The sequence below is a fragment of the Urocampus carinirostris genome, chromosome 8 (assembly GCF_059441175.1).
Source record: "Urocampus carinirostris isolate Australia breed hairy pipefish chromosome 8, RoL_Ucar_1.0, whole genome shotgun sequence".
Classification (NCBI taxonomy): domain Eukaryota; kingdom Metazoa; phylum Chordata; class Actinopteri; order Syngnathiformes; family Syngnathidae; genus Urocampus; species Urocampus carinirostris.
This window is the reverse complement of record NC_142356.1, coordinates 13,532,868-13,604,956: the sequence shown is the minus strand read 5'-3', so window position 1 is coordinate 13,604,956 and position 72,089 is coordinate 13,532,868. Positions and strand designations below refer to the sequence as shown.

Below are 72,089 nucleotides of genomic sequence, written 5' to 3'. Positions count from 1 at the left end.
AGGACAAAAATAGACGGGAACAAAACTGGAAACCGATATTAAACAGGACAAACCGGACAGGAAATACCAACAGGAAACAGGATCGAGTCAGAACCCACGTCTTGCGGGGCAGAGGTTCGTTGACGGACTGGCAAACGGAGAGTGAGAACATTAACCTTAAATAGAATGAAATCTAATCTCTCAACGAACCGCAGCTGGCGCCACATAAGCGGGGCCAATTGGGCGCCACGGCAACCGTGACAGCAATAACTTGCATAGACAATCAAAATGGGAATCCATCCAATCCCATTTAGTAACTTAAACGAGACTACAGGAGTAATTACAAAAATTAACCTTACTTACGTTACATAAAACGGTGGTCTCACCGAACAGCCTTTCAGATAACATCGGGTCTTCAGGGACCGTTTTTTAACATGTATTTTCACTGTTTTTTTTTTCTTTTTCATAATTAATTAGACTTGTTTTTACTTTGCACCTTTCCCTCTCTATTTTATGTCTCTCTCATTGCTTTGTTTAATAAATCTTTCACACTTTCATAATTCCAGTGTTTCCCTTTGTGGAGAGCCTCCACATTTGGAGGGGACGTTGGCTGGCTGATCGGTGCAGGGTGTCTACTTTAAGTCGCTTTCTATGTTTTCTTTACAATTTTAGCGTGTTTGTTCACATCAGGGGTGGGAGAGCTTTTTTTGTCGCAGGCCACATTGGGTTATAAGAATAGGTAATTTTTTTTGTCTGCCGATCCAGTCCCAAATCTGATACTTGGGCGGTGCACGATGAAAAAAGGTGACGTAGATCTTCTCATTATGAATAAATATATAGGCAGACATTTACATGAACATGTTATATTTCATTTTAGATTTTTTCATGAATAGGTTCACATCAAATCCCTCTATTTAGGTGCAAAATTTTATATCTGAATCAAAAGGTGACACTGGGGGACATATATATTATTATTGAATGAATGAATGAATGAAAACTTTATTTTGAACATTATAAAATAAAAACAGGATAAAAACAATGACTCAATAACAAAAATAATGTTAACATCAAATGTTCGAAAAGGGGTAAGAAGAAGCTTATTTTCCCTACCCCTTCATCTTCCTTATTAATTACATTTTATAGATCTTTATAGATCTAGCCATCTCCTCTTTTGTGTCTAAATATAACACAATCTCACGAATATTACATAGGTCAGAAATCAATAATTATAATAATAATAGTCACATATTTTATACACTAATCATCGTAGTACCCATCTATTAACGTTACAATGCTACTTGTCACTAAATATCATCGTGACACCAATGATAACAACAACAATAGCAATAATAACAGTTATAATATAATAATAGTTACAATAACATGGTTAACTATAGTTGTAAACGCAGTATTTCCAATTTACAGTATCACTCATACCCCATTTTCTTCATCTCTGTATTCTGCCAGTAATGTTTTTTTTTGTATTTAAATTTGAACACGTATAGTTGGACATTGTTTGATCTCGTCGTTTAAATTGTTCCAAAGTTTGACTCCACACACAGACACACACATACTTTTCCTGGTGGTTCTCACCTTTGGGATTTAGAATTTACCACAGCCCCTTAAGTTGTAATTTCCCTCTTTCCGAGTGAATAATTTTTGGATCTTTCCTGGCACTATGTTTTTCTTGACCTTGAATAGCAGTTGTGAAGTGAAAGATTTTACTCAATCATCCAATTTTAATCATTTGGACTGCATGAAAAAAATATGAGTATGATCCTGATATCCTACCCTGTGTATGGTTCTAATTGCATGTTTTTTGGTGGATAGAAAGGGGCTGGAGTGAACTTTTGTAATTATTGCCCCAGACTTCTGCACAATATGTATAAGTATGGCAGAACTAGAGAACAATATAATAAATACAATGCATTATAATTTAAAAGGAATTTGGCTTTTATTAATTATTCAAATGTTTTTAGATACCTCAGTTTGTATGTGTCTGATGTGTGTTTTCCAGCTTAATTTATTGTCTATTATGAACCCTAAAAACTTGATTTCTGATACAATGTCTATAGCAGCACCATCCATTTTTACTTCTAAATCTTGATTTGCCTTGCCATCACCAAAGAATATTACTTTGGTTTTTATTTAAATTTAAAGATAATTTATTGATATCCATTCATACTTTTAGGTTAATTAATTCCCGATTAATAGAGGTTACCAAATCAATATAGTTATCATTGGAATAGAAAATGTTAGTGTCGTCTGCAGATATTACTACTTTAATGGTATTGAAACATGATTATTATTGTTACTATTATTATTGTTTTTGCCATTTTTCATTTGGCATACGAAACCTTACTGGCCATAGTTTGCCCACCACAGGTCTAGATTAATTATTGTTTAGTTTTTGTTACTACATTCAATGTTTTCATAGGGATTTTTTTTTTGTATAAACATTTCTATACTTATAGAATAGAATAGAATTGAATTGAATCGGATCGAATCGAATCGAATAGAATAGAATAGAATAGAATTGCATTAACTTTATTGTCATTGATATTAACGTTGTATGCAATGAGATTAGACATGGCACTCCAGGGTGAAACACTTAATAAAGACTTTGAGGAGAAAAAGGATAAAAGACGAAAGACTATCAGGATAAATAGGCAAAAAAATAAATAAATACAACAGAGTGCTTGGAAAAACTGGCCTATGTTATAATAACAATGCATGAAGAACAACAGTGCGCTGTAAACAATAGTGCAATGAAAATAAATGCGATACCATTTAGCTGCAGCGATTTTAATAAAAAAAACATTATTATTCACAAGGTTTCGTGCAATAGTTTGTATTTTTTCACTGTTTTATTTAGCAACGACAAAAAGAAAGAAAAATATAAACACTAAGTCCAGAAGATGTGTTTTCCCAGTTTTGTGCCTTTGTTTAGGGCGGTGATTTAATTATTCGATTTGAACGCACACAAATCCCATACGAACAATTAGACACTTCTACCAACGGGCTTTTGAATATGAAACAAAAAAACTGAATACATAGGACTGGATTAAAAACAGATTCAAATTAAATGCTTTAATTTAGCAGGGACATTGTGAGAATGAGAGGTTTGGGGTGTGTAGCTCCAGGTCAGGCTGAACCTAATATATTGCAAAAAAACAACATCAAAAACAATGAAAGATTGAAATTAAATGGCAAAACGGCAATCTCTCTTTTTTAAAGGGGCAGTGTGTAATATTTAGTGCATCTAGAGCAGTGTTTTTCAACCTTTTTTTTGAGCCAGGGTACGTTTTTTTTTTACAATGGAAAAAATTTGCAGCACACCACTAACCAAAAATGTAAAATGACACTGAACAGTATGTTTAATTACAAAATAATTTATAATACCCGCAGTTTTTACAGCACAGAGACTTGAAAATTGCATAATATTTGCAGAAAATGATTCAACAATATTTCATAAAATTTCAAAAAGTGACATTGGATAATTTATCACGTCACACCTGACGATCTCTCACAGCGTGTGTTGCGGCACAGTGGTTGAAAATCACTGATCTGTCATGAACCAGAACAGGATCAGGACCCAAACGCGTGACGTTTCTCACACAAGCCTTTTATTTTACGGGAAATGGGGAGTCATGCATGTTAGGCAGCAGTCTGGAGAGAAATGATGGGAAGCCAGAGGCTAACGAGATCGATACCAATTGCCCGAGCAGATATCGGACAGATGGGGTCGATACCAGACAAGACGGGACAGACAGGATTGATAATGAAACAGGATATTGAAATAAATCAGGACAAACTAGACGGGAATGAAAACTGGAGAGAATAATAAACAGGACAAAAATAGACATGAACAAAACTACAAACCGATTATTAAACAGGACAAAATAAACGGGAACAATACCGGACAGAGATGCCAACAGGACCGAGTCAAAACTCACGTCTTGCGGGGCAGAGGTTTGTTGACGGACTGACAAATGAAGAGTGAAAGCACTGAGCTTAAACAGACGGAAAGCTAATCTGTAAACGAGCCGCAGCTGGCGGCCCACAGGCGGGGGCCAATTGGTTGCCATGGCAACATGATCCAGGGGTACAGAAAACATTCATCCAGTAAAAAGAATAAACATTGATCTGTATTCTAGGCAAAAATACATGAACTATCATACCAATGTTCATTTTAAAAAAAAATCATAGATTGAGAAATTTGTATTTCTTTTCACCGGGGAATTCCTTCTTAGGTCGGCGTCATGTTTTTCAGGCATCATGCCGCCACGATCTGCTGTTTATCACTGGCCAGTACTAGACAACACGGTGCCATCTTGTGGTCAAATATTATACATTGGGGCTTTAAAGTCAGTTTTTTTTCGATCTTTACAAATGTCTCAGAAGGTGCAAAAACATTGTTAACAGGGAAAAGATGCATAGCTGCATTTAATTTAGTTTGTTTTTTGTTCATGTTTTGGAAGTGAATACCATTTTTTTTACACATATGCATTTTTACATATGTTGTCTTGCTACCCGATTGGCTTGAAACCAGTTGTTCAATAAGTGTGGGGAGATCGATCCAAATATCGATATTATTGAAAAGCAGAACAGTGTTGCTGGTGGTGGTTGGTTGAAAAAGTGTGCATCGATCAAGGCGTTGGTTCCGATAGAAAATTGGATTTGGCTGCTTGGAGTGGTTGGTGGTCAGAAGCTGCTGTGTCTAATTTGGCCACTAGAGCGTGTCAAAGACCCCGCGAAAGCAGACCACATGGAAACAGGTGTTCATCGATTTTTTTGTTTGTTTGTATTTATTTAGGGTGCCTTGGCTCAAAACCTAGCTAAAAACATTTGCAAAGGCCTAAAGTACAACTGTGTACATTTACATGAAAATTTGTTTAGCTATTTTGGAGCCTATGAAATAAAATGAAATGATCTGCATTTATATAGCGCTTTTCAAGTCAAGACTTCCCAAAGCGCTTTACAGTGTGCTTCACATTTCCCAATAGCGGCCGTGCAGCCATGTAAGGCGCAAACCTGCTTATTGGGGGTATTAGGGGTTCAGTGTCTTACCCAAGGACACTTCGACGTGTAACACGGAGGAGCCGAGATTCGAACTGCGATCTCTTGATCCCAAGACGAGCGCTCACATCAACACACACACAAATCGGGATTTATAAAGTAGTTCAGATTTAGATACGGAGCAAGTACTTGGATCGGGTCGATACTATTCTGCTGGTATCGATGCTGTTTTTGCAATTTAATCATAACACTCAAATTGGATCAAATTGTGTTTACACTTTTTCATTGTTGACTAAAGATTCAAATTATTAACGGAAGGTACTTGAGTTGTTTTGGCTGTGGATGTTGAGGCTAGTGCTGATTCTTTTGACGTTTGTTGTGAAACAGTTGTTGTGGTAGAAGTATTTTTTTAGTATCTATATTTTTTATATCTTTAAAGGTTTTATATTTATATGTATATATTTATATTTTTTTTTTTTGTCAGGACCAGAACTTGCATTGCGTTTCTCTCAGTTTTATTGGGAAGAAGGGAAGGATTGCACCCACGATCCGGGGATCGCTGGTCGCGGGAAGCAAGTCGCTCTGAACGCGGAAGTAAATCTTCCGTGGCGAGGGATGGCGGTATCGGGAACAGAAAAAAACGGGTCAGTAGCCGGGAACGGAAAGAAAAAACGTGGTCGGGGTCGGAAGCGAGTCGTGAGCCAGGGAAGGAGAGTAGACGTGGTCGAGGACAAAAGACGTTGAAAGCTGGGACGGGAGAGTAGACGTGGTCAGGATCGAAAACGGGTTGAAGCCGGGGGACAGACAGGAACAAAAAACAGGTCAAAAAAGGCTTGCCTGGTGTTAACTGAGGTTTGCAGACGAACTGACAACAGGGGACAGAAAGGAGGGGATTTGAATAGGGATAGAGAGCCAATCAGAGTCAGTAGCCGGGACAGGAGGGCAAAACGGGTCGAAAGCCAGGATAGGAGTGTAGACGTGGTCAGGATAAAAAAACAGGTCGAAGCCAGGAGAACAGACGGGAGCAAAAACAGGTGGGAGTCACGGTAAAAAAGCTTTCCTAGAGTACACTGAGGTTCGCAGACGGACTGACCACTGGTGACAGATAGACGTGCGTTTGAATGGTGACAGGAAGCCAATCAGAGTCCAAAAAAGCGGGCACAGGCGCATCACATCGGTAATCATGACATTTTTATACTATTAAAGTTTGCATCGTAAATATAAGGTCAATTATTCAATGAAATAAGCATCGGTTTCGGATCCGTATCAGTTAATACTATCATTTATTTCCTTGAAGCCAATCGATACCAAAAGGCCCAATATCGCCCAATCCTATTGTTCAACAAACTTCAAATGCATTCAGACCATAGATAAATCTTTCAGATCTTATAGAACTAAATCAACAATACGCTACGGTTATGACAATCCCCTCGGCACCTTCTGCCGCTTGTGCTTCGCATTGGGCGGAAAATGGCTGCCTGGTGAGTGAAGGGATCCCATGGAACAAGTTCGGACAGTAAGACGTTTAAAGGCCATAGGCGGCCGATGCCTCAAACTTCATTCACTGATGGGGGCACAATGCACCCCCCGCAATGTGAGCACAGCCCGTGAAATAATACAAGACCAGAAAAGCGCTGAAGAGCCGACTCGTTGACACAAAATGGCTGACTGCAAAGAGGCTCTGGAATGAAACAGAAAGCTGCAATCTGTATGCCAGGTTGGTACTCATTTTTCATAGCCAGAATTTTCAAAATTTTCCAATACGTTTAAAAGAAAGAAATCCAGTTTGAATCGTGTATTTTGCAGAAACACAAATATATCTGCGGTTTTCATTTTCAGTTGCAGGAAGCTCTTCCGTTACAATTTCCCACTTCACCATACTAATGTCTATAATTTATCCCTATTACAAATTCCGTCGTGCCCTGTTTCCATACCTGTCGCGCTCCGGGGCTCCTTGCCCTTACAAACTGTCGTATTTTCCCTTACAAAATACAAAATAATCTTACACCATATTTTTTTTCCAAACGTGTTTATTGATGTAGTTTAACGTGTTATATTGTACATGTGTTTTGTTATATCATGTATATTGTTGATTAACATTTTGTTGTGAGATACTGAGTTGCTCGACATGAATGAGGTTTATTATAAAAAAAAGTACAAAAATGAAGTCGCTCGGACGTTCACTGTAGAAGGAAAAAATACATGCAAATATAATTAATTAGAATAATACATTTTCTTATTCAAATCATGAATTCATTTTCTGCATTAAATTCTTGTTGGTAATATACTGATTAAAGGGCTAACCACAAACCTGTATTTTTTTCCATTTTCTCCTTTTATACTTCTTTTTTTTACTTAACTTCTTTATACGACATAATAATTCGTAATATAATGCGTCAAAGCAAGTGAGCCGTTTGAGAGCCGGCTCTCTTTAATGAGTTGAGCCGAAAAAGCCGGTTCTCTAAAAAGAGACGGACTTCCTTTCACTACACATCTACCACATGAAATCCGATGTTTTTAAGACCACATGTATTTCAAATTTACTCAATCAACCCCGCCTGTTGTTTTCAGATCGGAATGACTTACGGCGTTTTAATTCAGGTTCGGCCATTGCGACTTGATGATTGTATCCAAAGAAAATTCAAAACTATGCTGTCATGTAGGCCTACTGTTATGCTTTTGTTTTGTTCACGTGTGATCAGAATGATGCATAGTGGGAAATCCCCAGGCGGCAGACGCATGCGCACAGTAGCATCAAACGCTCGCTTCGTTTGCAACGGAAAAAAACGATACCGAGATAGAGGCTACCGCGGCGAACTCGTTCGACTTGATTGATTTGCCGTATCGTCATAGTCGGTGTATACCGGATGGTACCCATAAATGACAAATTTGCGTTTTTCCGTACAGATTTTCTCGTACGTCGTACGCGTCTTAAAATGCATAATAGCGTACTTTGTACGGCAAAAACGTACAGTTTGACAGGTATGTGTTTAGGTGTAGCATGCAACTTTCCTCGTGGGTGCCGTTCGTAAGGAAACAAAGACAATTCATAGGATAATGCCATACAAACTAATGCCAGTTACCCCGTCAATCACGAGGGGAAAAATGGAATGATAGAGCGAAGCCACCAGAAAGCAGTAGCGGCATCATTTTTAAGCAGGATCGTTATGAAACATGGCAAGAATTTCAAGCATTTACAAACATTTCACACAAAAGTCAAACACATTATTAGCATTTATGTATTTCCAAGGATTTCAAGCCTCAGATTACACATATTTTCATCTTTAAAGCCAAAAGCTGCAAAACACATTTTTAATCGAACCTAGTTAAAATGGTAAATAAAAATAAATCTTATTTTGAGAAGACAAGGATGTTATTATTTCTGATGTGATAGGCTTGGGAAGTAATGGAATACATGTTACAGTCAAGACCAGAACGGACACAGGACCCACTTGCGCACGTTTCTCTTAGTTTTATTGGGAACGAGGGGAAGGATGGTACACACGGTCCGGGGATCGCTGGTCGCGGGGAGCAGGTTGCTCTGGCGAGCGATGGCAGTGTCGGGAGGGGAAAAATAATGTCAGTAACCGGGACAGGGGAGCAAAAAACGTGGTCAATTTCAGAAAATGGGTCAAAGCCGGGAAACAGACGGGAGCCGGAGCAGGAGAGAGTCAGGGTCGAAAAGCTTGCCCAGCGTAAACTGAGGTTCGCAGACAGACTGACAAAAGGAGACAGAAAGACGGGGTTTGCCTAGTGACAGGGAGCCAATCAGCGTCCGAGGCATATAGTGCCAAAGGAGCGGGCACAGGTGCCTCGCATCAGTAATCAAGACACTTTCATCATTAGGATACATAAAAATGTAATAGTATTCCATTACAATAAAATGAAATAGAATAAAATTTCAAAAAACAGGTATATTTGGTGCCCTGCGATTGGCTGGCAACCAGTTCAGGGTGTCCCCTGCCCACTGCCCGTTGATTGCTGGGATGGGCTCCAGCACCCCCGCGACCCTACTGAGGATAAGCGGTGTAGCTAATGAGATGAGATGAGAGGTATATTTAGTTAAAATAAGGATTACTTTGCAGGATTACAATTTTATTTCAAAGTATACTAACATATAGATAATGCGCCGATAGAAGATTTGTGTCAATCAATATTTCAACAGACACTAAAGAGACAAAGAGAGCTAACACCTGAAATATGCACATATCGTGGTAACGTCTGTGTCTGTTGCGCGGATTGTACAGATTGGATTTGTCGCACTGTGTTGCAGGTACTTTTCTTACTTTTTCGTCTGTATTTTATTTCTGATTTAATTCACCACACATTTTGTTGAATTGGGGCGCGCCTGTAGTTTCGTGAGCCTGCTTAAGTGTGTGCGCTTCGGGGCAGCACCCTAACATTTGGTCAATTTGGTTGACTGTCTTCCTTTTGTATTTTGCAGTAATTCGTTGTTCAAAATCCACTGTACGATCACTCTGTTGATGTGCTCTTAATGCAGGGGTGTCAAACTCATTTTAACTCGGGGGCCACACGATAGAACAAACATTCTGTCGGGGCCGGACTAGTAGATTAAAGAGAAAGAAAAAGAGATAAAGAAATAAGAGAAAGAGGGAGGGAAAGGAAGACAGGAATAAGTAAAGCGTGAGAAACAAGAGATAAAAACGTAAGAGAGGGGGAAAAGAAAGGGAGAGGAAGAAAGAAATCCAAAGAGAAATAGAAAGACAGAAGGAGAAAAAAGAGAAAGAAAAGCACGAAGGGTAGGAAGAGAGAAAGAGAAAAGGAAAAAAGGAAGTTAGAGCAAAAGAAGTTAAAAAGACACAGAGAGAGGAAGAGACAGAGACAGAGAGTTGGAGAAAAGGGGTGGAAAAGAGAGAGAGAGAAATACAAGTACAGTGTCTTTGCTCGAGGCACCTGGCTTTGGCAACATCAAGTTGACATATTTCAACCTGCAGCTTGTTTTTCTCTTGTACTTCTCTGAGTGTTGTCTTGCGGGCCGGATTCAATCCCTTAGCGGGCCTGATGTGGCCCGCGGGACGCCTGGTTGACACCTGTGTCTTAATGTGAACTAAAACAAAATATATCTATAAAGATAAATAAAGAGAATGTTTACTTTTTGCCTAAAAACGTATACTACGTGGTTAAAATTTGAGCACTTTTTTGTAGGACTACAAGCAACTACCTTACCTTGGTTTTCCCCACTTTTTTTCGGAGGTTACATTGTTCATTCATCTTAAAGGGACAGTGTGTATTATTTAGTGTCACAACCAGCACACAGGGTAGACCCAATAACGTAACGTTTTCTCACAATTTTATTGAAAGAAAAGGAAGGCCAACACCCGCCATCCGATGTTCGCTGGAGGCGGGAAACAGGTCGCTCTCGTACTCGGATTGTGGATCTTCCGTAGCGAGCGATGGCGGTGTCAGGGACGGAAAAAATAGTTGGTAGACTAGGACTGGGAGAGCAAAAACGTGGTCGGGGTCAGAAACGGGTCGTAAGCCAGGACGGGAGAATAGACGTAGTCGGGATCAAAAATGGGTCGTAAGCCGTGACGGGACAGCAGGCGTGGTCGCGATCAAAACAGGTCGTAGCCGGAGACAAACGGGAGCAAAAAACGGGACAGGTAGGAGTCAGGGTCGAAAAAGGCTTGCCTAGTATACACTGAGGTTCGCAGACGGACTGACAAAAGGGGACAGGCAGGACTGGGTTTGAATAGGGACAGGGAGCCAATCAGAGTCCGAGGCAGCCAAAGGAGCGGGCACGGGTGAATCACATCAGTAATCATGACAATTTAGTGCGTCTACGTAGTACAAAAAGCTTGTATTCACGTAAACAAAACAAAACATTGATTTGAATACTAGGCAAAAATACATTAAATATCATAGCAATGTTAATTTTTTTATATAAAAACATATAGTATGAGTAATTTGTATTTCTTTAACATGTGGAAGCCCTACTTAAGTCGCCGCAATGTTTTTCCGCCGTGTTGTTGCTGTGTCACTGGTTTTCATCCGCATTAGACAACAGTGCCATGTAGTCGTCAAATATTACACACTGGGTCTTCAACAAAAAAGTAGTATTTAAGTATTTTATAGGACATTTGGTATTGGAGTAATCCAAATGTAATTAAAAGTAATCAAGTGATATCGCTACAATAGTGTGGTATTTGGATAAAATTACTGATTACATTTTTTAATAGGTAACACATGACTATATTGAATTACATCTTAGGGTCTGGTGCGCCTTTGTCTACCAGAGGATACAAAATCGGTTTGTTATTGGGTCATGTGTGTCCAATCACCCCATAGCCTGATCATCACAGGGACATTTGGACAGCACTCGTTGTCGGGTCATTTTCATTTTCCAACTTAATTTCCTACCGTCAAGATTACGATCATCTTTTTCCAGTCTCGCCCTATAGTAAGTCTACACTGCTGCTAATCTGTACATCTGTTTGTCTGTTTTTTTTTTTTTTTGCACTACTAGGAGTTCTTTATACCTAGCCACTCCTTTGCACATCCTCTGCACTATCGTACTACAGTGTTATTGTTACTGTACAGTGACTTGTTTACCTGACTGCCCATTTCGCACATCTGGTTAGCTGCTCCTCTTGCACTCTTTGCACTACTGTATAATACTATACATAGCCATAATTATTTAGTATATTATTAGTACTTCAATACTCCAACTCAATACAACATTTTATTTATATCAGTACATTCAAGGAAACTGCGGGTCAGATGTATCGACATTTCGTTCTGTATACACGTGTACTAGAATGACAATAAAGTATATCTGAATCTGAATCTGATCTGAATTTATGAGGTTTGGTTTTTGTTTCTGGTTCTGACAGTTTTTTTGTTGTTGTTTTTGACCGTTTGTTATTTTGTCGGAGCTTTTTTTAATAAATGCTATCTGATTTTGAGCACCTCGCCTCTTCCTGCTTTCCGTGTTTGGGTCCACCACTAACTACAAAATTACATTTAAAAGCAACCCTGCCAAACTCTGAAAACTGCTCAATATAAGATAAAATTATAGCGCTACATTGTGCACACAAAGCAGTGTGTAGTCACAAAGTCTACCCTCTTATTATTTTTAGTGACGCTTGGACGACATACATGCATGTAACAGAACCAGACAGTGGGACACTGGTCATCCAAGTAGGGGGCGTCATGGGGTCCAGCAGAAATGGGATTCCCTGTAGATTCTTGTGCACTGCCTACTGTGTTTCCCATGGCCATTCATGTAGTAAAAGGTCAGAAGAGGTTTTGAATGCCAGGACATAATACTCCTAAAAAAAGTACACAGCGATGGTACAGTGAAGCTAAGTTTAGACGAGGGGTCTGAAACTCATGGGCTGAGGGCCATTTACTGCCCGCAGGTTGATATTATCTTGATCCAAATATTAATATTATCGATCAAGAACTTGGATCGGAACCAATACTATTGTCCTTGGACTAATACTGTCTTCCTATTTTATCCATCACTATTACAATGTTGATAGTCTGTCGTAAGATTATACATACATACATACATACATACATACATACATACATACATACATACATACATACATACATACATACATACATACATACATACATACATACATACATACATACATACATACATACATACATACATACATGCATACATACAGTCAAGAAAATAAGTATTTGAACACCCTGCTATTTTGATATTCCTCCCACTCAGAAATCATGGAGGGTCTGAAATTTTCATTGTAGGTGCATGTCCACTGTGAGAGAGATAAACTAAAAAGAAAAATCCAGAAATCACAATGCATGTTTTTTAACAATTTTGTGTGATACAGCTGCAAAGAAGGATTTGAACACCTGTGTATCATCTAGAATTTTGACCCTGAAAGACCTAAATAATACATACATACATACATACATACATACATACATACATACATACATACATACATACATACATACATACATACATACATACATACATACATACATACATACATACATACATACATACATACATAAAATATATATACATTTTTTGACTCAAAAATATTTAAAAAAAATCATTTATATATCTTATTGAACAATTCAATACTTGTTTTTTTTTTGAAAGAATGAAGTTTTTCCTTACCAGGAAGCAAAAATAATACACAACTAAATTGAGTTAATGCCAAAATAATACTGTTTTCTTACTTGACCACTACATTGTAATTTATAATGGTGCATATATACGTACATACATTCTAACTGAATTCAATCCGATTGTTGTTTTACTATATTTGTGCTATCGATTACATTTTCAAAATATTGTACAATGAAAAGTACCATATTTTTGGGAGTGATAGAGTATAATAGGCAACTTTAAAAAAAATACATTGTAAAAATATTTTTTATGTATAAAGTGCATCGGACGACAAGGCACATGAGATCAAAAGATATATGTGTGTGTATGTATATATATATATATATATATATATATATATATATATATATATATACATATATATATATATATATATATATATATATATATATATATATATATATATATATATATATATATATATATATATATATATATACGGTAGCTAAGAAGTTTTTCTTTTTAAATTTTCATTAATTTTCATACATATCATACATGATAAAAATAGAAAAAAAAGAAATATGTACCTACCCGCTTTTAAAACATGGCTACACGATATGCTCTTTTTGCTTAAGTTATGAAAAAAAAATCAAATTTCATCTCAGAGGATGTGACGGTAAATTCTATTCTCATTGTTCCACTATTTTGGAATGCTCCCACTTGACAACATGGTATAATAGACCTGGATGTCATGGTCTGGTGACTCCTAACTGTAAATTTTGTCGGTAATGGTTTAATGTTTAGTAGCAATTTAAGATTTTATATACATATATATGTGTGTGTGGTGTGTGTGTGTGTGTGGTGTGTGTGTGTATGAACATGTATGTATGTATATATGTATATGTATATTTTTTTCATTATATTCACTAATTTATTTACTTATTTACTTATTTATTCATTTATTTTTTGTGTGTGTGTGTTTTGGTATTTCAGAGGCTTGTATTATATTTAGTTTTTGTTGAATTCCTGTAGAAATATCTTTGAAATATTTCCATATTAGTATTTCTGTAGTATTTTTGTAGTATTTCCATAGTAGTGTTTTTGTCGTATTTCTGTCGTCATATTTCTTTAGTAGTATGTTTGTAATATAGTGTTACTGTCGTAGTATTTTTGTATTATTTCTATAGTCATTTTTATTTTATTTGTGTGTGTGTTTTGGTATTTCAGAGGCTTGTATTATTTTTGTATCATAGTATGACTGTAGTGATATTTTTGTTGAATTTCAGTATTTTTGAAATATTTTCATGTTAGTATTTTTGTAGTATTTCTGTGGTATTTTTGTCGTATTTCCATCGTAGTGTTTTTGTTGTATTTCTGTCATAATATTTCTGTTGTAGTATTTTCGTATTATAGTATTAGTGTAGTAGTATTTTTGTCGTATATCCGTCATCATATTTTTGTATTAATATTTTTGTACTATAGTATTACTGTCGTGGTATTTTTGTAGATTTCTGTAGTATTTTCTTTTTTAGTATTTTTATTTTTTAAGTATTAATTTAGTAGTTTTGTAATGTTTCTATCGTAGTATGTTTGTATTGTAGTATTAGTGTAGTAGTTTTTTTGTACTGTTTTTATCGTATTTTCATTCTTTTTTGGTGTGAAAAATATTATTGATGGTGTGTCTATGGTCTATGGAGCCCTTTGATTTGGGGTTTTCAAATAAACATGACTTGACTTATGTTTGGGGGGGTGTTTCTTTGAATATTGAGTAAATTGTGTTGTATAATTGAGAATATTGAAGTTTTTAAGTTTTTTATCATCTCTCTTTTCTTTGAAAAGGGGAGAAGAACCAAACCAGGTACGATTGCTTGTTATGTTGAACGATTTTGTCAATCAATTCACAAAATAAGGGGAAAAAAAATAATATCTAGCCAGGTATTTGAATATTTGGGGGTAAGAGTAGCAACCAAATGAACACATTTAAATAAGTAATATTTTACACATGTTATCATTTTTTTGGGGGATCCGAATAAAAAAGTCTGTTTTTTTGCCCACCCCTTTCAATAAATCATTGGTCATTGACCAAAACCTGATGTGAGTGCCAACTGATCATGAAATCTTTGGGACGTTCAGTATCTCGAAATTAGTTTTAGTGTTTTTTGGGAGCCGGGAGGTTGTTGCCGTGGCAACAGCCTTTCACAAAAACACTGCCGGTCGCTACAAAGAGCAGAGACGGTCCGGTAAAGTGTTTATATTTCGGCGTGCCTACGGAAAGCTGGTTGCTGTCAACGATTGCTTCAGTGGTACAGGACATGGAGGCAAAAACAAAACCCCCCAAAAAAGCTTGAGATTTTTGACGCTGTCAAAGACTTAAGCTCTTTTTAACAAGGCCGATGTACAGTCCATTGATCTGTAGATACTTGTCAAAGATGACTCCTTCCATTGACACGGGATCCTATTTAGCTTTGCATGCCTTGCACCCAGAGACCAAAAGCACAAAAAAACATGGATCCATCTATGAACTAATATATAAACAGTGGCAAGTGAAAGTACATAGTAAATATTTAACTATTACCCCAAGAAACCTAGGATTTTGCTATAAACATGACTTAATTCGCATGGGGGAGTGCATGCAAATGTTGAAAGGGACACTGGGTATTATTTAGCAGTTAAAAGAACTAGCAGTTAAAAATGAATAAATGAAATATTACATCAATATTTTATACAGTTTCTTGAGTTAATGTTGTTTTTTTATCTTTTTAACATTCGTAGTATTCTTTTGTGCATACATGGAAATAGGTTCTTAGTTTCTATTTTTACGCTGGCAACTGTGTGGACAGCAAAGTGCGGAAACCTGGTTCTTTACTGTGCATATGACAATAAACACTTTGAATTTGAATTGAATTGAATGTGCTCTTTTTAAAATACAGAAGCATCCCTTCTTACAAATATTTGAATTACGAAAAAAAGTAGATATGGAAAAAAGAATTTGGGATGGCAAAAATATCCAGGTATTGCTTTAAGTTGGATTTTGTATTGTGTGCACCTTTTTCCGAGTACAGGATCGTACTGTAGTTATTCTTTCTGCCTCTACCGGCGTGTGGCGCTGTGAGAGCTCACCCAGTATCTATGTGTAAACATTCAACATTCTATACTGTATCTCTAGCGCGCTAAGAACTTCGACATTTTTATTGTTTAATATCAATATGGTTGGTGTGAAGTGTAAAGAAAAGGTGAGCCGTTTCATTTGAAACTAAAGTGGAATAAGAAAGCTTGATGCGGTTGAGAAAATGGTTGGATCGCCACTTTTTAACACAGAGAAGGAAGTCGCCAAACTCTTGAAGCCCATCTTCCAAAAGTAAGTTAAACTTAACTTTATTTATCTTTATAGAGGGTATTATTTTATGAAATGTTACTTATACAAGCCTTAAAACATACTTATATAAACATACAAAATATAGCACTGAAGCTACGAACAAATTCAACTAACGAATTATCTCTTTCGTAAGTGGGGCAGCGTCTGCACCAAAAAAGGTATTAAAGTATTAACTCAAAGTGGGCAAATATCTCCGTAAGCACAATCTAAAATGTTTGACATTTTTATATCGTTTAATATCCTGTGCATCCATTCAATATGGTTGGTGTGAAGTGTAAAAAAGAGGTCAGCCGATTCTTTTGAAATGAAAGTGGAATAAGAAAGCTTGATGCGGTTGAGAAAATAGTTGGATCGCTTTTTTTTCATCCACTCTCATCCACGGAGGATGTCGCCTAACTGTTGAAGCTCATCTTCCAGAAGTAAGTTAAACTTCACTCTTATGTATCTCATTCGTAAGTAGGGCAATGTCTGGAAAGGAAAGTATTAACTCAAAGTAGGCCAATATTTTCGTAAGTACATTCTAAAATGTTGAATACATTTGGTTTTTCTTCACGATTAATAATTGAATAATGCATTTCGTTTTTATATATAAGTTTGGAGCCTAAAATATGGAAAAATATCAAAAAGCTTTTTGCAAGGCACTGTCTTGAAATACAACCTTGGACTGAAGATTGAAATCAAAATGCTTTAAGTGGAGCATTTTAAACAGTTGATCCGATTTTAGTGTGTTTTGACCCAAAGTTTAAAGCCAATGGCAGCAAGAACAGTGAAAAATGGCAGTTCCTAATTTTAGATATTCTCCATTTGATAGTTAGAACCCCAAGCCAAGCCTTTTGACAGATGCAGCATTTGAAGAATCACTAGGAGGGGGCTGCTTGAAAATCCCCTACTGAGACATCTCTTTAAACTTTCGCAGCCTGGGACCAAAACCGAATAAATTTTGTTTCTCCCATGGACTAAAACTCATTAGGATACTCTTTTATAAAAAAAGGTGGTTAGGGGGGTGGGGACTTAGAAAACAAGACCTAGGTTTGTGCTCTTACTCATGTATGATGCATGCTAGTTGTCCAATCGGACATTTTGGCTGTATATCAGGTGTTGGGAACGTATGGCTGGCGAGCCTGTTGTGGTTCCTTTCATGAGTACATCTGGCTCGGAGCTAAAATTCACTATTTTACAGCATTTAAGTCGCGTTGTGCAATGCTGTGTTTTTACCACTAGAGGCAATAGCGCTGTAGTGCTTTTCTACCTTTAAGGATTGAAATAAGAAATGTCTTCCGTGTCTCCAAGCCAATGAGATGCATCAAAATACACATGTTTAGGTTTGGAGCCTTTGCTCTGAAAATGCTGGTCTACTAGTGATCCCAAGAGCCAAGAAGAAATCCGTAGGTTCGAGAGCGGTACTGTGGAATGCTCTGCCCTCTGATATTATATATGACCTAAATTTCATGTTGAAAATATTTATGTATTGTTTGTTAATGCGACATTCATTTCAACCTGGTCATCATTTTTATGGTTTCTTCATCTTCCGCATGCTGAGGTTTTTGAGTTTTTCCTTGCCCTCATGTAGGTTTCAGATCAGATGGTGTCAGAATAGTCCGTAGTTGTCAATAGTCTGTGGTCTGTGCAGCCGTTTGAGACTCGTTGTGATTAAGAGTGTCCAGGGTTGGGTAGGGTTACTTTAACTTGATTACTTTTAATTACTTTTGGATTACTCCAATACCAAATATGCTAATAAAAGACAAAAGAAACTAAATATGAATACGATTACTAAATTTTGTGCAGGCTTGGGGAGTAACGGAACACATTGAACGGCAAAAATGATGTCGGCAAGCTGTTTGGATTTATTTTCATTTTGTTTCTGTCGCATTTTATGTTAGTTTTGCCGGAGATCAAAGAGATCAAAGCCAGGAGAGAAAGCTTACCACGTGTTGTGAGTCATCATTTTATTCATATTTAGTTTATTTTGTCTTTTATTAGCATATTTGTTATTGGAGTAATCCAAAAGTAATTAAAAGTAATCCAGTTAAAGTAACCCTACCCAACCCTGAGGCTGTCACAAATAAACATGACTTAACTGAGGTTTTGAGTTTTTCCTTACCCTCATGTTGGTTTTAGATCAGGGGATGGTGTCATAATAGTCTGTAGTTTGCAATAATCTGTGGTCTGTGCAGCCCTTTGAGACTCTTTGTGATTAAAAGCGTCACAAACATGAATTGGCATGCGAGTGTGATGTTCAGCTTTCTACCATTTCCACCTGCTCGCTGGTCTTATTGTTTGGCGCTCTTAGATTAATTGAAACGGGTCACTGAGTATGTTGTCACCAGCTAGAGTAATTTCTTTGTTTGATCATCACATAATTGCTTTGATGATCGCATAGTTCATTTGATTGTTATGAATGCACTTATGTTTGTCCACATATTTTAGTGAAGTATTTACTCGCTGTATCCTTTCTTATCAGTATATTCCCAGCAATGGTCTTCCGCCCATATCTCATCATACGACCTTTGCAATGGGCAGTACTAAATCTTGTAGAGGGTGTAATTCTGTCTTTTCCCTTGTAATGCGAGATCCCAGAGTTACCTTCAAGAACTTTTCAGCGCCCAATATTTTCGGTAACGCGATCAAACAATTTCAGTCTCCATGGCGATCGCGTTCCTCCAGATTTGCATGAAATATCATCCCCTCTGCCCCGATGATGACAAAGGGAATTCCTCATTGTCAAAGCCACTCCTCCCATCTTTCATACTGAAACATTCCCAGAGGCTTGATATTTACTGATGAGCTGTGCCAAACCCCTCATAATATATATATGTATATATATATATATATATATATATATATATATATATATATATATATATATATATATATATATATATATAGTAAGGACAATGCTTCTGAAAACGTATTGATACATTAAGGCATTGAATGAGTTTAAAATGAATGAGTAGATTTTAAGGACATAAAAGATTCGCATTTATAAAACAGGATGGAGGACAAATAATGACCAAGTAAGATTTGTGATGAAGGTCAATACTTCTGTGCCCTTCGCGTTTGCAGTATTTGGTGACATTTTTACAAGATACCTCTGCTTGCACCTTGTTTTGAAACCCTTATTCTCTTAAATTGATGTAACTGCGGGTGGGAGTCAAATGTAAAGTGGGATATTTGTTTATATGGAAAACAGGGTCCGGTATTATTATTATTATTATCATTATTATTATTATTATTATTATTATTTCATATATTTTATGAAAACATGCATTAAAATGCAGTAAATAGTGAGCTTTTGTCTGGGATCAGGTTTGGTGGCTTTGTTGAATTTTGTTTTTACATATATATTTGTAGCTCACTGAAAACAAATATAGATATTCGGTTTCACGGCTCTCTGAGTCAAAAAGGTTCCCGACAAACACCATCTATGAATGGTCACCTTACAAATGGAGCTGGAGTGCCACTGCCACACCTCCCCCCAACTCAAGGATCTCAAGACTCTTCACTGCAGGAGGCCTGGGGGTCTGTCTCACCCCGATTTAAGACATATGCCCCCCAAAATGACCCTCCTTTTTTCAACCACCAAACAATGAACTGGAACGTTATTTCTCGTCTGTTTGACGTGCCGAAAGAGTAAAATTTGTCAATGTGTTTATTTCTTTGCGTGATGCCGAAGTTTGTTTTGAAGAATGTAGCTGAGTAACTGAAAGTGTCATCTTTCCTAATGTTAATCTTCTATTAAGACACCGAATCCTGTGACACGGCAAAGCGGAGGACATCAGGATTTCAAGCAGCAATTCATGGGCCATCAAGGGTTGTCTGAAGTAAGATCTTAAGGCTGAAACTGACCCTGGCCCAAAATGTCAATCATTACATTCGGGTTCGGCTTCTCTTGCTTTTTAAAATAATATACCCTTCTTTGCTCTTTGTTTCTTTTTCTTTGTTTTAATGACGTACTGCTGTTTTGGTTTAAGGTCCGTTTTTTAAACCATCAAAGTGACGGACTGCCTTAAATGTTCCCGTCAACTTTATAAAAAAATCACTGAATGATGGAAAATTTTCAGTTACGTAACTTCAACAGAGGGGCAGCACGGCGGCGCAGTGGTTAGCACGTGTGCGGCACAGTTCTAAGGTCTTGGGAACCTCCTGTTTGGGTTCAAATCCAGCCACCGGACTTCCTGTGTGGAGTTTGTATGTTCTCCCCGTGCTTGCGTGGGTTTCCTCCCACATTCTAAAGACATGCATTGCAGGTGGATTAGCCGGTCCAAATTGTCCCTAGGTGTGAATGAGCAAGCGAGTTGTCTGTCCCTGTGTGCCCTGCGATTGGCTGGCAAGCAGTTCAGGGTGTCCCCAGCCCACTGCCCGATGATTGCTGGGATGGGCTCCGGCACCCCCGCGACCCTACTGAGGATAAGCGGTGTAGCTAATGCGATAAGAAGAGATGAACTTCAACAGACACGGAAATATGATTTGACTTATTTATTTATATTTTTATGTATGAAGTCCCCTTAGGAAAATTCATTTCTACCCACTGTACCATGGGGTGCAGTCTGTGCTGTCGCAGCAGAGCGCGCACCAAATGACTGATTTACAGCAAATGGAATTCCAAGGCGGTCTCCCATCCAAACGCCAACCAGGTCCAAACCTTTTTAGCTTCCCAAAATCCTCTGACATGGTTGTAAAGACGTCAAAAAGATGTAAATGTTTATAAAGTATTGGCTGGGTGCGTTTTGCGGTGGAGGATTCACGCCATGGATTCCGTCCCCCCTCTCACACAACAAAGCCCCCGTCAAAGGCGGGTTCCAAAGCACACATCGGACCCAGAGAAGGGGACGACCAAGGGGGAGAGGGGGTCAGTCGGCCATTATCCCCCCACCTCTTCCTGTGTGTAAAAATAAAATATATGAAATTCCGAAACTGCCTCGGGCTCTGTAAATTCAGGTTATTGGTTGGGCTCGGGTTAGTTCGGGCTTTAATACTAAACTGGCCCAGCTTTAATACTGTGCTGGGCCGGTTTGGGTCAGGCTGTATTGTTATAGGCCTTATCTCTCAGGGTTGTTCATCTTCGAGAACTATTACCTCTGCTGAACTCTGCTCGGTAAATCCAGGTTATTAGTTGGGCTCAGGTTAGTTTGGGCTTTAATACCTGCTGGCCCGGTTTAGGTCAGGCTGGATTGTTATAGGCCTGATCTTATCTCTCAGGGTTGTTCATTTTCGAGAACTAATACCTCTGCTGAACTCTGCTCGGTAAATCCAGGTTATTGGTTGGGCTCGGGTTAGTTCGGGCTTTAATACCTGCTGGCCCCGTTCAGGGCAGGCTGGATTGTTCTAGGCCCGATCTTATCTCTAAGGGTTGTTCATCTTCGAGAACTATTACCTCTGCTGAACTGTGCTGTTCCAAGCAGCCTTCTCATGGATAAAAACCAAAGCAAGTCTTCCATGCTTCAAGCCAAGCCATAGCAGACCAGATGGTGTAAATTGGTGCAAATTGGGCGTTTAAGCGGTCTGGTTAAACATATATTGTGATTGTATTTTCCCTACAAATCTTTCATTTTCATTTGCAGGGTTGGGTAGGGTTACTTTAACTGGATTACTTTCAATTACTTTTGGATTACTCCAATACCAAATATGCTAATAAAAGACCAAAGAAACTAAATATGAATACAATTATGACTCACAACACGAGGTAAGCTTTCTCTCCTGGCTTTGATCTCTTTGATCTCCGGCAAAACTAACATCAAATGCGACAGAAAGAAAATGAAAATAAATCCAAACAGCTTGCCAACATCATTTTCGCCGTTCCATGTATTCCGTTACTGCCCAAACCTGCACAAAATTTAGTAATTTTACTCATATTTAGTTTCTTTTGTCTTTTATTAGCATATTTGGTATTGGAGTAGTCCACAAGTAATTGAAAGTAATCCAGTTAAAGTAACCCTACCCAACCCTGATCATTTGGTTGATTGAAAATACTTAGGAAAACATTGGTTTTACATTAATGTTGGATTGAGACCACGGGAATTATATTTTAGGGATTGTAATGTTTTCACTTGTATTTTTTATTGTTTCTGATTGACGTCTTAACCGTCCTCCTTTTCCACCCAATTAGACTCACGGGGCCAAATTGGTTAATTAAACTAGTTTTATTAGCAAAACAACTTAGATGTACTGCACCCCTGATACTTGAACAGTCTAGATAGACGTATAAACATTTTTCACTTTCACTTTTATGGACTTGTGTGTCTATGTTACCAGGTAGTAGACTGTTACATGCTTCTTAACACCAGACTTTAGCAAGTATTAATGAACTTTTTAAAAACGGCTAAAATTGGTTGCTAAATGGCCGTTTTTGGAAATTTCTTTGTGTTTGTCTTAAAATTGATGTCAGTTGTAAAAACCATTTAGTATCCATCACAGTGGTTCTTAACCTTGTTGGAGCTACCGAACCCTGTAGTATTGTGGTGGTTGTATTTTAGTAGTAGTTTTTGTAAAATTTTTGCATTTGTGTTACTGTAGTATTTCCTCTGTTAGCTCTTTGTATATCTGTTGTATTTTTGTAGTATTACTTTTTTGGGCCCAATGTGGCTTTTTCAACATTTTGGGTTGCCGTCCCGTAGGTTAGCTTGTTTTTCTGCCTGGAGAAGGATGGGTGCCACCTGCCTGTACTTGCCCAAGACGCACCACAGGAAATGATGCCCCTACAACACCAGTGGTCAAGGGATCCAACAAACCAACCAACCAACCAACCACCCAACCACCCAACTAACCAACCCACTAACCAACCAATCAACCAACTAACCACCCAGCCAACCAACCAACCAACCGACCGACCGACCAACCGACCAACCGACCAACCGACCAACCGACCAACCGACCAACCAACCGACCTACCAACCAACCAACCGACCGACCAACCGACCAACCGACCAACCGACCAACCGACCAACCAACCAACCAACCAACCAACCAGTCAGCCAGCCAGCCAGCCAGCCAGCCAGCCAGCCAGCCAGCCAGCCAACCAGCCAGCCAGCCAGCCAGCCAGCCAGCCAGCCAGCCAACCAGCCAACCAACCAACCAACCAACCAACCAACCAACCAACCAACCAACCAACCAACCAACCAACCAACCAACCAACCAGCCAGCCAGCCAGCCAGCCAGCCAGCCAGCCAGCCAACCAACCAACCAACCAACCAACCAACCAACCAACCAACCAACCAACCAGCCAGCCAGCCAACCAACCAACCAGACCAACCAACCGACAGACCAACCAACCAACCAACCAACCAACCAACCAGCCAACCAACCAACCAACCAACCAACCAACCAACCAACCAACCAACCAACCAACCAACCAACCAACCAACCAACCAACCAACCAGCCAGCCAGCCAGCCAACCAACCAACCAACCAACCAACCAACCAACCAACCAACCAACCAGTCCAGCTTGCCTACAGAGCCTGTTAAAAAAGTACTTGGCCCTTACAAAGTGCTACTTGTTCTTAATTTCTTTCTTTGATTGATTGTACTTCTTATTAAAGTACTTGAATTTAACTTTATTGTTTTAATCTATTTCTATCTATAATTCAATTTATTGTTGATTGGATGGATTTAGATGATTTAATGATCTGATTGAGTCGTTTAAAATTAAATCAATCAATAAGACACTACTCAGCAATCTTTTATTCAAGTAGCTGTTTGGATGACTACTTTTAAGTCATAATTCTGAAGTAAAAGTACTTTAACTTGAGTACAATTTTTGGCTACTCTGCCCACCTCTGCTCACACATGTAGTGACAGTGAAACCGAGAAGGGTTTTGCTTGAATACACACCTGTTTTTACGCTCTATGGAACACAACACACCACAGGCCACGTCTCTGCGGACATACTGTAATTTTCAGAGGACTCCATTTTTTTCATATGAACAATTTTTATTTGTTAAATGCCACCCATTCTCATATTCTGTATGTCAACTAACTTTTTTTTAATGAACTCAGTTTCTCGTTTTCTCTTTACCCCCATTTCTCTTGACTGTTGTCGGATCTGGCTTTTCCTGAGGGCTTTCCCACTTTGACCCAGAAGATGAATAACTCTGCATCAATTTACCTTGGGTATGTCCCCAGATGTGATGTGTCAGTATGTCATTGCATTAGCTTAGGAAGTTTGGAAGGCTGCGTCGGAGTTAGTGGATGGATCAGGTTTACAGAGATCCCTCGGTTTTTGCGATTTTCGGGACCAGAACCAGACGCGAAAAGTGAAATACATTAAAGGTGCGACGCTATTTGGCGTAACGAGCCACTAAAATGGGTCGAGGTCCTTCCTGGTCTGTTTACAGAGGCAACTTACATCAAGCCTATCAGAGTCACGCATTTAGTCACACCTGTCAGGACCAGAACGGAAACAGTACCCACTTGCGTGACGTTTATCACAAATTTTATTGAAAGAGAGAGAAAGGGCTGCGCCCACAATCTGGTGTCCACCGGGCGCGGGAAGCAAGTCGCTCTCGTACTCAGACTCGGACCGATCAGAGGCGGAAAACTGGTCGGTAGCCGGGATTGGGAGAGCGAGACGTGGTCGAGGTCAGAAACGAGTCGTAAGCCAGAACGGGAGAGTAGACGTGGTCGGGAACAAAAAAGTGTCGTAAGCCGGGAGGGGAGAGTAGACGTGGTCAGGATCCAAACAGGTCGTAGCCGGAGACAAACGGGAGCAAAAATGGGACAGGCGAGAGTCAGGGTCAAAAAACGCGGCGGTGGGCGCCAAAAGAGCGGGCACAGGTGATTCACATCGGTAATCATGATTCACACACACCCAAACAGAGAGCCCTCCTTAATCTGTCCCTGCTGAAGATATTCATGATGACAATGATGTTAATGACAATGAAGACCAAATCGATTCTTAAGAATCGGCGAAGGCGTGAACCCGCCATAACCGAAGAGCGAAGTACTGGATACACGAGCAAGATACCGGACAGGACGGGACAGATGGGATCGATCCTCAATGCAACAACAAGATAGCCAGACAGGACGGGACAGACGGGATCGATACTGGATACTGGATTCACGAGCAAGATACCGAACAGGGCAGAACAGACTGAATCGATGCCGGATAATGGAGCAAGATACTGGACAGGACGGGACAGAGGGGATCGATACTGGATACTGGAGAGTGGAGCAAGATAGCGGACAGGACGGCACAGACGGGATCGACACTGGATACAACAGCAAGATACCGGACGGAGCAGGACAGACAGAATCAATACCAGATACTGGAGCAAGATACCGGACAGCATGAGACAGGTGGGATCGATCCTCAATGCAACAACAAGATAGCCAGACAGGACGGGACAGACGGGATCGATACTGGATACTGGATTCACGAGCAAGATACCGAACAGGGCAGAACAGACTGAATCGATGCCGGATAATGGAGCAAGATACTGGACAGGACGGGACAGAGGGGATCGATACTGGATACTGGAGAGTGGCGCAAAATACCGGACAGGACAAGACAGACGGGATCGACACCGGATACTGGAGACTGGAGCAAGATACCGGACGAGACAGGCGGAATCGATACCGGATATTGGAGACTGGAGCAAGATACTGGACAAGACGAGACCGGCAGGATCGATACAGGATACTGGATACAAAAGTAGGATACCGGACAGAGTCAGAATACAAGTCTTGCAAGTGCAGAGGTTCGTTGACGGACTGACAAGGAGTGAACGAGAGCACTGAGTTTAAATAGGAGGGAAGCCAATCAGGCAACGAGCAGCAGCTGGCGCCAATTGGGCGGGCCCAAGTGAGGGCAATGGGCAACCGTGACAGTAGGCTTGCACATATTAGCTATGAACCACCTTTAATGTTTATTTTCTTTAGAATATTAACTCTGTTGTCAAAGATGGGTGAAAATAATCCCACCAATATCCTTGATACCCGTGAGTGGCAGTTTTGCAGACCAGTTGGTCGAAATGAGTGCAAAAGGGGTCTTTGAGTAGTATGGTTCAAAATCACCCAAGTCGCCTTGTTATGAAACTTCTATAATTTGGTTTAAGTCAAGTCAAGTCATATTGATTTGGGACGCCCTTAATCACAAGGAGTCTCAAAGAGCTGCAGAGACCACAGATGATTACGAACCCCACACTATTATTACACTATCCCCTGATCTAAACAGTGTTTTTCTTCTCTTGATATTTTATTAGCTTCATCCACTTATATGTAGATTTCCCTATTCTCTTATCAACCAGAGTTATTTTTTTACCTAAATTGATTTGAAGCCTACTTCAATTACTCATTGTGAAGGTTTTCATCCATTCTCCTGATAAAACTACCTTGAAATATTGGTCTTGTCCCTTCAGTTTAATGAAACGTTTATTCAAATAATCTGTTATGCCACGTACCTGCCGTGACAGGGGTCCCTGTTCCTCGTCCTCATCCCTCAGCCAGAACAGGTGGTGGGGATCACACTCAACTCTGTTACTGACGCCTCCAATCCAGACGGCTGTCACAAGCCAGAAACGGAGACAGGACCCAATAGCGTTCGTTTTACTCAGTTTTATTGATAAAGAGAGAGCAGTGCTTGCTTCCACGATCCGATGATCGTCGGACACTGGTAGCTGATGGCAGGAACGCAGAAGTGGCGCTTCCGTGTCGAGCGAGGGTAATCTTAGGCAGCAGGAAGACAGGTCGATGGCCGGTAAGGAGGAGCAAGGGCAGTAACGAGTCCAGAAAAGAGGTCAGCAACTGGTATCAGGCAGGAAACCGGGCAAAACAGGTCGATGGCCGAGATGTAAGAGCAGGACTGAAACAGGTACAGAAACAGGTCGGCAACAGGTATCAAGCAGGAGAAAACAGGGCAGGAGAATGTCGGAAGGTACAAAGCTTGCCTAGCTGGAAGCATAGGTTTGCAGACGGTCTGACAGCTTCCTCTTGGAACCAATCAGCGCTCAGGGCTGTCGGCGCCAACGGGGCAGTCGCAGGTGCCCCGAATCAGCAATCATGACAACGGCAGCCTACTAGGGACAAGCAACCGGTGCTTGATCATCAGCAATAGTGATTAGTCAAAGCTGATTCACGATTGACACCCTGAATTTGTAGTTTTGAATGCCTGTGCCTCCACAGAGTCTCTTTTTCCCTCCAAGACTCCGGAAGCTTGTTTCTCCAGCCTCATGCTCTCCCCATGTTCATCACTTCTTTGTTAGATCCAGAAAGACTCCCTCTTGGACTCTGGCCTCTCCCATCCACACTAACACTTAGTTTTATTGTTTCAAAACCCCTGTCCTGTTATTTTGTGGTCTGTGAGTTCTGTTCTTTGGGTGCCTGTACTAGTTGGGTCTGACATAATTAACTGAAATATTCACTACACTGTATACTTTGCACCCCCCAAAAAAGCATAAACAGTAGTTGTCGAGAGATCTGAACAGGTGGAAGACAGTGTGATATTTTAAGACAGCCATCTCAAACAGCTTAGCATTCAAAAGAAGAATAAGATCAAACAATGAGGAGGACAAACTAGACAGGAACGAAAACTGGAGAGAATAATAAACCGGACAAAATAAACGGGAACAATACCGGAAAGGAAATACCAACAGGAAACATGATAGAATCAGAACCCACGTCTTGCGGGGCAGAGGTTTGTTGACGGACTGACAAAGGAAGAGTGAGAGCACTGAGCTTAAATGGACGGAAAGCCAATCTGTCAATGAGCCGCAGCTGGCGCCACACGGGCGGGACCAATTGGGCACCATGGCAACCGTGACACCCCCTGCCCCTCCAGAAACTCCAATACATTGGTTTATTCCTGAACGTTATCGTGTTTGGAGCCACTTTTCGCTATTGCTAGCTATTTGCTATACTCTTATTACATTAACCAGCGATGCAACTCCTTGGTACTTATAACCTCCCAATGTAATTAGTTCGTAAACCACGATGGTGACTGCCAGTGTGACTCGATGATATCACAGCTCAGGAAGTCAAGGAAGGTCACTTAGCATCCACCCCGAAGAAGAAATCCGTCTTCCTCTTCCTAGTTCGTGTGTAAACACATTGCACTCTATCTCTTGCTCGCTAAGAACTTTTTTATTGTTTAATATCTCGTCCATCCATTCACAATGGTTGGTGTAAAGTGTAAAGAAGAGGCGAGCCATTTCTTTTTAAATGAAAGTGAAATAAGAAAGCTTGATGCAGTTGAGAAAATGGTTGGATTGCTTTTTTCTCCCACTTTCTTCCCGGAGGAGGAAGGCGCCTAACTCTTTAAGCTCATCTTCCAAAAGTAATTTAAACTCGACTTTATTCATCTTTATTAAATGTTCATCTTTTAGTACAAAACAATACAGGTTGCTCATACAAGCCTTAAACATACTTATATAAACCTTGAACATAAAAAATATAAAACTGAAGCAACTTACGAACAAATTCAACTTATGAACCATCGTCCGTAACCTCGTTCATAAGTAGGGCAGTGTCTGTACCTTTATTTCGAGACTGCAATGGTTGCATTCAATTTCCCCCAATCTTTCTTTCCGGAGCCTTCGCTCTGAAAATGCTGGTCTACTAGTGATCCCAAGAGCCAAGAAGAAATCCCCAGGTTCGAGAGCGGTGCTGTGGAATGCTCTGCCCTCTGAGATTCGATCTGCAACCTCAGTGGTACTGTTTAAATCTAGGCTTAAACACACTTCTATTTCATAGCTTATAAATGACCTACATTATGTCGACAATACCTGTGTTTTTTTTTTGTGAATGCTACATCCATTTCAACCTGGTCATCCTTTTTATGGTTTCTTCATCTTCCGCGTGCTGAGGTTTTTGAGTTTTTCCTTGCCCTCATGTCAGTTTTAGATCAGGGGATGGTGTCATAATAGTCTGTAGTTTGCAGTAGTCTGTGGTCTGTGCAGCCCTTTGAGACTCTTTGTGATTAAAGACGTAACAAATAAACATGACTTGACTTGACTGAAGCTTTTGAGTTTTTCCTTGCCCTCATGTCGGTTTTAGATCAGGGGATGGTGTCACAATAGTCTGTAGTTTGCAGTATTCTGTGGTCTGTGCAGCCCTTTGAGACTCTTTGTGATTAAGGGAATCACAAATAAACTTGACTTGACTGAGATTTTTGAGTTTTTCCTTGCCCTTATGTCGGTTTTAGAACAGGGGATGGTGTCATAGTAGTCTGTAGTTTGCAGTATTCTGTGGTCTGTGCAGCCCTTTGAGACTCTTTGTGGTTAAGGGAATCACAAATAAACTTGACTTGACTGAGATTTTTGAGTTTTTCCTTGCCCTTATGTCGGTTTTAGAACAGGGGATTGTGTCATAGTAGTCTGTAGTTTGCAGTATTCTGTGGCCTGTGCAGCCACTTGAGACTCTTTGTGATTAAGGGAATCACAAATAAACATGACTTGACTTGACTGACATTTTTGAGTTTTTATTTGCCCTCATGTAGGTTTTGGATCAGATGGTGTCACAATAGTCCGTAGTTGTCAATAGTCTGTGGTCTGTGCAGCCGTTTGAGACTCGTTGTGATTAAGGGTGTTACAAATAAACATGACTTGACTTGACTGAGGTTTTTGAGTTTTTCCTTGCCCTCATGTCGGTTTTAGATCAGGGGATGGTGTCATAATAGTCTGTAGTTTGCAATAGTCTGTGGTCTGTGTAGCTCTTTGAGACTCGTTGTGATTAAGGGTGTCACAAATAAACATGACTTGACTGAGGTTTTTGAGTTTTTCCTTGCCCTCATGTCGGTTTTAGATCAGGGGATGGTGTCATAATAGTCTGTAGTTTGCAATAGTCTGTGGTCTGTGTAGCTCTTTGAGACTCTTTGTGATTAAGGGTGTCACAAATGGCTCCACAAGGGTTTTTAGTATTTGAAAGGGAAAAATACACTACGGTGCACCAGTGAGAGACCAGTGTTTAGCTAGAAAGTACTTCAACTAGGTTTCTTTTCTCTCCCTTTATGCTGAGAGGTGTTTATCAGTCTTGAATTTCCTCAACTTTTATTTTGCCCCGACTCAGTTTATGGTCCGCAGCATCAGCTCGGATGGGCTTTTTCTTTCGCCCACGTTGACACAAGTGGCAACCCACTCTGTTTTCGCTCATTGGTTTACCAGGAGATGACTATTGGGAATATTGAAATCCCCACCGCCCCAAACACCCCCCCCCCCCATCCATGGCTTTATGAGCTCATTAGCATTTAAAACTGATCATTAATGCAGAAAGTTTTTCTTTGGAAAGAGGAATCGTACGAAAAGAGATGCAAAAACAAATCCTCGTTCGGTCATTGGATCAAATAAAGGAGGTCCGAAATCTTTGAGGATGTTCGCTCAATCCGTGCACACGGTAAGCCATCCCCAGCCAAACACACCTACATGTTCTGGTCTTGTCTCTGTTTAACTTCTGGAAGGAAATTTTTTCATACAATTTTAAATGTTTATGCCTTACCTGTAACTTAGCAGCTTTATTGAAATCTTCTTTCATTTCATAAAAGCTGCAGTCCTTAGCAAAAGTATTGACCCCCCACATTTTGGACTTCTAACTTAAAGCTAAAAACCTAAAAGTGTCATGAACCAGAACATGATCAGGACCCAAACGCGTGCTATTACTCACACAGGCTTTTTATTTTATGGGAAATAGGGAGTCATGCACGTTAGGCAGCAGTCTGGCGTAAAATGGTAGGAAGCCAGAGGCTGATGAGATAGATTCCAATTGCCCGAGTTGATATCGAACAGATGGGGTTGATACCGGACAGGATGGGACCGACAGGATGGATCATGAAACAGGAAATCAAAAATAAACAGGACAAACTAGACGGGAAAGAAAACTGGAGAAAATAATAAACAGGACAAAAATAGAGGGAAACAAAACTGGAAACCGAAATTAAACAGGACAAAATAAACGTTTTTGCTCTCCTGTCCCAGCCATCAACCTGTTTTTCCGTCTGATACCGGACAGGATGGGACAGACAGGATGGATAATGAAACAGGAAATAGAAAATAAACAGGACAAACTAGACGGGAACGAAAACTGGAGAAAATAATAAACAGGACAAAAATGGACGGAAACAAAACTGGAAACCGAAATTAAACAGGACAAAATAAACGTTTTTGCTCTCCTGTCTCAACCATCGACCTGTTTTTCCGTCTGATACCGGACAGGATGGGACAGACAGGATGGATCATGAAACAGGAAATCAAAAATAAACAGGACAAACTAGACGGGAACGAAAACTGGAGAAAATAATAAACAGGATAAAAATAGACGGAAGCAAAACTGGAAACCGAAATTAAACAGGACAAAATAAACTTTTTTGCTCTCCTGTCCCAGCCATCGACCTGTTTTTCTGTCTGATACCGGACAGGATGGGACAGACAGGATCGATAATGAAACAGGAAATAGAAAATAAACAGGACAAACTAGACGGGAAAGAAAACTGGAGAAAATGATAAACAGGACCAAAATAGAGGGAAACAAAACTGGAAACCGAAATTAAACAGGGCAAAATAAACGTTTTTGCTCTCCTGTCCCAGCCATCGACCTGTTTTTCCGTCTGATACCGGACAGGATGGGACAGACAGGATAGATAATGAAACAGGTAATCGAAAATAAACAGGACGTACTAGACGGGAACGAAAACTGGAGAAAATAATAAACAGGACAAAAATAGACGGAAACAAATCTGGAAACCGAAATTAAACAGGACAAAATAAACGTTTTTGCTCTCCTGTCCCAGCCATCGACCTGTTTTTACGTCTGATACCGGACAGGGTGGGACAGACAGGATGGATAATGAAACAGGAAATAGAAAATAAACAGGACAAACTAGACGGGAACGAAAACTGGAGAAAATGATAAACAGGACGAAAATAGACGGAAGCAAAACTGGAAACCGAAATTAAACAGGACAAAATAAACTTTTTTGCTCTCCTGTCCCAGCCATTGACCTGTTTTTCCGTCCCTGACAGTGCCATCGCCCGCTACAGAAGATCCACTTCTGTATTCGGATCACAATCCGGTTGCAAGAGCCACTGGCTTCCCGCGTCCAACAAGCATGGGATTGCGGGCGCTGCCCTTCCTCTTTCTTTAAATAAAACTGTGAGAAAACGTTACGCGATTGGGTCCACCCTGTGCGCTGGTCGTGACAGGTATTCACTTTATATTCTGAGAAATTAGTCAAAGAGTGTGGATTTTTGTTTTTGTTTTTTTCATAGAAAATGATTAAAAATCTCGACGATGATTCTCTGGTTTACCAATAAACAAGTTAATTATGATAATCAACAAAAATATTTTGGGTTGAACTCAGGACATAAATACACAGAGGAGGGAAAAAAAGCTATAATAATTCTGATGGATTGATTTAGTGCGATTTGTTTGCCGCAGTCCCAATGCAACTCCCCATTGACTCATTTTATTGGATGTTCATTATGATCTGGACATTTTCAATCACCTTTTCTAATACTGGAAGCACACCCGTTTATTACTATTTTCGGAAAATTGCACATTTGAGTGCAAATAATCACTCAAAGACGCTTTTCATGATTCCAAATGCTTGATACAACTGATCATGTGATTTCGTTGAACATATTTAGTTGCAAGTTTGTTGTTTATACATCTAAACTTATACATAAATCCCGATTTGCGTGTAGGTGTTCGTATGTGGCTTATAGGCTTTGAATCAGCCAAACCGATTTTTGTGTGAATGGACACAGTTGTACCTTGGGCTTCTGGGAGTGCTTTTAAATAGATTTTGTTTTAAGGAACCCACAATAAACACGAATTAAATTTATAACACCTGCTTTCGTGTACAAGCGGATCCGGATCCGGCTCTTTGACACTCCCTAGTGGCTGGGGCTTTTTCGACAAACCATGCCAAGCCCGGAAACGTTGCCGGTGTCATTATGTGTGTTGACAATAATTTCTCAGTTTAAAATGATTATTGACACTTTTCGCGCGCTTCAAAAATGGAACTTTAATAGATATAATGTCCGACAGTATATTCACTGATATTCACTAGAAATAAGTTTTATCAATTACTGACATGTGACATTTGTTATTACCCCGTGTCACGTAAAATTGTTTTAATTCCTTTGCAAACAATTCCATATAATGAGCCAAAAATATTGAAATATTTGACCTAGATTCCCTTTGTTTATTAAAAAATATGTACTTTTTTTATTTAGTTTTTTAGTTCTTTGAATTTGTGAAATTTATTATTACTCTTATTCTTATTCTAATTTTCATTCTTTTTCTTCCTCTTTTGCTTCTTCTTCTTCTTCTTATTATTATTATTATCATTATTATTATTATTATTATTATTATTATTATCATTATCCTTATCCTTATCCTTATCCTTATCCTTATCCTTATCCTTATCCTTATCCTTATCCTTATCCTTATCCTTATCATTTTTCTTTTTATTATTCTTATTCTTATTCTTATTCTTATTCTTATTCTTATTCTTATTCTTATTCTTATTCCTATCCTTATTTTTATTCTTCTTGTTATTATTCTTCTCCTTCTTCTTTCTATTTTTATTCTTAGCCTTATTTATCATTTTTTTCTTCTTCTTTGTCTTCTTTTTCTTCTTATTTTTCTTCTTATCCTTCTTCTTCTTATTATTATTATTATTATTTTTCTTCTTATCCTTATTCTTCCTCTTCTTCTTTTTCTTCTTCTTCTTGTTATTATTGTTATCATCATTATTATTATTATTATTCCTATTACTCTTATTCTTCTTATCCTTATCCTTATTTTTATTCCCATTCCACTTCCTATTCTTCTTCTTCTTTCTATTTTTATTCTTAGCCTTATTTTTCTTCTTCTTACTATTATTAATTCTATTCTTAGCCTTTTTTTTCTTCTTCTTCTTCTTATTATTATTATTATTATTTATATTCTTAGCCATATTTTTCTTCCTCTTCGTCGTCTTCTTATTTATTTTTTTCTTATCCTTATTTTTCCTCTGCTTCTTCTACTTCTTCATCTTCTTATTTTTATTCTTATCATTATTTTCTTCTTCTACCTTCTTCTTCTTCTTCTTTTTAATTCTTATTCTTATTTTGTTATTATTCTTATTTTTCTTCTTCTTCTTCAACTTCTTCGTCTTCTTATTTTTATTCTTATCCTTATTTTTCTTCTTTTCTACTTCTTCATCTTCTTCTTATTTTTATTCTTATCCTTCTTTTTCTTCTTCTTCGTCTTGTTTTTCTTATTTTTATTCTTCTTATTGTTTTTTCTTCTTCTTTTAAATTCTTATTCTTATTATTGTTATTATTATTACTATTTTTCTTCTTCTTCCTCAACTTCTTTTACTTCTTCTTCTTCTTCTTGTGATGATTATTATTGTTGTTTTTGGGTGTATTTTATAGCTGTGTGGGAAGTGACAAACGAGAGAGGATAAGCGAATATTCTACGATATCGATGCCGCTGTCACAATTAAGGACATGTAAGTTCGACCTCACCCCTGCTTCTATCTATCGATCATCGAGAAGGTGCACGCAGTGCCTGCTAAAATGCACAATCAATAAAATAAAATAAACCAAAATAAAAGAGAATAAAATCAAATGAAATGAAAGGGACAAGGGCACGCCACCATGACGAGGGATGTCAGGATTGGGCCGTTTCTGCCTCGCTGGTAGGGAATAGAAATCTGGCTCTTTTTCGAGAACCGGCTCTTTCGGCTCGGCTCACTACAGGAGCTGACTCTTTTGGCTCCTAAACGGTTCTTTCCATTTTTATTGTTATTTTTAATGATTATATTACCAATACTTATACGGTATGATAAACTAAAGGAATTAATTGTGAAAATAAATCATCCTACTTTATTATAATATCTCATCAAATCAAAAGCAATTCAATGTATTCTGTTTAAGCGTGGTCATAAAACATCCAGTGTACAATAAACCCCTCCTTTAATTGCCTTTAGCATTTTAATATAACTTTTACATATTTAATCTTTTTTTTATATTCAAACCAAAAAAATAACATAGAAACAATGGCACTAATATTTGAGCAAAATGCGAGAATGAAAGAGAGGGAAAAAGCAAGAGACACAGAAAGAGAGAAAAAGAGTTAAAGGGAAGGAACAAGAAAGAGAGAAAGTAAGAGAAAGAAGACAAAGAGAAAGTTTGAGAAAAAGAGAAAACAAATGAAAACCGAGAGAAAGATATAGAGAAAGAGAAAAAAAGGGAAAGAGGGAGAGAGAAAAGAAGGGGATAGAAAAAGAGAGAAGAAAAGAGAGAAAAATAGTGAAAAAAAAGAATGCAAAAGAGTGAGAGGGTGAAAGATGGAAAAATAAAGAAGAAAAGAGAGAGAGGGCAGAATAAAAAAGAGAAAGAAAGATAGCCAGAGAGAGAGAGAGAGAGGTGGAGAAAGATAAAAGGCAAGAAAAAAAGAAGAAAAAGAGACAAAGCAAGAGAAAAAGAGGGAAGGGGAGGAAAGACAAAGAAGACAGAAACAGAGACAAGGAGAAAAACGACAGACAAATAAAAAGAGAAAGGAAGATAAAAATAAAGAGAGGTATGAAGAGAGAGTGAAAGAAAAAGAGACAAAGAAAAAGAACGACCAGAAGAGATGAGAGTGAGAGATAGAAAGAAAAAAGAGTGAGGAAGAGTGAAATGGAGAAAGAGAAAGAAAAGGAGAAGAGAGAGGAGAGGGGAGAGGGGAAAGAAAGAGAAAAGAGAGAAAAGAGTAGAGAGAACCATTAAAAAGATAGAAAGGGAAGAAAGAGAGAGATAAAAAATGAAAGACAAAAGAAGAGAGAGAAAGATAGAAAAATAGAGAAATACAAAGAAAAGCAAGATAAATAAAGTTAGAGGGATGAGAGACAGGAAAGGAGTGGTAGAGAAAAGGAGTAAGAGAAAAAATATGAAGGAATGAGAGGAATAAAGACAGAGGGAGAAATAAAAGAGAGGGAGAGAGAGGAGAGAGAGGGAAAAGGAAAGAACAGGTGACAAGTAAGAAACAAAAGAGAGATAGAAAGAGAGAAAAGTAGAGCGTGAGATAGAAGGAAAGAGAGCGTTTCACAGGGAGCCGATTCCCCTCTCTCACCCCAAAGAGCTACCCCACAGAGCCACTTCGTTCACGGGCATCCCATCACTACACCGTAAGCGTTTCAACTTCTCCTTTTTTTCCTCTCCTTTTTTAAAAAAAAAGCCAAGAAAGAGATGTGACGCTGCCTTCTCCCACTTGCACAGCGACAGCGCCACCGTTGCCTTTTCCACGATTCCTCTCGCTCGAAACGAGAAAGAAAAACCCCGATTTGTTCACCTGTGGTGACCAAAATTATATTTAACATAGAACCGCATTCATCTTTTATTTTGAAAGAATTTTTCTTAAATTGACCAAAATTCCGACGTACGAGCGCTTCTACTCTGAATTCGAACGGAATCTTCTTATGTCACGCACTATTGAGCCACCTTAAAAACACGCGTGGGTGGATCCCGAGCGGGAATTCAGAAAAACACGCACTTTCAAAACAAATAACATTCAGGTGAAGGCAAAATGGTTGGAACGAGGGTGCGCGTTCACGCTGTTCGTAAAACGAATTTCCACTTGATTTATTTTGATCTTTAAATCACGGAGGCTGACAGCGTGGACCCCGAATGGAAGAAGTTTTTTCCTTTTTTCCCTTCTTTTCCCCCCCCGTTTTATTCTGAAAAACTGGCCTCAACGACGCGGACTCCAGGTAGGTCAGCGTTTCATGTTTGTTGTGATTTCATGTCTTTTAGGAAAAACACTTTCTAGAAATCGTGTGAGAATTGAGTCATTATTTAACGCATTTTGTTGCGGGACACAAAAATGGTTTCACACCGTATATTCTAATCATTTCGAATTAACGCTCGGATTTTCCAACGCATGCATATTCATATTTCACCCAGCTTATAATCAAAACGCTTCTTAATTAACACTAAACAATTCAGTCGTTGCTATTTTAAATAAATACTTAACGCAAATTTTATGTATTTTAACGCAAAACAAATAACAAATCACATGAAATGAATTCAAACGATTAAACGCGTTAACTGGATGGACAGGAGCGCGGGTGATGCAGGCGGTTGTTTCTCCCGTTAAGCGCATTTAATTCTAATTAATTTGTAAAGCCTTTTTCATATATTAATAATAGAAAGAATAACAATGATAATAATAATAATAAATCCACTCTAAATTCTTCCCTTTTATTTACTTTGGTACACCGAGAGGATTGTTGTAAAGGGATGTATACATAAAGTATGTTTAATTTTATAGAAATATTCAGTGTATAATAAAGAATAAAATCCCATCCTTTATCCAGACCCCGAAATCCAAAACACGCAACACACAGACGCACACGATGGTTAAAATCATGGGCGTAACCAGCCCGTTTTGGGGGTGCTCGAGCACCCCTTAAAATGGTAGTATTTTTAAAACTGTCTTTTAAAAAATGGAATAAAGGAAAGGATAGGTTTAAATGTAATTAAAAATGCTAGCTAAATTATAAAAAAAAGAAAGCAAAATTAGAATGTAAACAACTACCTATAATGGTTCATTCCATTCGATTCCTAGAACAGCTCTTTTTTTTGTTCGGCTAGTGTCACTTGCGGCATAGCGGCGGAGTCTGTGGGGGCTCCGGTGTATTACGGTGAGAGTATGTTATTATAGAAGCTCCAGAGTGTCTTCATTTAATTACCAAAAAGGAATGTTCAAATAATAAAAACGGTTGTAAAACGAGTATTTAATTGATAAAGATCAGCTTTTTAAAATATAAAATATTTAAATTAAAATGGTATCACAATTGAATATTACATGTTATATAACTTTGAGTGAAATTAAAAAAGAAAACGTTTTTAACCAGACAGACACTCTGAACCTAAAATTGACCCTGGTTAAAATACAATAAAAACAAAACTAAATAGCAATAGAAATAAAAGATGATTTATGGCAAGGCACAGACTAACCATGTGAGGAAAGGGACCTGAGGGAGGGTTATCCACACTGATAGGAATGGAAGAAATGGCCATTGAACCACACCCTACCAGGTGAAGGCCCCCCCCAAAATGAGGAAAGACTGAAATATAAAAATAGAAATAAAAACAAATGCAGAGCAAATAAACAAACAAAAATGGCATCAGTATAACTTTAAAAAAATGTTTTTTAATCTTTTTCAAATGCTTAAAAATAATTTCTCCACATGGTCTTCTGCCCTTTACCAGCGCCAATTCGTAACAAGAAATGGTGACCATCGTTCAATATGCACATTGACATTGTGCTCTGTGCTCCTTGAACCCGGATGTTGATCTCTCACGGCAAACATGTAGCCTGCCTTGGCAGAGTAAGAGGACGGGACCAAGATAAACCCCGGCTTTTTCCTGTCAGCTCTTTTTTTTTGCTTTTGTTCTGTCAATTGTTTATCAAAGCAGTAGAACAAACTAGAAACTTCAATCAATCAAACCCTGTAGGACCCATTTTTGTTTAATTACCATTTTTGGGGGGACACTTAAGCATGGAAATTTTATTTTTACTCATTTACTTTTTCACATTAAAATCTTATTGGGTGCAACCGACGATTGTTATTAGCCCGGCCCGCGTACGTAGAACTTTCACACTTTCGGAGTTACCGTTTGTGTGGATAACCCTCCCTCAGGTCCTTTTCCCCACATGGTTACTCTGTGCCTTATCCTGTTTTATTTCTATCACAATTTATTTTCGTTTTTATTGTATTCTAACCATCGCGCGTGACTGTGTATTGTGTTTTGGGTTTTAAACGGGGGGAGAAGGAGGGGATTTTATTGTCTTATCGTACTGAAGGTTTTTGCACAGCACTTTGAGCAGAAATTCATTTATCGGAAAGTTTTTTTCACGAAAAAATTTACTATAACAAGCAAGTGTTGATTTTTACTGAGGTATATGTGTTTGGCGAGTTTCTGTTCTGACAATGATGACTACTAGCCAAAGAAAAATTCCGCTACCCTATGACCTTATGTTTTTTTTTCAAAAAACTTTGTTTTTTTTGTGCAAATACTTCAATTACACCCTCCGAAATCCTCGTAAAACATTTTTATTTAGGTTTGTCTTTATCACGGTCTTACCGGGTTAATGTGTAGTATGTACTCTGTATTTTCTTAGTCCCGAATAAATATGTACTATTAAAACACCAGCATGTATTCTGCATACAAACGGCCCCCAACACAGAATTTCTGACCTTAATTTATATTTGTTAATCATTCACTAAAACCTCTTGATTATTATTACATACTGAGTGATTAAAACAATAAAAAAACGATAAAAAACAATATAAAAATAGCCAGGATATTTGGATGATATCGAATTGTCATTGATAACAATGTGGTGTGCATTGAGCTTAGACATAGCACTCTAGGTTGAATTGAGTAAATACTTTAGAGGGAAAAATAGGATAAACGATTAGGATAAATAGGAAAATATATTAACAAAGTAGTACTTGGAGACTGGCCTGAGTTGTAAGTGCATCAAGACAAAGTGGTGGTACCATGACATTTTGCGAAATTCCTGAAACAAAAGCCAAGAAATAAGATATAAATACCTATTTTTCTATAAATGGGGAAGCGATATTGTATTTTACCGTCTCGGGGAACTGCTTTTGGTTGAGTTTTATGGAGTATTGATAAAAAATAGATACATGATTTGGTCAAATAACACCAAGAATTCCGAATTCACTCGAGCTTTTATGAAGTATTGGAAAAATTGGTAACCTATTTGTGGCAAATGACACAAAACAAGAAAAAACACACAAAAAGAGAGATTATAAATGTTATCCAGTATCCAGTGAAGCAAATTTAATTCAATAAATATCACACAATGATCAATTACAACAAAGAAAATAAGATATTTGGATTGCTATATTTATAAACTAGTATTGTTCTTATCTGTGGTTATGACTTGGTATACAGTTGACAATTGTTACGTTAATATTTTTTTATTTTTACTAGAACTAATATTAATAGTAATAACCATGCTATCTAACATATACACAATAATAAAAAGAATTCTATAATAACACAGGATGCAAATTTTGATTTAGAAACAATAAACCTTAAAACCTTTTCCTCAGCTCGTACACAATTTTATATATATATATATATATATATATATATATATATATATATATATATATATATATATATATATATATATATATATATATATATATATATCTCATCTCATCTCATTAGCTGCACCGCTTATCCTCAGTAGGGTCGCGGGGGTGCTGGAGCCCATCCCAGCAATCATCGGGCAGTGGGCAGGGGACACCCTGAACTGGTTGCCAGCCAATCGCAGGGCACACGGGGCCAGACAACTCGCTCGCTCATTCACACCTAGGGACAATTTGTACCAGCCAATTCACCTGAAATGCATGTCTTTGGAATGTGGGAGGAAACCGGAGTGCCCGGAGGAAACCCACGCAAGCACGGGGAGAACATACAAACTCCGCACAGGAAGTCTGGAGCTGGATTTGAACCCACGCAGGAGGTTCCCAAGACATGAACTGTGCCGCACTGCGCCGCCGTGCTAGTTCTAAAGTCATGGGTTCAAATCCAGTTACCAGCCTTCCTGTGCAGAGTTTGCATGTTCTCCCCATGCTTGTGTGTGTTTCCTCCGTGCACAAGCAACACAGAATCCCTATAAAAGACATGTCAATTAAATATAGCGACTCTTCAGTGCAACAAAAACTAAACAATAGTACACACACGGAATACAATTTGAGCTTTTTTTTATATGTAACACATTTAAACGCACAATCCATAAGAAAACACACGAGATATATATTTTAAAGCAAGAGGAAGCAAAGCGATCGAGGGGAAACAAACGACTAGAAGTGGCTCCCATCGATCGCTTCAGAGAGTCGTCTTAATAAGCCGTTACGTTCGTGAATGACACATCTTCATTAGCTCACAATTTAAGAAAGAAACACTGTTATTAATTGTATATTAAGTTTCGTAGTTTTACTGTCGTTGTATTTTTGTTGCTATGTATTTAGTATTTCTACAGTCGTATTTCTGTAGTATAAGCGTAGTTTTATTTTTGTAGTACATTTGTAGGATTTCTGCGGTAGTATTTTTTGTAGTATTATTTTAGTTGTTTTTTTGTGGCAGGTCTGCGGTACTACTCTTGTAGAATTCCCGTAGAAGTATTTTTTTTAGTATTTCTCTAGTATTTCTGTAGTATTTTTGTCGTCTTTTAACTGTAATTTTTTTTGTAATATATCCATAGTAATTTTATAGTATCATTGTTGTTGTATTTTTTGACATTTCTGTCAGTATTTGTGTGGTAGTATTTGTGTGTTATTTCTTTTGTAATATTTCTGGAGTGGTATTTTTGTATTATAGTATTTCTGTGCTTTGCGACCCTATTGAGAAGCAGTGCAGAAAATGAATGTATAGTATTACTGCCGGTGTATTTTTGTAGTATTTCTGTAGAATACTTTTGAAGTATTTCCATAGTAGTTTTTTTGTAGATATTCTGTGATATTTTTGTAGTATTTCCATAATAGTATTTTTGTAGATATCCTGTAATATTTTTGTAGTATTTATATTTAAGTATTTTTGTATTATTTATTTGGTATTTTAGTAATATTTATGTAGTTGTCATTTTTATAGTATTTCTATTGTACTTTGAAATTTGAGGATAAGTGGTGCGGACAATGGATGGATGGATAGTATTACTCTCGTATTTTTGTAGTATTTCTGTATAATATTGTTTGTGGTATTTCCATTGGAGTATTTTCTAGATATTCTGTAATGTTTTTCTAATATTTTTATGATAGTATTTCTGTAGTATTTATTTAGTATTTTAGAAATATTTATGTAGTTTGGATAGTATTTTATCGTACTTTGAAAATTAAGGATAAGTGGTGTAGACAATGGATGGATAAGATTATTATTAGTATTACTGCCGTTGTATTTTTGTAGTATTTCTGTTGAATATTTTTTGAAGTATTTTCATAGCAGTATCTTTGTATTATTTCTATGTTTTTTGTAATTTTCCATAGTAGCATTTTCCTAGTATTTCCTTAGTATTTTTGTAGTATTTATCTAGTAGTAATTTTGAAGTATTTCGATTTTAACATTACTGTAGTTGTATTTTTGTACTATAGTAAGCAATTTTTTAGTGATTCAAAGCAAAATAAGATATAACATTCCTGTTTTACAGCAATTAAATTTAGTTTTGTAGTCATTTTGTAGTATTTTAGCAGTAGTATTTTTTGGATGTAGACAAACTTGGTAAGAAAAAAACATTTTTTCATTAATAATACTTTAGTTATCATTATATGGATTGTCATCCGTGTATTTAGACCAGTGTTTTTCAACCCGTTTTTGAAACCAAGGTACACTTTTATTTATAAAAAAGTTCCGAGGCACACCGTCCGTCGAAAATGTTTGAAAATGAAGTTATGTCAAATATTTCACTTTACTACAGATAATTAGTATATGAAATGAAGAAAATAATACTTAAAATAAAAAAGAATGATATGCTTTATTTATGTTTTTATTTTTCACAGTGCAATCTTAAACCGCTATGTTAAACAAATCAAGTTACTAAATGTACTGTGCTAACTCAAGAGCAGATAATTAGTACATAAAAAGTATATAAAAATCTACTGCCACCTACTGATATGGATGACTACTACAGTTCCTCGTCTGAAGATTGCAAAAATACTGAATAATGGCCTGATTTTTTGGAAAGATGAAATTGGGCAAATTCCAGCGGCATGCTCGACAAGGTCTCACGGCACTCTAGTGTGCCCCGGCACACTGGTTGAAAAACACTGAATTAGACCATATTGGTTTGACCGGCCTGATGAAAAAGGCTGCCTGGTTGCATGTGGCCAGCGGGCCGTAGTTTTCCCACCCGTAATTTAGATGCCTGTAAAAAAAAGCATAGTATTTTGATGGCCAATTTTCGGAAAACGAAAAGTCAATACACTAATTGCAATAGTAGTATTTGATGGAAGTATTAGTTGAATATACATAGAGGGCGTCCCAAATCAATGTTTACACACTTTGCCTTTAAATAACAGATATACTTCTTTAGTTATTCAGATTTAGTTTTTGGAGCAAGAATTTTAAATAACAGGCTCGTGAAAAAAAAGTACACATTCTGATCGAAATTTAGGGTAATTTATTTCAGACAAGCAATTTACATTTTCTGCCCGCGACCCGACCCCGGATAAATCTATGTGTTATTATAAGGAGGCCGATAACTGATATTTGGAGTTGAAATTTGCTGCAAAAGCTTAAAAATCATTGGTATAAATTCAAATAAAACTCTGAAACCTTTTACAGCAAATACATTAGAATTTCAAAATGACGAACATGTAAAAACATTCTGGAAATGTAATGAAATGTAAAGTTAGCGCAAATAGGTTTTGCAGAAAAATTCCGGAATATTTTCAGGACAAAATCAAATCCGGAACAAACAACAGAAAACGTTTATGGGCTGTTTAAAGTCTAAGTGCGTATACAGTTTTTGGGACACCCTGTACATACAGGACCGTTTCGGAAAATTCGAAGATTGGAATATGGTCTGCATGTATATGGTGCTTTTCAAGATTTCCCAAAGTGCTTCACACTTACCCATTCACACACACACTCACACACCAATAGGGAGTCAGCCATGCAAGGCGCCTACCTGCTTATTGGGGGCATTAGGGATTCAGTGTCTTGCCCAAGGAAACTTTGACATATAAGACGGAGGAGCTGGGAATCGAACCTGCGACTTCTTGATCTCAATACAAGCGCTTTACCTCCTGAGCAACTGATAAATGTCTTTTATTTTCTGTACTGTCACACGAAAAACAAAAATGTCCTTACATTCCAGATCCATTATGAATCAACTGAAAAATTGCAAATATTTTATTATTTTATTTTCACTGATTATGGCTTACAGCCTAATACTCCACTTTTTCATGACGTGCCAATTTTTTTACAAAATGGGATACTTAAATTTTCGTGATAATTAACAATATAAAGTAAAATAAGACTAAATTGTAATGAAGGCACAATCTGTCATATTTTAGTTTTTCAATTGCATTGCTGAAAATATCTCATCTCATCAGCTGCACCGCTTATCCTCAGTAGGGTCACAGGGGTGCTGGAGCCCATCCCAGCAATCATCGGGCAGTGGGCAGGGGACACCCTGAACTGGTTGCCAGCCAATCGCAGGGCACACGGGGACAGACAACTCACACCTAGGGACAATTTGGACCGGCCAATTAACCTGACATGCATGTTTTTGGAATGTGGGAGGAAACTCCGGAGGAAACCCACGCAAGCACGGGGAGAACATACAAACTCCGCACAGTAAACCCGGTAGCTGGATTTGAACCCACACAGGAGGTTCCCAAGACCTTAGAACTGTGCCGCACACGCGCTAACCACTGCGCCGCCGTGCTGCCCCCGCTGAAAATATGTCACAGTAAAAAAATGCTTGCACAAGATACAGCCAAGATGAAATATCTTCCTCTCACCCCTAAATAAGACCCAAATAGCAACTAGGTAAAAGTAAGCAGGAAAATATATATAGTTTAAAAATGTGCAAAAATATGAGCCAGAATAATAAAGAACTTTATCACAAATATATATATATGAATGAAAACTTTATTTCGAACACTAAAATAAAAACAGGACAAAAACAAAGAGTCAACAACAAAATAATGTCACATAACATGTTCGAAAAGGGGTTGTAAGAAGCAAACGCCTAAATTCCCTACCCATTCATCTTCCCTATTAAATACATTTTACAAATCCTCTTCTCCTCTTGTGTCTAATATAACAAAATCTCATGGATATACCGTATTTTCCGCACTATAAGGCGCACCTAAAAGCCTTTATTTTTTTCAAAAGCTGACCATGCGCCTTATAATACAGTGCGCCTTATTTATGGATCAATATTGAGTCGCAAAGTCTTCCAACTAACTTGCAGCCGCCGACTCGATTTTCCCCCGAACGCCAAGTAGTCCGCGGTGTATGCTGGGATTTATTTACCGGCGTTTCATTGGCTAACCAATGTGTCAATCATCATTTGAATCCATCACTATTGGCTAAAGTTATTCGGAGGTCAAGGGGCGGCTCCTTTTTATCATTTACAGGCTGGCATAGGCTTAAGCTGTAAAACAAAGCCTGCAATTGGCCGAAAAAGATGAATGCGTATAGCACGTGGCTGACGGCATACAGAAAGCATTTTTTTACTATTTTGTATTTGTAAATATTTTATTCTCCTGGATTTACTAAACTCAAGGATATAAGAGGACCATGGCTGCACATTATTATGAACACAACAACTTCGGTGAGCTACTCTGGCTATATATATTATCCCTGTATCTTGTTTCAGACTGAACTTGATGTTTCTGTAATAAGCAATGCAGATAATGGATGGAATGGAGTGTCTATTTTTAAATTAAACTCAATTCCAAGTGTTTATTGTCATATATACAGTAAAGTTGCGAGCGAAAAAGAAAATAGAAACTAAGGAATGGTTGGCATTTTTGGAATCCCAAGACTTTAACCTTCCGAATGATGGAACGATGCATTTGAGTGACATCGTACGGACACCGCATCCGCACGGGTTCTCGACACGTATTTGCGTCTTTGCAAGCTTTGGGAATGTTAAGGGGGTAATAAGTTGGACTGAACTATCTGACTGTTTTGTCCACGTTCCCATTGTAGCGCCTTATAATCCGGTGCGTCTTATGTATGTCAAAAATAGGACCAAAAACTATTTTTCGGGGTGCGCCCTATAACCCAGTGCGCCTTATAGTGCGGAAAATACGCTACTTATTACATAGGTCAGATATCAATAATGATAATAATTACAATAATCACATATTGTAGACACTAATCTTTGTAATACCCATCCCTCAACGTCATAATGCAACTAGTTACCAAATATCACTGCGGCACCAATGATAATAACAACAATAAAAATAAACATATTTATAATAACAGTTATGATATAATAATAGCAACAATAACAACAAGTTAATCATAGTTCTAGACGCACTATTCCCAATCTCTCGTATCACTCATACCCGATTTTCTTCATCTCTGTATTCCGCCAGGAATGTTTTTTGTATTTAAATTTGAACATCATCTCGTAAATTGTTCCAAAGTTTGACTCCGCACACAGACACACACATACTTTTCCTGGTGGTTCTCACCTTTGGGAATATGAATTCACTACAGCCCCTTAAGTTATAATTTCCCTCTTTCCGAATGAATCATTTTTGGATGTTTTCTGGCACCATGTTTTTGTTGACCTTAAATAACAGTTGTGCGGTGAAACATTTTATTAAATCATCCAATTTTAATAATTGGGACTGCAGGAATAAAATATTTGTATGATCTCGATATCCTACCATGTTTTTGGAGGATGAAAAGGGGCTGGAGTGAACTTTTGTAATGATTGCCCCAGACTTCTGCACAATGTGTTAAGTATGGCAGAACTAAAGAACAATATCATAAATACAATGCATTATAAATTAAAAGGAATTTGGCTTTATTAATTATTGAAATTAGATACTTTAGTTTGTATGTGTCTGATGTGTGTTTTCCAGCTTAATTTATTGTCTATTATGAACCCTAAAAATTTCTGATACGGCGTCTATTGCGGCACCATCCATTTTTACTTCTAAATCTTGATTCGCCTTGCGATCACCAAAGAATTTTACTTTGGTTTTATTTTCAATTTAAAGATAATTTATTTATTTCCATCCATACTTTTAGGTTAATCATTTCAAGATTAATGCAGGTTACCAAATCAATCTAGTTATCATTCGAATAGAAAAAGTTAGTGTCGTCTGCAAATGTGACTAATTTTAATAGTTTAGAAACATTAAAAATATAATTAATATATGAATTAAATAACTTTGGACCTTTGGATCTTTCCAGTTTTTTTTAATAGTATATTATGATTAATGGTATCAAATGCTTTTATTAAGTCAATAATTACCCGAATTGCGTATCTCTTCTTTTCTATGCTATGGGTGATTTCTTCTACTGCATCAATAATTGCCATTGTTGCTGATCTGTTTGCTCTAAAACAGGGGTGTCAAACTCATTTTAACTCGGGGGCCACACGATAGAACAAACATTCTCTCGGGGGCCGGACTAGTAGATTAAGAGAAGAGAAAAGAACAGAAGAGAACAGAAGAGAAGAGAAGAGAAAGAAAGAGAAAGAAAGAGAAAGAGAAAAAGAAAGAAGAGAAAGAAATAAGAGAATGAAAAGAAAGAGAAAGAAAGAGAAAGAAATACGAGAAATAGAAGAAAGAAGAGAAAGTAGATAATGAAAGAAGAGAATGAAAGAAGAGAAAAAAAGAAGAGAAAAAAATAAAGAAGAGAAAGCAAGAAGAGAAAGAAAGAGGGGAAAGAAAGAAAAGAAAGAAGAGAAAAAAAAGAAGAGAAAGAAAGGAAAAAAAAGAGAGAGAGAGAGGAATAAATAAAAGTACAGTGCCTTTGTGAGAGGCACCTGCCTTTGGCAACATCATGTTTGGTTGATTTCAACCTGCAGCTTGTTTTTCTCTTGCGCTTCTCTGAGTGTTGTCTCGCGGGCCGGATTCAATCCCTTAGCGGGTCTGATCTTATATTGACTTTCATTAATCAATTTATGTTTATCTACAAATTGTTCTGGTCTATTATTGTAAAGTTTCTCTAATGTTTTAGAGAGCTGAGGAAGCAGAGATACCGGTCTATAGTTTGTAAAAATGTGTTTGTTTCCATTTTTGTAAATTGGTATAACTTTTGCTATTTTCATTTGATTTGGAAATTTGCCTGTTAGAAACGATAGATTACTTATGTAGGTCAATACTTTATATATATATATATACATATATATATATATATATATATACATATATATATATATATATATATATAGTTTCATGCAATCATATTTTCTTATACTGATACTGTTCCCGAAGAAAAACCTGGAAATCCGTCGTCACCATGGCAACAGAGCCAATGAGAGACAATCGATATTTTATTTGCATTCCTAACTTTATTTTCAAAATAGTCTGCAATAGAAAGTACTCCTCTTGTCTTGTTGACGTTGTCATACAATATATTCATTTTTATTTTCGTAACAATCCTGGGGTTTGGGATTTGACTCCTTTAGCTTTTTTTCTGAAAAGGTTTTATTTATATTGTTTTTATACTTTTGAAAATTTCCATTTTCTAGTTTTATAATTTGAAGGGGCACTGTGTAATATTTAGTGCCACCTAGTGTTAAAAACATTTATCCAGTAAAAAAAATGTAAAAACTGATTTGAATAGTAGGTAAAAAATACATGAACTATGATACCAATGTTATTTTTTATTACCAGACAACACAGTGCCATCTAGTGGTCAAACATTACACATTGGAGCTTTAATACAAATATAAAAGACATTTCTAAGCAAAAATAACGGGTATCTATCAATAACACCTGGTGTTTACTTGAAGTGGATCGATATCAAAATCCTCAGTATCGCCAACCCCTAAATTGTGGTAGTTCAGTATCCATCTATCTATCTATCTATCTATCTATCTATCTATCTATCTATCTATCTATCTATCTATCTATCTATCTATCTATCTCTATCTCTATCTATCTATCTATCTATCTATCTATCTATCTCTCTATCTCTCTATCTCTCTATCTCTCTATCTCTCTATCTATCTATCTATCTCTATCTCTATCTCTATCTCTATCTATCTATCTATCTATCTATCTATCTATCTATCTATCTATCTATCTATCTATCTATCTATCTATCTATCTATCTATCTATCTATCTATCTATCTATCTATCTATCTATCTATCTATGCCAAAGCAAAGCTTCTGGTATATTTCGGGCTCGGTCCATCAAATTAAGTCAATCGGATGGTTTCGGGCTTATATACACACAGGCCGAGTTGGGTCGGGCTGAATTTTTTTAGGCCAGATCTTACCTCTAGTGTGGAACAACACGACTGTATAGGTAAAGGAAAGAGCAAGTAAGGAGAACAAGAGGTGTGGTGAGAGAACTTCCTGAAAGGGTTGATGAAAATGGTTTGAGACGGTTTTGACGTATGGAAAGAATGAATGGAGGCCGTTTGACTAAAATAGTATATAGTGCAGAAGTGGGGGGAAATAGAATGAGAGGAAGACCCAAATATTGTTGGAAGTATGGGGTGATGGTTCTCAGGACGTGAGGTCGTTTGAATTAATGGATGCAAAAGTGTGTGCTTGGAATGGATGTGAATGACAAAGGATATTTACCGTAAATTCCGGACTATAAGCAGCTACTTTTTTCCCAAATGTTCAGCCCTGCGGCTTATCCAGCGAAGCGGCCAATTTATGTAATTTTTCTAATGGCCGCTCATGATGAGGAAAACTTCAACTCCTTGGATTATGCCAAACCTGTCTATATGACAAAGGTTCTTTCTGATGGCGAGGAGACGCCTTTTATAGCGACAGTTATAGAGAGGAAGATGAGGACGGTATACCATGAATTTATCAACTACAGTATGCTTCTTTAACAACTACGTTTGATACGTTGCGTGCGTGTTCATAGTAGCGTGTTGGTACCTTTCATAGGCACGGTTTGGGATGACAGTTATATTATTATTATTAAAGCTTGGAAAACTCTCTCGGTGTACCGTCTTTCTTTGTAAATATGTGTAACCATGTATAATATGTATTTGCAACTGTATATTTTTGTCACGTATTATTTGTATTTATTTGAGACACTTATGCTGATTTTCACGAGCGAATAAGAAAGAAGGGGCGGAGCAAATGCAGGCTGATGGGAACTGGGGACGGGTAAAGGTGAGTGTTTGTGAACGCAGGAAACAATAGTGGATATATATTTTTCCCACCCTTACCTTTGGAAATATACACTTTTTTTTCCTTGGATTACTTTCAACGGGCACCCCGACTCTGCAGGTCTGCATCAAATGATGAGTACCTTGCTCTGTTCGTTCCACGCATCGGCTCGGTGTTGCAGTACCACTGGGGACGGTGCAATTACCGCGGGATTTCAAAAGTGTGGGCATGTGTTGGTCAGGACCTTGAATTTCTAAAAATGTCGGCAAATCTTGCATCTTAGCCCCAAATTACAGTAATGCTGTAAGTTTTATTTTTGCAATCGGGAGATGGAATAAGAGATTGCTCAGTCCACTTCACGCATCGGCCCGGTATCACAGTACCTCCGGGTACGGTGCATCCACTCTGATCCGCTGCATGGCCCTGTGGCTAGGACCTTGACTCGGTCTCTTGGCCGGGAACAAGTGTCTCGGCCCCTTGGCTTTGTAGTGTATTATGAATAGCGCTGATAGTTTCTTGGCCCTTTGGCAGGGATCTTGACTCAGTTCCTTGACCGGGAGCAAGTGCCTATTTGAAATTGGCTTTGAAATGTACCATGAGTTGACCAAAAATGGATAGTGTACGATAGATGACGAATATATATCAATAAAAGCTTATACAAAATCCCACCACCAACAGAATAGTTCATTCAAAAAACATCCATTATTTAATGTGGGCGCATGCGGCTAATATACCGGTGCGGCCTTACAGTATAGTCCGGAATTTACGGTAAGTGTGACTGATATCGACACATATGATGGGGAAGGGGTAAACCACTATATGCTGTTGGGCCTTTTTCCTGAAATGTTGCATGGTGTGGGCTTAATGTTCTGTGACAGGTTAGGAAGAAGGGGAATGTGTCACGACCAGAACAGAAGTAAGACCCAGATGCGCAACGTCACTCACAAGTTTATTGAAATATAGAGGAAAGGCGGCACCAGCGATCCGGTGCTCGCTGGATGCGGGAAGCAAGTCGCTCACGAGATCAAAACGTGTTCCAAATGCGTGAATGGATCTTCCGGAGCGGGAGATCGTAGCGTAGTAGACGGAAAAATAAGTCGTTAGCTGGGACAGGAGATCCTAATGTGGTCGTGGTCAAAAAACGGGTCGTTAGCCGGGACGGGAGATCAAAACGTGGTCGGGGTCAAAAAACGGGTCGTAGCCGGAGACAAACGGGGAAATCAGGAACGGACGAGTGGAAAACGAGTCAAAAATGTTTGCCCTGTGAAAACAGGTTCGCTGACGGACTGACAAAAGGCGAGTGAGAGCGCCAAACGAGATAGATAAATTAAACTTCTCAACGCATTAATAAGATTTACTGTGGCTTGCTCAACTATATGGCCCCCTTGAACTTTTTGCCAAAATGTGGCGCTGCAAAGTATTAACTCAATGCGGCGGAATCATTTTGCACACCCACTTTATCGTTTTTTATTTGTTAAAAAAAAGTTTAAAATATCCAATAAAGTGTGTTCAACTTCATGATTGGGTCCCACTCATTGTTGATTCTTCACAGGAAATTACAGTTTTATATCTTGATGTTTAAGTCTGCCCTGTGGCAAAAGATCACAAAGTTCAAGGGGGCCAAATAGTTACGCAAGCCACTGTATATTTGTTTGAACTAAAAAGATTTAGTAACATTTATCAATTGTCTTTTTTAATAATTCACCAATATACACTCGTAACAACATCAATAACGAAACTATCAAAACGGCGATGTGGTTTCAGTCGGGCCTTACAGCACAGACGCAAGAGGATAGGAAAATGTATATTTAATGAGAAACGTTTTCCCACCATGGCTAAGACCGGTGCTAGGTAATGTGTTCGAGGTAAAATGTATCGTGTGCAGAAATATGTTTTTTTGTTTCATTTCAATTGTGATTTTTTGCTGATTTTATCTTAAATTTGATTTCAAAAGACCTTAAAAAGTCTTATAAAGTCTTCAATTTAACTCACCTTAAGCTCTAGGAAACCTGCATACAAATGTTAGGATAAAACACAATTGCACAGCATAACCCTTGTATGCATAAGTAGGGTTAAAAATGACGTTGTTATTCTGTAAACTTCTTACAAATAAAATAAAAATAGACGGAAACAAAACCGAAATTAAACCGGACAAAATAAACGGGAACAATACTGAACAGGAAATATCAACAGGAACAGGACTCTGGAGTCGAAACCCACGTCTTGCGGGGCAGAAGTTCGTTGACGGACAGACTAAAGGAGAGTGACAGGACTGGGTTTAAATAGCAGGGAAGCCAATCCGTCAACGAGCCGTAGCTGGTGCCACACGGGCGGGGCCAATTGGGCGCCATGGCAACTGTGACAATTCACAGATTTGTAGTTATTTTGTTACTCTCGGTCTCTCAGGACATCATCTCGAGGTAAATTTGCATGTCATTATGTTTAAAAAGAAAAAAAAGACGGTTTATCGAGAATACGGAAATGATTCACGATTAGACGACTATGTCAAGTATGGCCAGGCTTGGGTAGGGTTACTTTAACTTGATTACTTTCAATTACTTTTGGATTACTCCAATGCCAAACATGCTAATAAAAGACAAAAGAAACTAAATATGAATAAAATGACTAAATTTTGTGCAGGCTTGGGGAGTAACGGAATACATGGAACGGCAAAAATGATGTTGGCAAGCTGTTTGGATTTATTTTCATTTTGTTTCTGTCGCATTTTATGTTCGTTTTGCCGGAGATCAAAGAGATCAAAGCCAGGAGAGAAAGCTTACCACGTGTTGTGAGTCATCATTTGATTCATATTGAGTTTCTTTTGTCTTTTATTAGCATATTTGGTATTGGAGTAATCCAAAAGTAATTGAAAGTAATCAAGTTAAAATAACCCTACCCAACCCTGAGTATGGCATAGCAGAGCATCGCATATAATGTCATGTACTGTTGCGTGTTGTCATTGTGCAGGGGTCAAACTCGCTTGCAAATGTGATCTTGTCATCATCAAAAAAAAAAAAAAAACAGACGGACGGATTTATATTTGGACGCGAGCGTGGGCGAGCTGAAAGCTGCTGCAGGTGTCATAGTGGTGGAGAGGTGACTGGGTGAGATGTGTCTCATTATCACCGGAGGTGTCAACCACATGCTCTCTGAAACGCTCCGGCACATCACTAAAGTCATCATGTGTCTTTTCCACCCTTTTAAACAAGTCCTTCATTCAAAACCTTTCTACTGTCTATAACAGAGGTGGGCGGCATTGGGTTAAAACAGGGGCGTCAAACTCATTTTAACTCGGAGGGCCACACGATAGAACAAACATTCTGTCGGGGGCCAGACGAGTAGATTAAAGAGAAAGAAAAAGAGAGATAAAGAAATAAGAGAAAGAGGGAGGGAAAAGGAGAGAGGGCGGGACAAAGAGAGAAAGAGAAAGAGGGAGAGAGAGCGTGAGAAACAAAGGATAAAAAGTCGTGAGAGAGGGGGAAAAGAAAGGGAGAGGAGTAAAGAAATCCAAAGAGAAATAGAAAGACAGAAGGAGAGAAAAGAAAGCGTGAAGGGTCGGAAGAGAAAAGAGAGAAAAGGAAAAAAGGAGGTTAGAGCAAAAGAGGTTATAAGACACGGAGAAAGAGACAAAGAGCAACAAAGGAAGAGAAAAAGAGAGACAGAGAGAGTGAAAGAGAAAGAGAGTGGGAGAATGAGGGTGAGAGAGAGAGAGAGAGAGAGAGAGAGAGAGAGAGAGAGAGAGAGAGAGAGAGAGAGAGAAAGAGAGAGAGAGAAATACAAGTACAGTGTCTTTGTTTGAGGCACCTGGCTTTGGCAACATCAAGTTGACATATTTCAACCTGCAGCTTGTTTTTCTCTTGCACTTCTCTGAGTGTTGTCTCGCGGGCCGGATTCAATCCCTTAGCGGGCCTGATCTGGCCCGTGGGCCGCCTCTTTGACACCTGTGGGTTAAAAGAATTTGGCCACGGTGCCCGTCCTGTCCAATTGTTCTCATTTATGAATAAATATACATGATATATATGATATATTTCTTTATTTTTTAAATTCCATTAGTTTCAATAAATTGGTCTTGAAATGTTCAGAATCAAAGCAAAATATCCTTGTTTTAAGCACTAGATTTCATATTTGTCACGGTTGCCATGGCGCCCAATTTGCCCCGCCCGTGTGGCGCCAGCTGCGGCTCGCTGACAGATACGCTTTCCTTCTATTTAAGTTCAGTGTTCTCACTCTCTGTTTGTCAGTCCGTCAACGAAGCTCTGCCCCGCAAGACGTGGGTTCTGACTCAGTCCTTTTTTCCTGTTGGTATTTCCTGTCCGGTATTGTTCTCGTTTATTCTGTCCTGTTTAATTTCAGTTTCCAGTTTCGTTCCCGTCTATTTTAGTCCTGTTTATTATTCTCTCCAGTTTTCGTTCCCGTCTTGTTTGTCCTGTTTATTTCAATATCCCGTTTCATTATCAATCCTGTCTGTCCCGTCCTGTCCGGTATTGACCCTGTCCGTCTGATATCTGCTCGGGCAATTGGAATCGATCTCGTCGGTCTCTGGCTTCCTGTCTTTCCACGCCAGACCGTTGCCTAATGTGCATGACTCCCCATTTCCCATAAAATAAAAGGCTTGTGTGAGAACGTCACGCGTTTGGGTCCTGATCCTGTCTCGGTTCATGACAATATTCTCTTAAATTACAATCGTTTTTTTTTCTTTGATATTTTCACCACGCTGTACTTGCCCAAGACACACCACAGGAAAGTGGTAAAAGGATACACCCACCCCACCCATCATTTTAGTATTTCTGCGGTCATATTATTGTAGTATTATTGTCGTAGTACTGTCTTTGTAATTTAGTTGTATTTCCGTGGTAACATTTTGGGTTTCTATCTGCAGTGTCTTTGTAGTATTACTGTTTTTGTATTTTATTTTAGTATTTTTGTTGTATTTCTGCAATCAGATTTTGTAATATTTTTGAAGTATCTCAGTAGTACTACTGTAGTTTTTTTAATTTTATTTTTGACATATTCCTGCTGTTTTTGTAATAATTCCAAGGTATTATTTTTTACAGTATTTCAGCAGTATTTTGGGCAGTATTTCTGTCATGTTACAGTATTTCTTTTGTAATAATTACATAAACGTTTTTTGTGTCATAGTATTACTATAGGGGTACTTTTGTAGTATTTCTGTTGTAATATTTACGTAATAGTTTTTTGTATTATAGTATTGCTGTAGAGGTATTTCTGTAGTATTTCTGTAGAAGTACTTTCATCGTAGTATTTTTTTTTGTATTTCTGTATATTTTTACAGAGTATCTTCAGTATTTTTGTCGTACTACTATAGTTGTATTTCTTTAAGTATTTTGATGTATTTCAGCAATCAGATTTTTGTAATATTTCTGTAGTATTTTGGTAGTACAACTGTATTTTTGTCATATTCCTGCTGTTTTTGTTATAATTGCACAATTACATTTCTGCAGTATTTTTGGTAGTATTTCTGTCATATTATTTCTGTGGTAGTATTTACATAAAAGTTTTTTGTATCGTAGTATTTCTTTAGAAGTATTTTCATTGGAGTATTTTTTTTCGTATCTGTTCTCTTTCTGTAGTATCTTTATAGAATTTCCATAGCAGTGTTGTTGTAGTTTTTTCTAGTATTACTGTTATTTTTTGGTAGTATTTTTCTAGTATTATTTTTGTAGTATTTCATCAGCACTGAAATACATGATAATTTGTTATTTTCCGGTTTATGGGCTTCATTTATTTGAGTGCTGAATAAATTCATTTATTCATATTTTTATGGGTGTATTTTGCAGAAAATACAAAAAAACTACATTCCAATTTATGGGTTTTATAAAGCTAGCTATCTGGCTACCTTTTTAACCTTGTAGCTAGCCATCTTCCTACCTTTTTAGCTATTGAGAATGCTATCTAGCTAGCTTCTTAATTTTTTTTGCACGCTATCCAGCTAACATTTTAGTTTATTTGCTAGTCAAGCTAAATGTTGACCTTACTTTCTAGCTAGCTATCTAGCTTTGTTTTTAGCTCTCTACCTTGCTATTTAGATGGCTGTTTACTCCTTTAGCCATCTATCTAACCCCCTTTTTTTTTCTTCTGTTTACCTTTCTAGCTAACTATCAAGCTACTTTTTTAACTATTTAGCAAGCCATCAAGTTGCTATTTTAGAAATTGATATTAAACTGTGTGTCCTTTGTGCTAATAGAAAGTTGCTGTCAGCTCGAGAAATGCTGGAGAACCTTAGTCCATGGTAAACTGTCAGTAATATGGTTTAATCATGTATTTTTCTTTGTGTTTTTCATTTTTCTAGATTTGAAAACGCTTAAAAGTACACTGCTGTTCAACTGATAGGACCTTTTAAAGTTGGTAAGTCTAATTCCATCAGGGTTGGGTAGGGTTACTTTTACATGATTACTTTCAATTACTTTTGGATGACTCCAATACCAAATCTGCTAATAAAAGATAAAAGAAACTGAATATGAATACAATGATGACTCACAACACGTGGTAAGCTTTCTCTCCTGGCTTTGATCTCTTTGATCTCCGGCAAAACTAACATAAAATGTGACAGAAACAAAATGAAAATAAATCCAAACAGCTTGCCAACATCATTTTTGCCCTTCCATGTATTCCGTTACTCCCCAAGCCTGCACAAAATTTAGTCATTTTATTCATATTTAGTTTCTTTTGTCTTTTATTAGCATATTTGGTATTGGAGTCATCCAAAAGTAATTGAAAGTAATCAAGTTAAAGTAACCCTACCCAACCCTGAATCCCATTCTAACAACCGATCCTCTACTTCTGTCCGTTGTGGGTCCCGCCGTTCACCGTGTATATTGCATGTCTGTTTGCTTTTGCATTCTTGCTAATTGGCTCGTGAAGAATGGAAAAGATTGAAACCGATTTTTCTTGATTAAGGTATTGTTCTCATTGTTGGGATGAGGGTGTCGCGTTTGCAACCGCATTAAAAGAAAAAAACTAAAGACTTACTTTTATAATAAAATATATTCAATCAGCACTGTGGACCAGGAAAATGTGATGACTAGAAGCGCATAATCAACGTATGAATGCATCGCCAATTTTCAAGTGTAGAGGCCAAGGATTGACGGAAATCTGTTTTCTGTCAGAAACTACAACAGGATCAGGACCCAAACGCGTGATGTTCTCACACAAGCCTTTTGTTTCACGGGAAATGGGGAGTCATGCACGTTAGGCAGCGTTATGGCGTGGAAAGATGGGAAGCCAGAGACCGACGAGATCGATTCCACTTGCCCGAGTTGATATCGGACAGATGGGGTCGATACCGGACAGGACGGGACAGACAGGATAGATAATAAATCAGGATATCGAAAATAAACAGGAGAAAATAGATGGGAACGAAAACTGGAGAAAATAATAAACAGGACAAAAATAGATGGAAACAAAACTGGAAACCGAAATTAAACAGGACAAAATAAACAGGAACAATACCGGGCAGGAAGTACCAACAGGAATAGAACCGAGTCGAAACCCACGTCTTGCGGGGCAGAAGGTTGTTGACGGACTGACAAAGTAAGAGAGAGTGCACTGAGCTTAAAGACGGAAAGCCAATCTGTTAATGAGCCGCAGCTGGCGCCACACGGGCGGGGGCAATTGGGCGCCATGGCAACCATGACAGTTTTGGCTGAATCACTTGAAAGCAGCTTCCGCCTATCGTAGGGTAGGAATGAGGGTGCTTACTCAGCATTAAACATAGCATCACTTATCGTCTCACCTGTATGAGGCAATAATGTAATTTAACAAAAATAATCTGTGTAAATATATTAAATATGTTTACTATTGGTGTATTTTTATTCATTGTTTGGAATAAGGATGTTATGAATTACAGTGTTACATAACTCCCCAGAGTTGTTTACATCACGTCTTTTCGGATCGTGTCACCATTCAAAATCGCAACTACCACAGAGTAAGATAACGATCACGAATACAGGATCTACTTCTGCGACGAAAGAAAAGGCGAATGAGGGCTGAGTGATGAGCACCCAACTCGGGTTGTTTATCTAAATGAAGGGATCCTGCTCCCCACCAATCAGCAGCTGGTTCCCTGAGACCCCTATTTTCTCTTGTGATTGGTCAATATGCATTTTTGTGGATTCTGTTTTTTTTTTATATTAAATTTGTTGAGCATAAAAGGTTTCAACTGTTTTCTATTTTATCTTTTTGTATGATTTATAAGTATTTTAATTTACATTTCCTGTGTTTTTTCACATGGAAAGTTTATTGTTTTTTCTTCTTTCATCCCCCTTTATCCCTTTTTTATTGTATTTTTCCTTTTTTGCATATGTGTCCCTTTTTTAAGTCATTTCATACATAATGTTAGGTAATAATTGGTAATGTAGGGATTAAAGCAACAAAAACAACCTAAAGAGCCGTTTGGGACTCCTTTTAGTGAGCCGAGCCAAAAAAGTCCGTTCTCTAAAAAACTGTTGGAATTCCCATCTCTACAATTAAACCCGGTGTTTTGTATTTGCTCAAAAAATGTCAAATTATTTGACAAACAACAACTTCAAACAGTATAAAAACACATTGAGAACATTTCTATGCGCTGAAAGAAAAGTAGAATGATGCCCGAGTCACGTAAAATGTGAGCCTTGTATTTTCAGACGACAGCGCCAGGGCAACCATAAATGTGGAGAGTACTGCCAGATTGCAACACAGATGTTTGTTTTTGTGTTGTCATAGGTGGTTTCCGCGGTAATGGACCAAATTGCATTTGCTTGTTATCGTTCCCTAGAGGATTAAAGGACACTTCGGCGACCTAACACTGACACTGATCATATGGAAGGGAAAGTGTAGCATCATTATAACTTTCAATGCTGGTTAATTCGTATGTTTTAATTGAGGACTATTTTTGGCTGAATGTCAGGTCTATTACCTTGCATCTCTGAATAAAACACACAATAAGAGAGACAAGCAACACCAATATTTTCCCATGACGAGATGCTTCACAGTCAAAGTCTGATTCACATCTGACCAGAACTGAAACAGCTCCCATATTTTATTACAAACAATTGAGTTGCAGGGTCGCTGGGGGGAGAGAGTTTAACATACTGCAGCCACAGGACACCATCGTAAAACAAGAAACAGACCGAAGAAAAATGAACATGCCAATGCAGCAGCTTCACCTCTCTGATGAATGGTTGAGCGGTTCACAGGGTGATAAGACTCTTTGAAGCCAAGGAAACATTTGTCTCAACTGTAGAAACCCTATCAAATTAAGACAATTCTAATTCCAGCTTTAAATCTAACATTTTAGTAAATGAATAAAAAATGTATTTACAATTATCACATCAGTCAAAAAGTTTAAATTTTGTGAATACGTTCGAAATATTCAGTAAACCAGTTTATTTCAACCTATTTTGAAACAAAGGCAAATTTCTTTTTTTTTAAATGTGTGGAAAAAAAGCTTATATTTACAATATAAATGTTTTTTAACATTGAAAAATGACGTTATTTAATAATGTCTTGAATATGAATGAAATGAACATAAAGAATACTGTAAATCTGTCATATTTATACTCACTCACGAGGTGTGAAACCTGGGCCTGTTTGGAATAAACACAGAGGGGATAACCGGGTATGACAAAGTCTCTGTCAGTGCATTTCCGTCAAAAGAAATACATAGTATTTTGCTTTTGTCGTATTACCTTGTGCTGGAAACTTTGCTGGATGTCTTCATCCGGGTCCGGATTTTGTCCAGCATTTTTCTTCGTTAAAAATGTATCAATCACTTTCACCATCGTCTTGCTATCCGCCTATCGCTGCATCCATGTGTCACTAATTTGCTTGTTTCCATGACCAAGGCAATTAGCTACCTGCTGCTGCTGCTGCTTATGGTATGGAAGAGTACTACATGATTACTCTGAAAGGCGCTAGACTGCACAGGCTCACATACAGTATTGAATAATTTGCCATGGTATACCTGACAAGATCTCACAGTGGCTGAAAAACACTGCAAAAAGATGTCTCAGAATTTAAAGCAGCAATGTTTAAAATGAAGTTTATTTGTAACACCCTTAATCACAGAGTCTCAAAGAGCTACACAGACCACAGACTATTGCAAACTACAGACTATTATGACACCATCCCCTGATCTAAAATCGACATGAGGGCAAGGAAAAACTCAAAAACCTCAGTCAAGTCATGTTTATTTGTGATGCCCTTAATCACAAAGAGTCTCAAAGAGCTGCACAAAACACAGATTATTGCAAACCACAGACTATTATGACACCATCCCCCTGATCTAAAACCTACATGAGGCCAAGGAAAAACTCCAAAACCTCTACATGAGGAAAATGAAGAAACCTTGTGTATCTCCTGATCAAACATTACAGAATGTATTTATACAATAAGTAAAAATAAAGTAACCCTCATACAACCATGCATTTATTTAAATACTCCTAGGTCGATAAATCTGCATTCATTTGACATAACATGAGGTCCGCCATCTTGCTTCTACAGAACCCAATTAAATCAGAACATAATAAAAGACTGGGCAAAAAAAATAAAGAGAAATGGTGCACTTTGGTCACTTTGAGTCTCCCTAGTTTCTAGTCTACCTTGTGTTTTTTAGCACTCGTTTTCAGCTGAACTGCACAATACAGCAACATCTAGTGGTCAAACAATCCACAATGTCCCTTTAATAATTCGATGTGTTATTGTCAGGGTTGGGTAGGGTTACTTTAACTTGATCACTTTCAATTACTTTCGGATTACTCCAATACCAAACATGTTAGTAAAAGATAAACAAAACTAAATATGAATAAAATGACTAAATTTTGTGCAGGCTTGGGGAGTAACCGAATACATGGAACGGCAAAAATGATGTTGGCAAGCTGTTTGGATTTATTTTCGTTTTGTTTCTGTCGCATTTTACGTCAGTTTTGCCGGAGATCAAAGAGATCAAAGCCAGGAGAGAAAGCTTACCACGTGTTGTGAGTCATCATTTTATTCCTATTTAGTTTTTTTGTCTTTTATTCGCATATTTGGTATTGGAGTCACCCAAAAGTCATTGAAAGTAATCAAGTTAAAGTAACCCTACCCAACCCTGGTTATTGTTCAAAAGAATCTACTGTACATCAGTGGTTCCCAAAGTGGGCGGTACTGCCCCCCTGGGGGCGGTGGAAAGATCTGGGGGGGCGGTGAGTAAGAAGGGTGCGGTAGGGGGGCAGCAGTCCGATTTCGAAGTCAGAAGTTTGAACGTTTGTTTGACGATTTGTACACAACACGTTAGGGCTGCACGATTAACCGAAATCGAATCAACATGGCGATGAAGCCAAAAAGTAGCGGCCCGAAATTACTATGCGTACTGTGTATTATTGTTTAAACTTAAGATAAGATGTTGATGAGACGTGATGAGTAATGGTTTCTTTTTTGTTTGTTTTCTGTGTTCATAGGACAAGTTCTGCACTTTTTCCACACTCCTCCATCTTCCTTTATTTCCCACTTTCTTCTTCCACTCTTCTGATTTTCCTCCGGGTCAAATTAGCTGTTACGCAGCATGCCTCAATGCTTGCCGGTAACATTAACAGAAGCATTATGGAAGTGAAAGAGCGACGTCCATACTGCTCACTCACGAAGTCACACAAGGACAAGGAAAGCACATATCATGGTGAGATTCGTTCGAAATACTTTTTTAGTATTCCTTTTATTTGGTTTGATGATTTGTTACTTTTTACCTTTTATTGTCGTGAATTTACTCTCTATTTCACACTTTTTTGTTTTTTACACCCGCGAGTAAATAATAATAATAATAATAATAATAATTTCCTTTGTATTGTCATTCTTTGTAACAATGTACACAGAACGAAATGTCGATACACCTGACCCGTTGTAGCGAACCGATGCAGCCGCAGCCAACAGAGGGCGCCGCCATTTTACCAATGTTATAAGTCTTAGGTATGACTCGGCCGAGGCGCGAACCAGCGACCTCCCAGTCTCAAAGCAGCGAAGGTTGTACTGTTTTCGTTTGCATCTAGATATGTATATCTTTTACAAGCAGTAAGGTAGGTTACCCTAGATGTGAAAAATGGCCCAAAAATGCTGAGTCAGCACTTTTGTTTTGTTAACTCAGTTTTTTTTTGTTTGTTCGTTTGATTGTTCTTGTGTGTCTGTCCACACAAGAAAAGGGGAAGGGATTTATATATGACCAGCATCTTTCAGAGTCAGTCAGGTAGGTTACCCTAGATGTGAAAAATGGCCCAAAAATGCGGAGTCAGCACTTTTGTTTTGTTAACTGCGTTTTTTTTGTTTGTCTGTTCATTTGATTGTTCTTGTGTGTCTGTCCACACAAGAAAAGGGGAAGGGATTTGTATATGACCAGCAACTTTCAGAGTCAGTGAGGTAGGTTAGGGTTAGGGTTAGGGTTAGGGTTAGGTAGGTTACCATAGATGTGAAAAATAGACTAAAAGTAAGTCTTTAGTTACTTTAATATAAAATTAAAGAACAGTAAAACATTGTTTTTCGTCGTGAAGTAGAAACATTTATTTATTCATTTATTTCTTAAATACTCTATTATTCATTGAAACCAAAGAAAAAACCCTATTTACAAGCTCAAACATTTGTTTAATAAATAAGAATACCGCATTATATTAGTTTTCTTGACATGACTTACTTTTTTTGTTTGAATAACTTTCTTGCCGTCAAATTATAATATAAAGAATAATTTTGCTGCTATATTGGACTATTGATTCCCCCAAAAGCTGGAAATGATATCAAGACACTATCCACCTCTTACGTCAGATGATATTGTCAGATGATAAAATGTTATTGTGAAAGAAAATTCCCCCCAAAAATATAGGTACTGTACTTTAAAAAAAAAAATCCCCGCAAATAACTCGAGTACTATTGAAATACAAAAACATTTGCAACGTTATTGCGGAGTGTCTGTTTAGCCAATCCGAATGCAGGAAATCCGCAAAGTAGCAAAAAGTAAACTGCAATACAGAAATAGTGTACCGCAATAGCTGAAAGATAACCTTTTCATGGAGACTGAAAATGTATTTTTCACATTTTAAAGGTTCTGTCATTTGTATTTTTCAGGAGTCAGTGAAGACAGTAAAATTGGCAACCAGGAAGTGTGCGTCCCAACTAAGTTCTACTCCTCTAGTGAGACACTAAAGGCCTTTGATCAGCACCAAGACAAGACCAGGTAAAAAATCAAATCGCAGTCCTATTCTGTCTGTTATTTACCCTGTCAAAGTTGTACCCACCCATTGTCATTTTTACTGGTGTTGGTTATGGTTATTACCCGTGAGCAAGGCGAGGGTGGTGATAATGTTGTCATTTAGATCTGAGCATATATTATACTTTGCTGCCTACAAAGCAATGCCCCTGCCGCACCTCGGGGTGGCAGACCACTACACTACATACAGGCCCCTCGTTAAAATCTCCAAACCAGTAACTAAGCAGGTATGTGGTCATCAAAAACGCTCCAGGACTGTTTCTCCACCAAACGACTGGAATTTATTTAAACAGCCAGTCCCTTAGAACAACGTTAATGACCTCTACGGCCACATGGAGACTGTCATGTCCTACATGACGAAATGCATGAAAGATGTCACAGTCATCCTTAACATCACCAATCGGGCCAATCAGTAGCCATGCCTTACGAGAGAGGTCCACCAGTTCCTGAGGGCCCGAAACGCTGCCTTCAGTGCTGGGGACGAGGCAGGCCTAAGGACAGCCAGGGCTTCATAGAATCATCATCTGGATATGACTGGGACGCATCAAGAATGATTAAGCGTTTCGGGTCTCATAACATCATACACTCTCGCCCAGGTGACCCAATGAGGTTGATCATGGCTCAGCTTGCGTCCCAGTAGCAGCCTAAGGATCTGGAGGGGGTTGCTGCAATGTGCTGGGGGAACTAAAGTTGTTTACCCAGGTAGACCAGCAAATGCCACTCAGAGGGAGTATCGGGAGTCCTGTTGTGACTAGTGGACATGCCTGGGTGGTTCTCATTCCTTAATAAAAGGGACCCCCTTGTTTGGAGCTTGATGGTGTTTGCTTGGACTGATTGCCTGGGCTATGTTATAGCAACTGCTTTCAGAACCTGATCATAGTGCCAGTGATTGCGACCATCATCCATGGACTTTGGGCAGCTGCTGAGGAGATGTTCCAAAGAGCCTCTTATTGTCGCACACACATAAAGTTTCGCTGGGCTCGGGAGTTCCTGCACAAGGAACCGGACTCAGTGGAAATCTTCCTAGGCGTGACTTTGCACCCTCTCTGCCTTAAAACCTCTCTACTACCTTCAAGTTTACCATCCATGAACTGTAGAGCCTCTCTTGTATGTGCCACTTTGAAGACTTTAGTGAGCAGCCCACTGAAGGGTAGTTGGGGGGTGTTGCTTATCCCAGCCATTTCCAAAGAAAGCCACTGAGCTTCCTTTTGAGAGACTTTAAAGTTGTCAGCAGGACTGCATGGACAAGAAGAGGCCACAAGACTCTGGGTAGAATGGATAGCTGATAGAGTCAGGCTTCGAATCTAGAATTAATAGCTTTCTTCTTGGCCCCCTTCGCCGATCCCAAATGCCCTACGACTTTGAAGAAAGATCACCCCGCACAGTCTATGAATCCACCTTCTCTAGACTCGTAGATCTTCCAACCCCTGCCACTACGCTTCTCTACCAGTTCCTGGTGCTTAGTATGTTTTTTTTTTTGCTTTACAATGCGTTCCTCCTAGGGTACTGTAATCTCAAACATGATCACTTGTTGTGAAGCCTAAGATGTGATGCTCATGTCTTGTCGGAGAGATGCTGCTGCAATGCCCTGGGGGCTAACCTATCGCATGGCATCAGATTGGCCAAGTGACAATACTCTATGAAGATTGCACAACACTCTAACAACAACAGAGACACCATGAACCTCTGGCGTTGGATCCAGACCATCACGGATTACAAGCCCTCTCAGATCTGCGACAGCACCACCAGCTTCTTTCCATATTTGCTCGATTTGAGGCAGGCAACACCACTACAGCACAGAAGAACGCTCCTCGTTTCAGTGACCAAGTACTGAAGTTACCCCCGGACAGAGCAAGGTGGTCTGACAAAGACAAGTGTTTCGAAAGCCCCAAATTCTGGTTGGCTCCTGAGAGACTGCTGATAGCTCACACATGTTTTCACAGAAATATTTAACTTCTGTGAGGCAGAGTGTGGTCCAAACATGCTTCAAAACCACCATCATTATCCCATTTCCCAAGAACTCGTCTCCCTTTAGCTGCAATAACTACTGCCCGGTAGCACTCACTCACATCATTACGAATTGCTTCTGGAGGCTCGTCATGCAGCACATCAAGTCCGCCCTTTTCAACCTGCTGCCATCAGGGAAAAGACTGCAGAGTCTCAGAGCTACAACCAGGAGGCTCAAGGACAGCTTCTTCCACCAGGCTATCAGGACTCTGAACTCTTTCTCTGCCCTACCTCATACCACACTTCTGCCTCCTGCCAAATCAATGCACTACTACTACTACTCTATTTAAATTTGGTTATCGGTCACAAGTTTTCGTTAAGGGACGGTTTCCCTGGCATATTGGTCTGGTCGCTCTGCAACACATCATGAGTAAGGTAAAACGGACCTGGCATGTTAATTGCTATTATTTGAAAAGTTAAAGAAAAAACAAACCTTATTCGCTGTACTTTACTTGTGAATGTTGAATAGATAACTACCGTCCCATCTTAATGTTTTTGTCAAGATTCCGTATTTCATGTAGCAAATAGAATTTTAGTTTTATGGTTATCATCGTATCTCAGTGAACGTGAACTTTACAGATATAACAGTTTTCAGCATCTAAAACACAATAAATTATGTTTTTGCATTTGGAGTTTGAACCAAATTGAAAAAAAAAAACTAATCATATTCTTCAAAGGGACATTGTGTATTATTTAGCACCTCCTAGTGGTAAAAAACTTCAACTTTTAGAAAAAAAAACCTCTATTGACTTGAAAAATAAGCAAAAGTACTTGAAATATCATATAAACATGCATTTTTTTCTCAAAAAGTCATAGGTTGAGAAATATGTTTTAATTTCACATAACATGAGGCTCACTCAGAGGGACGATTGTCCGCCATCTTGTTGCTACATGTACCCCCAAAAAACAAAAATCTTGTGAAAGGCTGGGCCGAAAAATGAGAAAAAAAATGGTGCGGTTTGGTCACGTTGAGTTTCCGTAGTTTGTGTTCTTCCTCGTACTTTGTAGCACTTGTTTGAGATCACAGTACACAATACAGCGACATCGTGTGGCCAAATATTACAGTGTCCCTTTAAAATAACTTGCTATTCTATTTTTTCAGGTTGCTGTATGGGACATCAAGAGGACACAAAGACATGGTTCATCGTGAACAGGATGGTTACAACCTGGAAAGTGAGTGATACCCTTTATATTTTTATTCTTTCATAGCCGAAGGAAGCTAAGCTCTTCATATAAATGCCAGGGTAAAATGATCGTTTCCTGTATATTGTGAACATTAGCTCTGCTTTCGTGATTTACAGTTAATTTATATTACATATACCGCAGCCATATCCCACTAGTGGGAGGTGGCTAGAGTCATTTCTGACTCTTTATGGGAGATTGATTCAGAGGAGGGGATTCCCAGCCCCCTCACTCAACCCAACTGAGGTGTTGGGAGTCATTAGGTGACCAAACACCCCAATACCAACCCCTAATGCTGAACGCCAAGGAGGGAGGCAACGGGTACCAATGTTTAAGTCTTAGGTATGACTCGGCCGAGGATTGAACCACAACCTCCCAGTCTCGGGGCGGGCGCCATACCCCCAAGACCACCGAGCTGGAGCAGTTAATACATGCCTATATTAAACATACTTAGAATAAGATCTCCTTGTTGGATGTTTGGATTTTAAATTGACATTTTGTGTGTCCCAATGATCCTATGTTGTCTGGGGCCTTCAATCCCCTGGTAGGGTCACCCATGACGAACATTTCCTAGGTGAGGGGCCAGACAAAGCGCAGATCACAGACCCCTTGTAACGGAAAACAACATTGGAACACAATTTTCCTCCCTCTAGAGCCAGGTCTGTAGGTGGGGTCTGCATGGCTAGCGCCTGGTGGCTTGGGTTTTTGCTCACGGGGTCCGGCCGTGCACACCCTAAGGGACGATGTGGGTCCTAGTTCCCATGGGCTCACCACCTCTGAGAGGAGCCAAAATGGGTCGGGTGCGTAGAGAGGTGGATAGCAGCCAAAGGATGGGTCTTTGGTGCACCAATCCCCGTCTACAGAAACTGGCTTTTGGAATATGGAATGTTACCTCTCTGGCAGGAAAGGAGCCCAAGTTGGTGTGTGAGGTTGAGAGGTTCCGTTTAGATATAGTCGGAATCACAACTTGGGCTCTGGTACCAGTCCTCTCGAGAGAGGTTCGACTATCTTTTACTCTGTAGTTGCCGTGGCACGGGTCAGGGCCTGTACGTTGGGGTTCACTCCGGTAGACGAGAGGGTAGCCTTTGGTTGGGGACACAGGTCCTGACTATTTTTGTCCATGCAGTTCAGAGTACCCACCCGTCTTGGAGCATTTGGAGGGTTGCTCGAGAGCCTAACCCGCAGGGGGGGACTTCAACAGTCACGTTGGCGATAACAGTGAGACCTGGAAGGGCGTATTTGGGAGGAAAGGCTGACTAGGATGCTTGGAACATGGTCCACTCGGACTCAATGTCCCCAATCTCCATCGGGACAGGGCAAAGCTTTGCCGGAGGTGTGAAATGAAACTCTTTTTAACAGGAGATTCTGCTAGACGTTCCCAACAGACCCCTTCCAACACGATTGAGTCTCCCGGGTCAGACCGGAAACTTCCACCACCATCAGAGCCAGGTTGTGATCAGTTGACAGCTCCGCCCCTCTCTTCACCCAGTGTCCCAAAACCTGCGGCCCCAGGTCCGATGAAACGACTACAAAGTCGATCATCAAACTGTCCTGGTGCCAAGTACACATATGGACACTCTTATGTCTGAACATGGTGTTCGTTATGGACAAGCCAGGACGGGTACAGAAGTCCAAAACTAAACTCCACTCGGGTTTAGATCAGGGTGGCCTCAAGCCAGGTTTTCTTTTGTTTGTTTGGTTTCTGGTTTCTTGTTTGGACATTTTGTTAGTAGTATAGTGTCCACTTGTTTGGTTGTTATTTTGTTCCTTGTATTTTCAATTTACGATTTCGGTCTTTGAATTTTGTTTCGAGATTGTCAGGTTTGATTTTGTTTAGACATGTAATTTGTGACCCATTACATTGTTCTCTGTTTTGTTCATAATACCATCCTTACTTTGAGCACCCCAGCTTCCCCTTCACTTGGGTCCACCCACAAAACATATACCTCAGGACCAGAAAGGAAACAGGACCCACTCGCGTAACGTTTACAACAAGTTTTATTGAAGGAACAAGGAAGCGGTGCACCTACAATCCGGTATTCGCGCTCATACTCTGCTTGTGATCCGAACACAGTGGATTTTCCGTAGCGAGCGATGGTGGTGTCAGGGGCGGAAAACTGGTCGGTAGCCGGGACTGGAAGAACAAGATGTGGTCGGGATCAAAAACGGATCGTAATTCGGGACGGGAGAGGAGACTTGGTCGAGATAAAAACAGGTCGTAGCTGTAGAGAGATGGGAGCAAAAACGGGACAGGTGTGCGTCAGGGTCGAAAAAGGCTTGCCTAGTATACAATGAGATTCACAGACGGACTGACAACAGGGGATTGACAGGACTCGGTTCAAATACTGACAGGGAGCCAATCAGAACCCGCGGCAGACAGGTGATTCACATCGGTAATCTTGACTATATATTTTATGCAATTACACATATCCTCTAGCCACCAAATACTGAATGGGGAGAGGGGACAAAATAACAAATTTTGGGACAATATACCATACATTGGAGTTGTCCTTCAGTACTAATTAACACATCACCGAATTGGATGTAATCCTATCCTCTCTTATTTCAGCTTGTGTAATCGGAACTCATATAAAATTAATAAAACTTTTAATTGGAGAGCAGAACTTTTCATCTTCAACTGCGACATTAATTACACAATATAATTATCATTTTGCTTTCATTCGCTGATTAAAGATGAAAAGGGACATTGTGTGATTTTTCTGATAATTTGTTTGCCCCGTTTTATTTTTAATAGGACTGATATGAATGTCATTATTTTATGTTCCAATAGGAAGAAAATTTCCCTCTTTACTTTGCGTTTCATCACGTCCTTGTAGAAGTGTTTTTGCTGAAATGAAAGCACAAACAAACAAAATTCTAATTGGTATCTTCACAATGAATGGTGTTTGCAGGCTCTGTTTTTTGTTAAGATTAATTAAAAAAACTATTCATAAGTGACAATAGCTTTACAGCCACATACCCGTACACAGGGTTGGGTAGGGTTACTTTAAGTGGATTACTTTCAATGACTTTTGGATTACTCCAATACCAAATATGCTAATAAAAGACAAAAGAAACTAAATATAAATAAAATGACTAAATTTTGTGCAAGCTTGGGGAGTAACGGAATACATGGAACGGCAAAAATGATGTTGGCAAGCTCTTTGGATTTATTTTCATTTTGTTTCTGTGGCATTTGATGTTCGTTTTGCCGGAGATCAAAGAGATCAAAGCCAGGAGAGAAAGCTTACCACGTGTTGTGAGTCATAATTTTATTCATATTTTTTTTCTTTTGCCTTTTATTAGCATACTTGGTATTGGAGTAATCCAAAAGTAATTGAAAGTAATCCAGTTAAAGTAACCCTACCCAACTCTGCCCGTACATTGAAGTCATACTGCGTTCATCTCCCGATCAAGATTTTTGGCTTTTCATATTGATCCGGTTTTCCAAATGTTTTGACTTACTAAAACCTATCCAATCCTTTTTTTTCAAGTTCTAGTACGTTAAATTCTGAAGACAAGTCCAACAATGTTTAGTTGGCGATTTTAACAACTCAGTGGAGGGCCGTGCATTTTAAACCTAGGCCTTGGGCTGCACAGATCACAGACTATTGCAAACTACAGACTATTATGACACCATCCCCTTATATTGTCAACATAAAATATAGGTTATTCATATGCTATAGAATAAAAGTGTGTTTTAAGCTTAGATTTAAACATTTCCACTGAGGTTGCAGATCGGATCTCATCCCATCTCGTAGAACCGGTTTGTTCTTGAACGACTGAAGGATTTTATACATTTTACTATACAGGATTTTATACGATTAAATACAAGTTACATTTATCAACTGCAATGAAGATTTTCACTGAGTGGGCGTTAGGTCACGCTGTTCCAAATTCGGAATGTTTTGGCAGGGGAGTTTTGATAACAGGACTCTAACGAAGGACGTCAGGCATTGTTTTGATAAACGGTTACCAGACATCGAGACGAGGGGGTGGACCCCACGTAGGGGCTTTCATTAGCATGCCCATGGGAGGAGCCGGCACACCAGCTTGCGGTGTCGGAGATGTCGGAGTTTATGAAGATATAAACTCATTGCTGGCAAAAATATTCAAGTAAAGGCGTTTAAAAAGTTTAAAACTACTGCGCAAATGTAGTGAGCCCGGCCCGGCAGCCATCTTGCTTGGCCGCCCAGGCCGTTCTACTACATCCGGGTCAGCAGACGAATCTATTGAAAGGTCACGCATGCGCAGTGACTACAATGGAGTCGCGCATGCGTATTACATTACATACAATAGAAAATCATTGAAAACGTATTAAAAACAATGGAATTAGACTGAAAACGTAGATCTTAGAAAATGTGACGATGTGTGTGTGTGTGATGATTACTTGTATATTAAGAATAGAAAAACAGGTTAATTTCATAGCATAGGAGTCTGAGAAATACACAACTAAAAGTAGCTATTCGGAAAAAACGTGGGCCGAGGGGAGAATAGGAGGATCGAGAGAGGAGGCTTGGCAGAGACTTGAGTGACACTAATTCGGCTAATTCGGCTAATTCAATGGAGGTCACTTAGTTAAATTGTTTATGAAATGATGTCTGCCCCCATGTGGAAATGCCGGTCTCTTGTCCATATTTTCCCATCAAAAAATGAGCGTGCATTGTTAGGAGAATGTAGGTTGTGTTTGGTTAATGGAGTCAGATAACTAATTCGAACAATTTGGTAGGCGGTACATTTTAATATTAAATTCCTAACACGACGCATCACCAATTCAGACTGGAGCTAAAGGCCTAGGTGTGATATGCACGGATGCAGATGCATTAGCCGTCGTTTTTATCTACCCTGCCTTGATCGGTTCTAGCAATGTTCAAACTGCATCACTGTATTTCAGATCATCATTTAAATCTACGTCAACTGGGGATCTGCGAGCCACCCTCACGTCCTGGAAGAGGATTCTGCTCTGAGAAAGGCCTTTCCCACCAGGCTTTCTCCGCCATCCAGGACCGAGATTTGGACAGCCAAGTCGTCATGTCGCCAGAACGAGCTATAGGACTGTGGAACCGCGGGGGAGCTGGCAAGTCCTCTCGAAGGAGTTCCTGTTTGTCCAGCCGCTCCAACTCAGTGCTGACTCTTACTGATACAGAACATGAGAACAAGTCTGACAGTGACAACGGTAGGGAATGATTTTTCTCTTCCATTAGCTTAAACTGTCTCATGTCTTTCCAATCATCTGAAAATGTCAACATAAACAGGAATTCTCAATCATGTCCAGTGTTGGGTGTGTTACCGAAAAACAGAGTGGTACCCTCTACTTACGAATTTCATTCGTTCTGGTTGTAGTTTTGTAACCCGGATTTGTAAGTAGAGACGCCTTTCCAATGTAAATGCGCTGGTCGGTTCCAAGCCCCGCAAAAAGTATATATATTTTTAAATACCGTAAATTTCGG

The 72,089-nt window shown here is 38.7% G+C and overlaps 1 protein-coding gene and 1 pseudogene across 1 annotated transcript; both read left to right on the top strand.

Annotated features, from left to right (window-relative positions):
- The first annotated feature begins 34,775 nt into the window (after window positions 1-34,775).
- LOC148360754 (teneurin-3-like) lies at window positions 34,776-71,826 on the top strand. Its single transcript, XM_088342909.1, has 6 exons — window positions 34,776-34,876; window positions 56,539-56,594; window positions 61,664-61,878; window positions 63,309-63,417; window positions 66,560-66,630; window positions 71,534-71,826. Exons 3-6 carry the CDS (start codon window positions 61,776-61,778, stop codon window positions 71,824-71,826), a joined length of 576 nt encoding a protein of 191 aa, XP_088199035.1. The 5' UTR covers window positions 34,776-34,876; window positions 56,539-56,594; window positions 61,664-61,775.
- Window positions 50,496-50,633, top strand: LOC148360755 (U2 spliceosomal RNA; annotated as a pseudogene).
- Window positions 71,827-72,089: the final 263 nt, after the last annotated feature.

Bases quoted from the DNA above. Each gene is read 5' to 3' on its own strand.
- LOC148360754 (XM_088342909.1), top strand. From the start codon at position 61,776: ATGCTTGCCGGTAACATTAACAGAAGCATTATGGAAGTGAAAGAGCGA. The intron at 63,418-66,559 runs GTAAAAAATCAA...CTATTTTTTCAG, and splicing joins CAGCACCAAGACAAGACCAG to GTTGCTGTATGGGACATCAA. The intron at 66,631-71,533 runs GTGAGTGATACC...ACTGTATTTCAG, and splicing joins GGATGGTTACAACCTGGAAA to ATCATCATTTAAATCTACGT.